Source organism: Lolium rigidum, unplaced genomic scaffold (assembly GCF_022539505.1).
Source record: "Lolium rigidum isolate FL_2022 unplaced genomic scaffold, APGP_CSIRO_Lrig_0.1 contig_39879_1, whole genome shotgun sequence".
Lineage (NCBI taxonomy): Eukaryota > Viridiplantae > Streptophyta > Magnoliopsida > Poales > Poaceae > Lolium > Lolium rigidum.
Genome location: NW_025900467.1, coordinates 309 through 72,397, shown reverse-complemented (window position 1 = coordinate 72,397; position 72,089 = coordinate 309). Strand labels below are relative to the sequence as shown.

Genomic DNA, 72,089 nt, shown 5'->3' with positions numbered 1-72,089 from the left:
GTGAGCGAACTTGGTCTTGTGACTCCTGCTGGAAAAGTTGTTTGGGGTAAGATATCTGACATAAAACTTGCTCTGCCCTGCTCGAATTTACGAACGCTTTTCTTAACCAGTGCTCGTCATGATGCAGGTAAATATGCTCAGGTTACAAACGATCCAGAAAATGATGGTTGTATCAATGCTGTCTTGCTAGTCTAAAGCTATTTTATTATATTTCCCTGATGATGTTTCACCCCGTTTATGAGTAGCTATTGTGGCTAAATTTTTTTTTAGAACAGACTTGTCATAGGTGTGTGTCGGTATTCTGATAGATGTGTCATATGAACTTTGTAACCGAAGTTCTATCTCAAAGAATTGAAGAAATGCATCAGGGGTGGTAAAATTGCCCATCTGGTTCTGTTAGGCTGTTACCGGGCGAGGGGCTTTTGATGACTGTTTCTCGCATCCCAAATCTTTCAGAGGATGATCAGGGCAACTGAGTGGACGGGCGGGGGTGATAAGCTGGCAGTGCTTTAGTCCATAGTCTGCTGAAAGGTGTGGCATACGGAGTACTTCGCATCTTCCACCAAATTGTGTTTGCTGCTGGGCATTCTAAGCAGAGGTGGTTCATGACATGTCTTCTTCATGTGCCAGGCACCTGGGGCATTCAGCCGTGTAAGGATGTGCTCATGCTCAGGTTAGCTCGTGTGTTAAGCTTGTTGATGTGAGTGAGCATCCGAAGTCCTTGATCCTGTTTGGTACGCGGGAGCTCCATACTTGGTCGGCATCAGGGTATCATTTTGAAGAAGTCTGCAAGCCCCTTTCGTGGAGAAGCAGGAATCGTCCAGCAGTTGCCTGCTAAAGAAGACGAGCTGGTCTGCCACCACGTTAGTCAGTCGATTGTGATGGCCACTGTTGATCCCATTAAGCAGAACCGAACATCGTGTGCAAACACGTTTTGCTGGAGGTGATGTGAGTACAAGCTTTTCCCTTTCTATATATTCTTGATAATAAGTAAATACCATCCTTGAGCCTATCAGCATCTCTCTATCTGACAGTAAATATTGCTTTGAATCGATCAGAAGTTTTTTTTTTCGAAATGGGGAAATATCGTCCTAGCTTCTGCATCCAAGGGATGCACACGACTTTTTTTTATTAGATTATTCATAACACCTTACAAGAGCAATACAAAAGATCAAACTCGAAGCCACCTCACTAAACCTACAGAGGGATGAAAGGGGTGACAATTCACCAACTCACATCATTCAAAAAACCAAATGCCTTCCCAGGCTGCCCAATAGCAGATGAGAAGCACATCCAGTCAAGCAGACTCTCAGCATATGCCAACACACACGCCATAGAAGTTGCTACCGTTGTCTTCCTCGACTCCATCTTCACGAGAGATCATCACATTGACCATGCCAGGCCTGCCATCGATGCCACCACGGCGCCAGACGACTCCACCATCCTGCACGTGTTTGGGTCAATGGATCCAATGTCATAGAGCTTGCCTCTTTTGCATTCGAGCATCTTCATTCTGCATAATATATAGCGTACAAAAATAATATAGTGAGGATAATTGTTAGTGAAAATGAATGAGCTGAGCTACGAACTTAATTACATAAATAAATCACTTACAGGCAGTAGCAACTGATGATAGATTTGTCGAGGGCGTCTTGATTGAATAACTGAAATAGTTCTTCAAACTCAAGGCTTATCTCCTCCTTCCCCCGGAAGTAGTGCTCATCTCTAACTGTCCCCGTGAGGTAGGGATCACTGTTCCGACAGGCTTGCAGGTACCATTCATGCAACCTTCGCATCTGAGTCCCTAGACGCGCGAGCTCGCCAGGTTTGACGAGATCATGTCTGTATCGATACTTGTTTACGACTTCAGCCATTGGATAGTAATCTTCGTACTAAACATCTTCTCCAAGATCTCTAGCCTCCCGTTCGATCAGCGATGTCGTCTCTGGATCATCATAGGAGTGCACGACGAAGGGGGGTAGCGACTGATTTTCCTGTTGTCCAAGCTGGACATTTTTTGTCGTTTTTCTCGCTCTAGAGGACTGTCCAAGAGAGCGGTCATAATCACATGCCAACTCAGCTTTCTTTGCTCTCGTCTCGGCAAAGTGCTTCATTGTATTCGGTGCTATAAACAGCTTTGGTGGAGGCTTCTTCGGCGCAAGAAACGCCTTCAACTCGGCGGCTGCGACTGCGTCGGTTTGCTCATCAGTGTTCTCATATGGTAACAAATCTGGAGTCTTGGACCTCTTCGGAGCTGGTGATCTCTTCGGAGCTTTAGGAGGTGTCGCGGTACTTAGTTTCCTCTTTTGCTTAGGTGGTTGCATACTTGGCGGAGTCTCCTGACGAGGAGGAGGCGGCGGAGTATTCTCACACGGAGGAGAATCATCATCGCGCAGAGGAGAATCATCACGCGGAGGAGACTGCACAGGCGGCGGAGGCGGCAGAGGAGGCGGAGAACGAGATGGAGGTGGTCTGCTTGGCTTCGAACCTGGAAACTCAATGTTCTCCTTCTGCCATTGAACGGTGGTTCTAAGGGCTTCTCCCAGTTCTTTGATTTCCCCATCTTCACATGAAGGTTGCTCAAGGATCAACTGCTCATAATCTACCATCACTTCATCCACCATCACAACAGCATAGCCATCTTGGACCGGACAACAATGGTAAGTTCTTGTAGTTAAGAGATTGCCGACCGCCGCCTTGAAGGATAGGTTGAAACATTTAACATGCAGCTCACAAGGACGGCTCTCAGTGAGATCATCCACCGGGGGGGGGGGGGTAGCGAGAAGGCTCGATCACCTGTTCATCATCATTATCCTGTTGAGTGGAAGCCACGCTGCTTTTCCGGTGTTGAGGTTGCAGCGGGACGATAACATCGAGCAATGCAACATCTACATGCTGCTCCTGAGCCATCTGGGATGTAAGTACTTGGGCAATGGTGGCTTGAAGGGCGCTCATAGAATTCTTTAAGGACGCTATGCGGTCTATTTCCCTTGCATTTCTCCTAGCGTGGCTTTTATCAGGAAATCTCTTCCTTTCCGGAGGAAAGCCATACTTCCACGGAACGGAGCCTTCTGTGCCTCGTGTTCGTCCACCGTGTTCTTTGTTCCCAAGGGCGTGTGTCAGCTCGTCGTTCTCTCTTTCGGGGTGGAACCTTCCGTCCTCCACGTCCCTATGTGCTTGTTCAAGGGCTTGAATGGGGTGCTTCAGATGTTCTTTATTATAGATACACTTCCCTGTTTCTGGGTGCAACCTTCCCCCAATCCTGTAGAACCACTCCTTCGACCGTTCGATCCAACCGTGTGTCCCTAATCGGATCCCTTTCTTGACCAGTTCCGCCTCAGCTGCCTGCCACTTAGGCCGGTTAGCCCTGTAGCCACCTGGACCCATAATTTGGTGATATTTCTTCAACACGGCATTTGCCTTATTTGTTGCGGACCTTTTCTTAAATTCTTCTTACTCCATGCTGTACTTCACGAATTCGCCCCAGTGATCTTTTACCATCTCATTGAAGTCCAGAGTCTTATTTTACGATATTCTTACAGTCAACACATGGACAATACATAAAGCCACCATGTTTGTTTGCCTCGGCCACGGCGATAAAATTACTCAGGCCCGAAGTGAACTCGTCAAAGCGTCGGTCAATGTACATCCATTGCCGATTCATCTGCATGATATAATTAAGCTTATCAAAAACCATTACAGAACATCATGCTTAGTGAAACGATGTATATATATACACATGCATTTTATCAATGACAGATGAAAGGATAAAGTTGATAACCTCGATGGAGAAGAAAAAAGACAGTTAAGTGTGGCTTGTTTTGTGTGAACTCAAGTGGCAAAATCTCTTAGGCATTTCATCGAACACCTCTTGTGCATGTGAAGAGAGCAAAGCAACATACACTCCTCTTGTGATAAGAAGTGGAAAAATGGCTAAGTGTGGCTCACACTTGGGCAGGGGCAAGTTATATGTAGGCAGATGGGGACTATGTCCCGGTTGGTAAGGCAAACCGGGACCAAAGGATAGGCCTTTGGTCCTGGTTGGTAAGGCAAACTGGGACCAAAGGGGTCTGAGGCCTAACACGGCCTGCCACGCCATGTCGCAGCCCCAAAAGACACCAAACGGACCGGGACCAGAGGGTGGGGTCGCTCCGCGCCGAACGAACCGGGACCAACGCCCCCCACTGTTCCCGGCCCGTGTCAAAACCGGGAATGTTGCTCCCAGGGGTGCTGGACAAAAGGTCTGTTCTCTACTAGTGAATGTGTGGTATCATGTGAACTCCTATTATATTGTAAACTCATCTTGTCTTGGGTGTGATGTTATGGTAACATAGCTAGTTACCACTTCACTTTGTTTCTTCATTTATTATCATGCCATGTCACCAAAATGTGTTGGGTTGTGTGATGTTAATACATATGTTACTCCCACTATGAGGTCTTTCACGGTGGGGGTATCTTAGACTAGCCACAATGGAAGTATCATAGCTAGTATCATGTATGCCATGTTGGCAAAAATCTGATGTGGCACAACAATTAATGAGGAGGGAGGTGAAAGTGGTATCATAGGTAGATACGGTATCATAGCATGTAGAAGTAGAAAACTTGATGCCAAATATAGTACATCATGTACACAAATTTTCATTGAGATTCTACAAAATATTAAATATGGTAAAATTATGATACTACCACATTATGCATTATAGAGGTGGTATCATAAATTAGTATCATATGCATGGTACTAGTGCCTGATACTTCCCATTGTGACTAGTCTTAGCGCAGTATCCTAGGTACTTTGCTTATGTGGCACTATATTAAATGATGAAAGAGGGTGGTGTTGTATCTTAGTCAAAATGCATTGCTAGACCAATCACATGCATGCATATACCTAAAATTAAATATAGATACACCCCTTAAGATACAATGCATCGTGGATATTGTCTGTTAACCTATACTACTACATAGAATAGCGCGGTAAGATACACCTCAATGTTAAAGCCCTGATCGATTCAACACATAGTATGGAACTGTAAGTAGTCTTAGAGCAAGTACAATAGGTCCTACTCAGCAAGCTATAAGCTATTGCACATCAGCAAAATCTTCAGTGAAAGAGAGAGAATAGAAGAAAGAGAGACCAGCGGATTTTTCTGCTATAGCCCGGCTACAGCACAATAACCATGACTTTGTAGCCAGCATGCAACCATCTATGGGCTCTAAAGCCGGCGCTCCTCGTGCCCTATCTCTTGCATGCAAGTATTAGAGCAAGTACAATAAGATCTAATCAGTTGGTTATAAGAGATAAACTATTATATATTTTCTTAGTCGGAGGAGAGAGATTACGAAAGAGAACTGAAGTGGGCTCTTATGCAATAACCAGCTCTAGCACGTGCTTCTAGACACTATGTGAGACTAAAAGGTGGGCCATTTGTTGTAAAAGTACTACATTTTTATAGTTTACTATTGTACATGCTAGTTATAAGTTCACTATAGATGATGTGACAAACTATTATAGCCGGCTGCCGGCTACACTATTGTTCTTGCTCTTAGATGGGCCAGATGGCATATGCACATGTAGACATTGAATATTCACTAGTCAAGTTAATAGCCAGCCTAGTATACTAGTGTTTACTATATGTTAGGTTTATGTGACATGGCATGAGTTTGTAGCTATCAGCCGGCTGTATTATTGTCCATGCTATTATAGAGCTAGTTCAAAGATCTACGAAATCACCATAAATATAATAGAGAATAACCCACCTTAAAGACATCATCCTCGGGCTTGAGATTTTCCTCGCGAATAAAGAGTACAACTATCTTCACTAACCATTCAAGCAAAGTTTGATTCTCAAAGCCTCCACTGATCAATTCAGACTGGTGGCTCAACAAAAGGTATCATCTCCGAGTGAAAGGGAAAACCTAGTCCGTCGCTGCGGGCCGGTTCGGCGGCGTCATTGCCCTTTGAGGCAACATTACATTTGAGTTATCCACCTTGCCGTTGATTTGGCGTTGGACGACGGATTCTCAGTACTCGTCTAGCTTCTGCTACAACGCACTCTTCCAGCGGGTCATCGTATCAGGCTCCTGGAGACAGAACTGGAAATCTTGGGCGCCACCCAGGGTGAAGTTCTTCATTTGGTTGGCCTGCCTTGACAGGTGTTGGACGAGCGAGCGTCTTGCGCGGCAAGGGCTGCCTCACGCGGCACGATGCCCGCTCTGTGACCAATCCGTTGAGACGATTCTCACTGGATGTTCCTTCTCCAGGACCATCTGGTACGAGGTTCTCTCGTGGATCCGATCCACCAGGGGCCTCGGACGGTTGAGGGTGACTTCGCGGAGTGGTGGTCGCTGGTAGTGCGGACTGTCCCTCGCCAGATGCGCAAGGGTACTTCGTCGCGCATCATGCTTACAGCGTGGTGAATTTGGAAGCACATTATTGCTGCAGTTTTCCCTCCGTTGCCTCCATGCTTGACGATATCAAGGCTGAGGCACGTCAATGTGTGAACGCAGGTGTCCGGGGTCTTCAGCAACTTCTTCCCTAGATTAGATTTTTTGGGTTGAGTTGTACGGAGTAGGATGATCCTTCCTTGAATTTGTACATATAACTTTCTTTTTTATCAGTACATCGAAACGCGAAAAAAGTTACTCGTATCCATCTTTCCCTCCGCCACAGTCTACCGGGATCTATGAAATCCGGAAAATATCTCTAGCGCATTGTACGCTAGCGACAGGCATGCACCCGTATTTCAGAATTGACGTGTAGCAGATCTAAATGATTATGACCAAGAGAAATTACAGGGAGATGAGAAACATCAAAAATGTGTTGCTGGCTTTTTATCAGCTATGATTATTTGTATGTATATCACCTGTCAATTAGCCGCAGGTGGCGGTGTTTAAAACCTCCCTCTAGCTACTTTGCATTTGAAGTGATTCGCTAAAAGCTGTAATTCCTTCTTCTTTCTTGTATAGATTGAACATATGGGGCTTGCTTACAAGACTGCTACTGACCTATGAAAACAGCTGAATCCACTATTCTATATGATAGACAGTCTATCTTTCCCTGATGATTTGATTCAATAAGCTAATAAAGCATACTTCTGATGCTCTTTTGATTGAATTCTAAGAGAATTCAATCCCTAATTGGGCGTACCTTCGTTGACCTGTCGCTAGCGTACGGGTGCATGCCTGTCGCTAGCGTACGGGGACAAGGCACCAACAGGCTAGTAGTGCTTGTCGGCAAAGCATCAAAATACAGTCGCTGTGTCAGCCTGGCTTGGCGTGCATCACTGACAAACGTACAAATACTAATCATAAGCAGCACAGTACATCAGTACAAAATTAGTCGTCTCCTGAGCATGAACTACAAGCAGTATACATATATACTACAGAGTAGCTAGCACACAGTAGCACCTATGAATGCCAACTTGATAAGCATCACAATTTAAACCAAATGCGGCAACTGCAATGGAGTATTATTATGACACATATAGTACTAGTAGTAGCTTTCACCACACGTTTAAGTTAATATAATCTCTCTCTGTCTCCCTCTCTTTATATAAACACATTCTGACCATCTCATAATCACGGAAACCCTATCAAACTATGCAGTCGCAGTCTGCAACCAAGATGGGAGCTGCGAGATGGTGCCTTGGTCTTGGTGCCGAACTCTGGACGCCCAAGGTGAAGGTACACTCCTCGGCTCCGCCGCGGCAGCTACAAGACACGTCGTCGTCCTCCGGTGCTACTCCAGCTGAGCCAGCAGGCGAAGGTGACAGCGGAGAAGTGGGAGCAGGGCACACGAGCGAGCAGCGTGAGGTGTTCACCATCTGGATGAAGTCGCTGGTGCTCAACGGCAGTGGCTGCACGGTGTTCGACTCCGACGGCCGCATCGTCTACCGGGTCGACAACTATGGCTCCCGCCACTCCATCGACGTCTGCCTCATGGACATCACGGGGAGCGTGGTCCTCCAGGTGCTCAAGAGATTCGGGAGGTGGGATGGGTACAGGCTCGGCAACTGGAAATCAAAAGAGCCCGACGCGCCGCGGGGGCGGCCGTGGTTCACGGTGGTGAGCAAGAAGTGGGGCGGCGGACCGAGCTGCGAGTTCAGGAGCGACCGCGGCCGCGGCCGCGCCGTGCGGTACAAGATGGACGGAGGAAGGCGGCGGCAGCAGGCGGCGCGGGCCTCGTGGATCGTGGACGACGCCACTGGGGTGGTCGTGGCGGAGGTGAAGAGGAAGCTCACGGCGACGGGGTTATCCCTCGGCGAGGACGTCCTCACGCTGGTTGTGGAGCCCAACGTCGACCACTCGCTCATCATGGGGCTCCTTGTTGTGCACGGCCTCATCAACCACTCCATGTAATTAACCTGGCATTTGATGTTCTTTTTTGGCAACTGCAAATTGATGTTGAGTACATGTATCCGCAAGACACCACTCTTCTGTTTGCTATATGGCCCTGTGAAGTTGTGGTCATAATTCATGAATCCATCATCCCAAAAAAACCAAACTTACAATCATAGCTTCTGAAAAAGTTTTTTTCTAAGATAGAGGTAAAAATATCCCAACTTATATGGAGCAAACGAGTTTGGATTTTAGTCCCGCAGAGCCAATCAGCCAACACATTGGGAGTTGTCACATCTTCAAGTTTACGCGCGGTAGGTATCAACTCCTGTTTTTTGGCAAAGTTGTCAAGGCTCACACTAAAATTTTGGAAAACCAGAAGAAAAAAAGAAACAACAAGGCGCGCGCACACACACACTCATCACATGACCATGCCCACTCGAACACCACCACAACAGGGCATAACCCACTCTCGTCCACAACGAGATGAACACCACAAATGAATGCCAAATGCAAACCAACTATGACCGTCACCATCAAACTAACCGGTTGTCCCACCACCACCGAAGAGAAGAAGCCATGGTTGTTGCATTTTGTGGGAGGAGAAGACACCGCTCTCGCGAGGTAAAAGGCATGCACTCCAAAAGTAGAAGGCAATGTTATTTGGCCGCCTACCGTAGCTTTTAGGAAATCTAGCTATGTTTAACCTATTTTTTCTCTCCACGGCCTCTACGAGTGAAACAACACGCTAAATGGAGCAGTATGAGTGTAGCACAGCTGAAAGTACATGGATCCTCTATACGTGGTTTTGGTAATTAATGATAATTCATATGGACTAGTATATTCATTGAGTTTTATATATATGAAGGAATCGTTCATAGAGAATGCTTGAAAACCATGTGTTGAATTCAGTGGTGGATGCCATGAAGATAAAGATGTATGTTGAGTATTGACATCAAGCTTATCGATTTGAAGAGGTAAATTCAATATGATAATAAGAAGAATAAATGAAGATGGATGTCTTATGTGGAACTCAAATAATCCATGCTCTAGCTTATGTTATAAGCCATGGAGGGCCAAGATATCAAGAGGTAGATTTCAAGAGAAGATTCAAGATATGACTCTAAGTCGGTGTCATAATAGACTCATGAGTTGAGCTATGGTTGACCCGGACTTAGAGCATGCAATCAAACGGAGATTTCATTTTGAACCTCAAGGTTGTGATAGAGCATGAGAATATACATGGTTGACCTAGGCAAAGAGTAAAGATTGGATTCAACAACACATGAAGCATAAAAAATGTAGTGCATGGGATCAAGTGATCTCGTGGTATGGTAAGATTTGTAAACTATGTTTTGTGAACTAACCTATTTTCTATGTGTCTTTGTGTTATCTATGCGGGTTAGGTATATATACATGGGCATGCATCAGAAGGGAATTCCTACAGAGCCCATGAGAGTATGTCACAAAGTGTTGATGCTCATTAAGGTTGAGAAGCACAAGTTCAATATGAGCATCTCAAGAAAATCATATAATTGAAGTTCGTCGTCATTTGGGGATAATAGGAATGTGAAGATGTGTTTAGTTGAAGTTATATCATAGTGGTGTATGGGGGAGAAAATTGTAAGTTTTCACCAAGCAACAATGATCAAGTGAAGCATTCTGACTTAAAGGAAACATAACTCATTGCCATCAAGATTAAGCGACCGAAGTGCGCAAGCCAAAGGTATAGCCTTGCTAGGTTTTCATTTTACCATTCTCAAGGTTTTGTTGGGAGATCGGGTTATAGGATATATAGACACACTATCAAGAGGGGATTTCACTTGAGTAACTTGGTCACATCGTTTTAGGGAGCTCAATCTTTTCCATACTTCGCTTCTCCATATTCCGTTGCATTTTGGTGTTTCTCTGTGTGAGGTTCTTGAGCTTGTTGCTACCTTTCGAGTTTGGAAGTTTACCAATTGTTCGTTTTGAGAGATTTCACACCTCCCCATTCTTGGTATTTTCTATCTTGGTAATTCTGGATGTTTCTATGCATGAAGAGGTAGGTCTTGTTATCTTCAAACAAGCCCAAGTTCATCGAAATCGAAATCCGGTTGCAAAGATATTGTTTTTTTTGTACGAGTGTTTTCATTTCCTATACCATTCGGTGTAAGGGTATATTGCCCCTATGTGTGATTTTGGTAATTAATGACAACCCCTATGGAATAATGTTTTCATTAAGTTTATATGAAGGAATATTCCATAGGTACTACTTGTACTCCATGTGTTGGATTCAAGTATGGATGCCATGAAGATAAAGGTATACCTTGTGTATTGGCATCAAGATCATCGGTATGAAGATATATATGTGATATGATCAAGAAGAAGAAATGAAGATGGAGTTCTTATGTGGAACTCAATATTAGCCATGCTCTATCTTATGTAAGTATGAGAAGATACAAGGTTGAGTTGGGCAAGTTCAAGATAAGCATCTTGAGTGGATCATATGCTTGAAGCTTGCCGTCCATTTGGCGATAATGGACATGTGAAGATGTGCATCAATGGTGCTTTCTCATCATAGTGTATGGGGGAGCATTTGTGAGTCTTCACGAAGCAACGATGATCAAGTAAGGCATTCCGGCTTGAGTGAAGCTTGAAGAGCTATCATCAAGATCAATCGGGATGCGCAAGGCAAAGGTATGACCTTGATAGTTTTTCCTTTTACCGGTCTCAAGGTGGTTGATGGGAGACCGGACTATAGGATAGATAGCCGCACTATTAAGAGGGGCTTTCGGTTGGGTAACTTGATCACATCGTCTTAGGGAGCTCAAACCTTTGCATACTTTGCATATCCTTATTGCTTCTTGGTGTTTCTATGTGAAAGGTTCTTGAGCTTGTTGCTAGCTTTACAACAAGCCCAAGTTCATCGAAACGGAGTTCGCATGCATCTTCTATTGCGTTTTCGAGGTTGGGTGATTTTACCGGTTATTCATGATATAAGGTTCTACCTTTTATATTCATGATAAAATCCCCTCCTACAGATTCTTGAGTTTGCACTTTCTATTGAATAGCATTTGTTGTTATCTTCCAAACAAAATTGATTTCATTCGAATCGGAGTTCGGGAGTGATGCGTGCAATTAACACACACGTTCGTTGGGAACCCCAAGAGGAAGGTATGATGCACACAGTAGCAAGTTTTCCCTCAGAAAGAAACCAAGGTTTATCGAACCAGGAGGAGCCAAGAAGCACGTTGAAGGTTGTTGGTGGCGGGATGTAGTGCGGCGAAACACCAGGGATTCCGGCGCCAACGTGGAACCTGCACAACACAACCAAAGTACTTTGCCCCAACGAAACAGTGAGGTTGTCAATCTCACCGGCTTGCTTGTAACAAAGGATTAGATGTATAGTGTGGATGATGATTGTTTGCAGAAAACGAGTAGAACAAGTATTGCGAGTAGATTGTATTTAATGTAAAAGAATGGACCGGGGTCCACAGTTCACTAGAGGTGTCTCTCCCATAAGATAAATAGCATGTTGGGTGAACAAATTACAGTCGGGCAATTGAAAAATAGAGAGGGCATGACAATGCACATACATGATATGATAAGTATTGTGAGATTTAATTGGGCATTACGACAAAGTACATAGACCGCTATCCGAGCATGCATCTATGCCTAAAAAGTCCACCTTCGAGGTTATCATCCGAACCCCTTCCGGTATTAAGTTGCAAACAACGAGACAATTGCATTAAGTATGGTGCGTAATGTAATCAATAACTACATCCTCGGACATAGCATCAATGTTTTATCCCTAGTGGCAACAGCACATCCACAACCTTAGAACTTTACATCATCGTCCCAGATTTAATGGAGGCATGAACCCACTATCGAGCATAAATACTCCCTCTTGGAGTTAAGAGCAAAAACTTGGCCGAGCCTCTACTAATAACGGAGAGCATGCAAGATCATAAACAACACATAGGTAATAGATTGATAATCACCATAACATAGTATTCTCTATCCATCGGATCCCGACAAACACAACATATAGAATTACAGATAGATGATCTTGATCATGTTAGGCAGCTCACAAGATCCAACAATGAAGCACATAAGGAGAAGACGACCATCTAGCTACTGCTATGGACCCATAGTCCAGGGGTGAACTACTCACTCATCACTCCGGAGGCGATCATGGCGGTGAAGAGTCCTCCGGGAGATGATTCCCCTCTCCGGCGGGGTGCCGGAGGCGATCTCCTGAATCCCCCGAGATGGGATTGGCGGCGGCGGCGTCTCGGTAAGGTTTTCCGTATCGTGGCTCTCGGTACCGGGGGTTTCGCGACGGAGGCTTTAAGTAGGCGAAAGGGTAGGTCGGGAGGCGACGCGAGGGCCCACACAACAGGGCCGCGCGGCCGGGAGGTGGGCCGCGCCGCCCGGCGTGTCGCCGCCTCGTCGCCTCACTTCGTTTCCCTTTCGGTCTTCCGGAAGCCTCGTGGCAAAATAGGACCCCGGGCGTTGATTTCGTCCAATTCCGAGAATATTTCCTTTGTAGGATTTCTGAAACCAAAAACAGTAGAAAACAAGAATCGGCTCTTCGGCATCTCGTTAATAGGTTAGTGCCGGAAAATGCATAAATACGACATATAATGTGTATAAAACATGTAGATATCATCAATAATGTGGCATGGAACATAAGAAATTATCGATACGTCGGAGACGTATCAGGGAGCATTAGTTATTAAAGAAAAGGAGAAAGCAAAAATAAAAAGGAAAAAGGGAGAGAAGGGGCCGGCCGTCCAACTGGCCTGACCGGCCCAGCCGGCGGCCTTCCCGGTCCGCGCCAGGTCGGGCGCTGACACCGACCGGGCTGCCTACTGTGGCGCTCTGGCTCATGTCCGGTTGCTGGCCCGGTCCTTGACCGGCCTGCCCGACACAGGCCCCGGCCTGACCGGCCACCTCCCTTCTGGGCCGCCTCCCCCGCGCGGCCTGCCCTCCGCGCCGCCAGCGCGCTACTGGGCTGCCTCCCCCGCGCGGCCTGCCCTCCGCGCCGCCCGCGCACTGCTGGGCCGCCAGCTCGCCCCGCGCGGCCCACGGCGCCTCGCATGGCCAGCTCCCCCGCGCGCCCCTTGCGCTATCTGCTGCTCAACGCGCCTGCTGCCCCGCCCGGCTGGTGGGCCGGCCCGACCGGGCTACTGACCGGCCTGGCCGGCTGCTGCTCCGGTTGGCCGGCCTGGCAGGCGGCTGGGCCGATTTTCTGTGCGTTTTTCCTTTGCATTTCACTTAACTTTCCCCCCAACGGTTTTATTTGCTCCCTAGCTATAAATAGCTCTTCTTCCACCTTGAGCAAGTTAGTTCTTCCCATTCTCTCTCCTCCATTGTTGCATTTGAAGAACTTGCTCTCTCTCTTGCTCCCCCGATGATTCTTGCTCATATTTGAGGGATCTAAGAGAGGAGATCTAGATCTACACTTCTGATGAACCACAAGTATAGGGGGTGTATCGTAGTATCTTCGATAAGTAAGAATGTCGATCCCAGCGAGGAGCAGAAGGTGTTGACAGGCAGTTTTGATAAAGGATTCACTGTAAATGCTCACGAGACAAGTATTCGGGGGTTTTGATGTAACGAGATGAATAAAGTACAAGTAAGTAAAATGCGAGAGAAATAATTGCAGCGAGTGGCCCAATCCTTTTTAGCACAAAGGACAAGCCGGTTTGTTTACTTATAATGACCAAACGTTCTCGAGGACACACGGGATTTTAGTCTAGTGCTTTCGCTACATACAGTTGATTAATCTTCATTGTTTTGATAAGTGTTGTGTGGGTGAACCTACGCTAATGTACCGCCCTTCCTAGGACTAATACATACTTGTGATTATACCCCTTGCAAGCACCCGCAACTACAAGAAAGTAATTAAGATAAATCTAACCACAGCCTTAAACTCGAGATCCTGTGATCCCTCCCGCATCGATATACCAACGGGGTTTAGGTTTCGTCACTCCGGCAACCCCGCAATTGGCAAACGAGTACAAGATGCATTCCCCTAGGCCCATAAATGGTGAAGTGTCGTGTAGTCGACGTTCACACGACACCACTAGAAGAATAACACCACAACTTAAATATCATAACATTGAATATTACTCAACCATAATTCACTACTAACATTTAGACTTCACCCGTGTCCTCAAGAACTAAACGAACTACTCACGAGACATCATATGGAACATGATCAGAGGTGATATGATGATGAATAACAATCTGAACATAAACCTTGGTTCAATGGTTTCACTCAATAGCATCAATAACAAGTAGAGATCGATATCGGGAGAGTTTCCCCTATCAAACAATCAAGATCAAACCTAAATTGCTACAGCTGGTGACGATGTCCAGCGGTGGAGATGGCGGTGATGATGGTGGAGATGATGATGATGGTGATGGAGATGATGTCCAGCTCGATGGCGGTGACGATGGCGTCGATTTCCCCCTCCGGAGGGGAATTTCCCCGGCGGATTCCCGCTCGCTCGGAGAGCTCTTTTCTCTCTGGTGTTCTCCGCCCGCGCAGGCGGGCTGTAACCCTTCGTGAGGATTCCTCTCGTGGCTTAGGTCTTCGGGACGAAGGGTTTCGCGAAGAAAAGGAGGCGAAAGAGGCTGAGGGGGCCCCACACCACATGGTGGCGCGGCCAGGCCATGGGCCGCGCCACCCTATGGTGTGGGCCCACCTTGGGTCCATCTGGCTCCCCCTTCTGGCTTCCTTCGTCATCTGGAAAAATAGGATTTTTGGTAAAACTTCCTTCCACAGCTTGATCTTCCGAAATATTGCATCCCGACGGTGCTTTTTCCAGCGAGAATCCCGGCTCCGGTGCTCGATCTCCAAATAATCATGAAACATGCAAAATAGATGAAATAACATAAGTATTGTGTCCCAATATGAAATATATCAATGAATAACAGCAAATTATGATATAAAATAGTGATGCAAATTGGACGTATCAACTCCCCCAAGCTTAGACTTCGCTTGTCCCCAAGCGAAACCGAACTCGATAAACGGGTCCACATGTTTATGGAGTGAAGAGTCGATAAATAAAATACGGACAAGAAGCATCATATTCATTCACACAAGACATTATAGTAAACAACTTCCTCATATAACTCAACTTGAAACAAGTATAAGGTAATCACAAATAAAGGTGCATAAGAAATCATAATTGGTGATGGCAAACTTTGTTCTTGGTCGAGAACAGTTAACAGATTATACTTATCTATTGAGCAGCGCTCTCATAATAAAGCTTATGGTAAACTTGCATACTCAATCATATTAATCATTGATGACTTTCAAAGCTATATTCATTCAGGTAAAACTTGTACTAAACAAGAAAGAGTAAAGACATGATGAAGCAAATCACAATATAATAGTTTTATCACAACAACTCGAATGCTTGCTTGAGATGGAGGGAAATAGGTTTACTGACTCAACATAAAGTAAAAGATAGGCCCTTCGCAGAGGGAAGCAGGGATTAAATCATGTGCTAAAGCTTTTTCAGTTTTGAAATCATATAAAGAGAATAAAAGTAAAGTTTTGAGAGGTGTTTGTCGTTGTCAACGACTGGTGATGTCTACGGGAGCTTCTATTCTTGTAGACAGTGTTGGGCCTCCAAGAGCAGAGGTTTGTAGAACAGCAGCAAGTTTCCCTTAAGTGGATTACCCCTTCGCAGAGGGAAGCAGGGATTAAATCATGTGCTAAAGCTTTTTCAGTTTTGAAATCATATAAAGAGAATAAAAGTAAAGTTTTGAGAGGTGTTTGTCGTTGTCAACGACTGGTGATGTCTACGGGAGCTTCTATTCTTGTAGACAGTGTTGGGCCTCCAAGAGCAGAGGTTTGTAGAACAGCAGCAAGTTTCCCTTAAGTGGATTACCCAAGGTTTATCGAACTCAGGGAGGAAGAGGTCAAAGATATCCCTCTCATGCAACCCCGCAACCACAAAGCAAGAAGTCTCTTGTGTCCCCAACACACCTAATAGGTGCACTAGTTCGGCGAAGAGATAGTGAAATACGGGTGGTATGAATAAGTAGTAGCAACGGCACCGGAAAAGTGCTTTGCCCAGAACGATAAACAAGCGAGTAGTAACACGAGCAGTAGTAACGCAGATAAAACAAGTAAACAAACAGCGATAGCGATATTTAGGAACAAGGCCTAGGGATTAGACTTTCACTAGTGGACACTCTCAACATTGATCACATAACAGAATAGATAAATGCATACTCTACACTCTTGTTGGATGATGAACACATTGCGTAGGATTACACGAACCCTCAATGCCGGAGTTAACAAGCTCCACAATAATGCTCATATTTTAGTAACCTTTAGTGTAAGATAGATCAAAAGACTAAACCAAGTACTAACATAGCATGCACACTTGTCACCTTCATGCATATGTAGTAGGAATAGATCACATCAATATTATCATAGCAATAGTTAACTTCGCAATCTACAAGAGATCATGATCATAGCATAAACCAAGTACTAACACGGTGCACACACTCGTCACCTTTGCACACGTGCAGGAGGAATAAAACTACTTTAATAACATTGCTAGAGTAGCACATAGATAAATTGTGATACAAACACATTGCAATCATAAAGAGATATAAATAAGCACCTCACTATGCCATTCAACAGTGAATAAGTATTCTGTGAAATATAGCCTAAGAGACCCACACGGTGCACACACTCGTCACCTTTACACACGTGGGACAAGGAGTCTCCCGGAGATCACATAGGTAAAACTCACTTGACTAGCATAATGACATCTAGATTACAAGCATCATCATATGAATCTCAATCATGTAAGGCAGCTCATGAGATTATTGTATTGAAGCACATAGGAGAGAGATGAACCACATAGCTACCGGTACAGCCCCGAGCCTCGATGGAGAACTACTCCTCCTCATGGGAGCAGCGGCGGTGATGAAGATGGCGGTGGAGATGGCAGCGGTGTCGATGGAGAAGCCTTCCAGGGGCACTTCCCCGCTCCGGCAGGGTGCCGGAACAGAGACTCCTGTCCCCCAGATCTTGGCTTCGCGATGGCGGCGGCTCTGGAAGGTTTTCCGTATCGTGGTTTTTCGCGTCAGGGGTTTCGCGACGGAGGCTTTATATAGGCGAAGAGGCGGCGCAGGAGGGTCGAAGGGGTGGCCACACCATAGGCTGGCGCGGCCAGGGCCCAGGCCGCGCCACCCTATCATCTGGGGGCCCAGTGCCCCCTCCGGTCCTTCCCGGGTGTTCTGGATGCTTCCGGTGAAAATAGGAACCTGGGTCTTCGTTTCGTCCAATTCCGAGAATATTTCGTTACTAGGATTTACGAAACCAAAAACAGCGAGAAAACGAGGAACTGGCACTTCGGCATCTTGTTAATAGGTTAGTTCCGGAAAATGCACGAATATGACATAAAGTGTGCATAAAACATGTAGGTATCATCAATAATATGGCATAGAACATAAGAAATTATCGATACGTCGGAGACGTATCAAGCATCCCCAAGCTTAGTTACGCTCGTCCCGAGCAGGTAAAACGATAACAAAGATAATTTCTGAAGTGATATGCCATCATAACCTTGATCATATTGTAAACATATGTAATGAATGCAGCGATCAAAACAATGGTAATGACATGAGTAAACAACTGAATCATAAAGCAATGACTTTTCATGAATAGTACTTCAAGACAAGTATCAATAAGTCTTGCATAAGAGTTAACTCATAAAGCAATAATTTAAAGTAAAGATATTGAAGCAACACAATGGAAGATAAAGTTTCAGCAATTGCTTTCAACTTGTAACATGTATATCTCAATGATAGTTTGTCAACATAGAGTAATATAACAAGTACAATATGCAAGTATGTAGGAATCAATGCACAGTTCACACAAGTGTTTGCTTCTTGAGGTGGAGAGAGATAGGTGGACTGACTCAACATAAAAAGTAAAAGAAAGGTCCTTCAAAGAGGAAAAGCATCGATTGCTATATTTGTGCTAGAGCTTTGGTTTTTGAAAACATAAAGAGAGCATAAAAGTAAAGTTTTGAGAGGTGTTTGTTGTTGTCAACGAATGGTAGTGGGCACTCTAACTACCTCATCAACCAAACTTTCAAGAGCGGCTCCCATGAAGGATGTTATCTCTACCGACAGAAGGTAGATCATCCCTCTTCTCTTTTGTTTACACATGTATTTTAGTTTAGTTTTTCTTTATTTATGGATGACACTCCTCCCAACCTTTTGCTTACACAAGCCATGGCTAACCGAATCCTCGGGTGCCTTCCAACAATCACATACCATGAAGGAGTGTCTATTTGCAAAATTAAGTTGCTTACTGATGAATCGAGCAAAACTTGTGAAGAGAATTATTAATGCAAGTTAATTAATCGGGGCTAGGAACCCCATTGCCGGCTCTTTTTGCAAAATTATTGGATAAGCGGATGAAGCCACTAGTCCATTGTGAAAGTCCGTCGAAGTAAATGACAAGATCGAAAGATAAAACACCACATACTTCCTCATGAGCTATAAAACATTGACACAAATCAGAGGTGATAAATTTTGAATTATTTAAAGGTAGCACTCAAGCAATTTACTTTGGAATGGCGGAGAAATACCATGTAGTAGGTAGGTATGGTGGACACAAATGGCATAGTTATTGGCTCAAGGATTTTGGATGCATGAGAAGTATTCCCTCTCGATACAAAGCTTAGGCTAGCAAGGTTATTTGAAACAAACACAAGGATGAACCGGTGCAGCAAAACTCACATAAAAGACATATTGTAAACATTATAAGACTCTACACCGTCTTCCTTGTTGTTCAAAACTCAATACTAGAAATTATCTAGACTTTAGAGAGACCAATTATGCAAACCAAATTTTAGCAAGCTCTATGTATTTCTTCATTAATAGGTGCAAAGCATATGATGCAAGAGCTTAAACATGAGCACAACAATTGCCAAGTATCACATTATCCAAGACAATATAGCAATTTACTACATGTATCATTTTCCAATTCCAACCATATAACAAATTAACGAAGAAGAAACTTCGCCATGAAAATTAAAAGCTAAGAACACATGTGTTCATATGAACCAGCGGAGCGTGTCTCTCTCCCACAAAAGCATGTATTTATTCAGAGAATGAAAATAAAAAAACAAAAATGAAAGCACACAGACGCTCCAAGTAAAGTACATAAGATGTGGCCGAATAAAAATATAGTTTCAAGAGAAGGAACCTGATAATTTGTCGATGAAGAAGGGGATGCCTTGGGCATCCCCAAGCTTAGATGCTTGAGTCTTCTTGAAATATGCAGGGGTGAACCATCGGGGCATCCTCAAGCTTAGAGCTTTCACTCTTCTTGATCATAGTATATCATCCTCCTCTCTTGACCCTTGAAAACTTCCTCCACACCAAACTCGAAACAACTCATTAGAGGGTTAGTGGACAATAAAAATTAACATGTTCAGAGGTGACACAATCATTCTTAACACTTCTGGACATTGCATAAAGCTACTTGGACATTAATGGATCAAAGAAATTCATCCAACATAGCAAAAGAGGCAATGCGAAATAAAAGGCAGAATCTGTCAAAACAGAACAGTCCGTAAGATGGATTTTATTAGGGCACCATACTTGCTCAAATGAAAATGCCCAAATTAAATGAAAGTTGCGTACATATCTGAGGATCATGCACGTAAATTGGCTTAATTTTCTGAGCCACCTACAGGGAGGTAGACCCAGATTCGTGACAGCAAAGAAATCTGGAACTGCGCAGTAATCCAAATCTAGTACTTACTTTACTATCAAAGACTTTACTTGGCACAACAAAACATAAAACTAAGATAAGGAGAGGTTGCTACAGTAGTAAACAACTTCCAAGACACAAATATAAAACAAAGTACTGTAGCAAAATAACACATGGGTTATCTCCCAAGAAGTTCTTTCTTTTTAGCCATTAAGATGGGCTCAGCGAGCTTTAATGATGCACTCGCAAGAAATAGTATGTGAAGCAAAAGAGAGCATCAAGAGGCAAATTCAAAACATATTTAAGTCTAACATGCTTCCTATGCATAGGAATCTTGTAAATAAACAAATTCATGAAGAGCAAAGTGACAAGCATAGGAAGATAAAACAAGTGTAGCTTCAAAAATTTCAGCACATAGAGAGGTGTTTTAGTAACATGAAAATTTCTACCACCATATTTTCCTCTCTCATAATAACTTTCAGTAGCATCATGAGCAAACTCAACAATATAACTATCACATAAAGCATTCTTATCATGAGTCTCATGCATAAAATTATTACTCTCCACATAAGCATAATCAATTTTATTAGTAATAGCGGGAGCAAATTCAACAAAGTAGCTATCATTATTATTCTCATCAAGTGTAGGAGGCATAGTATAATCACAACAAAATTTACTCTCCGCAGTAAGTGGCATCAAAAGACCACTATCATTATAATCATCAGAAATAGGAGGCAAAGTATCATCAAAGAAAATTTTCTCCTCAATGCTTGGGGGACTAAAAATATCATGAAAACCAGCTTCCCCAAGCTTAGAACTTTCTATATTATTATCAACAATGGTGTTCAAAGCGTTCATACTAATATTACTACCGAGCATGCAAATAAGATTTCATAGGTTTTTTAATTTTCGCATCAAACAATCCATGTTTTAAATCGGGAAATAGAATAAGAAGCTCACTCTCGTACATTATGCCAAACTAGTGTAAACAAGAAACAAAAAGATGCAATTGCAGGATCTAAAGGAAATAGCCTCGAGCACGCACACAACGGCGCCAGAAAAATACTTTACCTGGGACCGTAGTATGAGTGCCTTTTACCTTTCCTCCCGACAACGGCGCCGGAAAAGTGCTTGATGTCTACGGGAGCTTCTATTCTTGTAGACAGTGTTGGGCCTCCAAGAGCGAGAGGTTTGTAGAACAGCGAGCAAGTTTCCCTTAAGTGGATTACCCAAGGTTTATCGAACTCGGGGAGGAAGAGGTCAAAGATATCCCTCTCATGCAACCCTGCAACCACAAAGCAAGAAGTCTCTTGTGTCCCCAACACACCTAATAGGTGCACTAGTTCGGCGAAGAGATAGTGAAATACGGGTGGTATGAATAAGTAGTAGCAACGGCACCGAGAAAAGTGCTTTGCCCGGAACGATAAACAAGCAAGTAGTAACACGAGCAGTAGTAACGCGAGTAAAACGAGTAAACAAACAGCGATAGCGATATTTAGGAACAAGGCCTAGGGATTAGACTTTCACTAGTGGACACTCTCAACATTGATCACATAACAGAATAGATAAATGCATACTCTACACTCTTGTTGGATGATGAACACATTGCGTAGGATTACACGAACCCTCAATGCCGGAGTTAACAAGCTCCACAATAATGCTCATATTTTAGTAACCTTTAGTGTAAGATAGATCAAAAGACTAAACCAAGTACTAACATAGCATGCACACTGTCACCTTCATGCATATGTAGTAGGAATAGATCACATCAATATTATCATAGCAATAGTTAACTTCACAATCTACAAGAGATCATGATCATAGCATAAACCAAGTACTAACACGGTGCACACACTCTGTCACCTTTGCACACGTGCGGGAGGAATAAAACTACTTTAATAACATTGCTAGAGTAGCACATAGATAAATTGTGATACAAACACATTGCAATCATAAAGAGATATAAATAAGCACCTCACTATGCCATTCAACGGTGAATAAGTATTCCGTGAAATATAGCCTAAGAGACCCACACGGTGCACACACTCGTCACCTTTACACACGTGGGACAAGGAGTCTCCGGAGATCACATAGGTAAAACTCACTTGACTAGCATAATGACATCTAGATTACAAGCATCATCATATGAATCTCAATCATGTAAGGCAGCTCATGAGATTATTGTATTGAAGCACATAGGAGAGAGATGAACCACATAGCTACCGGTACAGCCCCGAGCCTCGATGGAGAACTACTCCCTCCTCATGGGAGCAGCAGCGGTGATGAAGATGGCGGTGGAGATGGCAGCGGTGTCGATGGAGAAGCCTTCCGGGGCACTTCCCCGCTCCGGCAGGGTGCCGGAACGGAGACTCCTGTCCCCGGATCTTGGCTTCGCGATGGCGGCGGCTCCGGAAGGTTTTCCGTATCGTGGTTTTTCGCGTCGGGGTTTTCGCGACGGAGGCTTTATATAGGCGAAGAGGCGGCGCAGGAGGGTCGAAGGGGTGGCCACACCATAGGTCGGCGCGGCCGGGGCCCGGCCGCGCCACCCTATCATCCGGGGCCCGGTGCCCCCCTCCGGTCCTTCCGGGTGTTCGGATGCTTCCGGTGAAAATAGGAACCCGGGTCTTCGTTTCGTCCAATTCCGAGAATATTTCGTTACTAGGATTTCTGAAACCAAAAACAGCAGAAAACGAGAACTGGCACTTCGGCATCTTGTTAATAGGTTAGTTCCAGAAAATGCACGAATATGACATAAAGTGTGCATAAAACATGTAGGTATCATCAATAATATGGCATAGAACATAAGAAATTATCGATACGTCGGAGACGTATCAACTGGTAGCGGGTACTCTAACCCCCTTGCCAAACAGACCTCCAAAGAGCGGCTCCCATGAAGGACGTTATCTCTACCAGCAAGTAGATCATCCCTCTTCTCTTTTGTTTACACATGTATTTTAGTTTATTTAAGGATGACACTCCCCCAACCTTTGCTTACACAAGCCATGGCTAACCGAATCCTCGGGTGCCTTCCAACAATCTCATACCATGGAGGAGTGTCTATTGCAAAATTAAGTTGCTTACTGATGAATCGGGGCAAAACATGTGAAGAGAATTATTAATGAAAGTTGATTAATTGGGGCTTGGGAACCCCGTTGCCAGCTCTTATTGCAAAATTATAGGATAAGTGGATGAAGCCACTAGTCCATTAGTGGAGGCTGCCTAACAAGACTGAAAGATAAAACACCACATACTTCCTCATGAGCTATAAAACATTGACACAAATAAGAAGCAATAAGTTTTGAATTGTTTAAAGGTAGCACATGAAGTATTTACTTGGAATGGCAGAAAATACCATGCAGTAGGTAGATATGGTGGACACAATTGGCATAGGTTTGGGTTCGGGTTTGGATGCACGGAAGTATTCCCTCTCGATACGGGTCTTTGGCTAGCAAGGTTAAATAGCAAGCATAGGAGTTGAGGGAAACAAACAAATATACATGTGATAGAAACAATCATGCATCTTACTTGTAAGCACAAACAGTTTTAACTTTAGAATACTAAGCTAAGAACTGATAAGAAAGATAATAATATCTTCTACATGTATTTCCTCTATTCTTCTTAAACTCAAAGTGTTGTTGCTATTGATCATTGCTAAGTTTGCCAAAACCAAATAGATTTACTCAATGCTCCCAAAGTGGTACCAATACTAAAATCAAGATCAATCATATAGTAGAAATTGCAAACTAAAATAAGGTGTGCAATATGTAAATGATAAGACTTCTCATTAATATTCCATAACGATAACTCACACCAAGGGATACATAGACAAACTAAAGGAGAGATACTTCCACACTGCAACCCATCTCATACGATAACTTCCCTACTCATGATATGACACTACTTGATAGTAAAAAGTAAAAGGTAGTGATAATGTGATACCGCGGCACTCCCCCAAGCTTGGAACAAACCAAGGGGATGCCAATACCGATGATGGATTACTCCTTTGGCGATGGTGGTGATGAATTCCTCACAAGCTTTTCCACAAGCTCTTGAAGCTCGTCAATCTTGTACATAAGGTTGCGGATCATCTCCGAATTGTGCTCGACGCGATTAAGAAGTATGTCCGACGGTGAGTCCCAATTCTTGGAGTTATTTCCCCAACCTTCAGCTTCAGGCTTCGTCCTTCCTGCAGTGTTAGAACGATCTATATCCCAATTGCTAGGCAATGCTGCCTTGGGGGTCCTTTCAATTTGATTATTGTAGATTAGATTGCGGAAGGAATGGTGAATGCTCGAAGAAGATGTCCTTGGAGCTAGGTAATGACGGGGAAATCCTCCTCCGGTCCTAATCCGTGCGCTCTTCTTGGCGTTGAACGAGTCGACACCACTCCGATGCTTGCAATGGTGGTGCGCGGGTGCTCTTGCGGAACTTCTTCGACTTCCTCTTCATCCTCCTTTGCTTCTTCCTTGACGCTCTTGTCCTCTTCTTTCCACTCACGATCTTGATTATCTTCATCCGGAAGCTCCTTGCTCTTGTTCTTGGAGACCATGGTGCTTCTAAACTGAAAACAGATCCTGGCAGAAACAGCTCGAAACAAAATACGTCGAGAAAACGATATACGGACCTCCAGGGGTCCGGGGGATTTTATAATAAAAAATTTCAGAACAAACGGAAAGTACCGGAGTCGAACTAGAGTCGGAAAGGGGCGACGAGGCGGTGCCACCATAGGTCGGCGCGGCCGGGCCGGGGCCACGCCGGCTGTGGTGGCACGCCCTCGTGCGTCTTTTCCACTCCGTTTCGATCTCGTAATTTTTCATATTTTCCAAAAACAGCAAAAATATTGTTCGAAAAGTAAATCGCGAACTTTTCATTACCGATCTTGTTACCTATTCAAAGTCGAGTTACGGCGGACTGTCAATTTGTCCTTTGATGAAAGCCTCCGGTGTTTCCACTTGAACAATATCAACATCAACATTATAAGAATCACACGAGATATAATGCTTGAGTCTTTGTCCATTCACCACTTGCGTAGCATTGCCTTGGAGAGAGCTAATTTTAATTGCTCTCGAACGATACACCTCCTCAACAACATATGGTCCTTCCCATTTCGAGAGTAATTTCCCTGCAAAGAATCCGAGACGAGACCGATACAATAGGACTTTATCCCCAATATTAAACTCTCTTTTGATGATCCTTCTATCATGCCATTTTTTAACTTTTTCTTTAAAGAGTTTAGCATTTTCATAAGCTTCACTTCTCCATTCATCTAGAGAACTTAATTGTAGCAACCTCTTATTACCGGCAAGTTTAGGATCTTTATTCAATTCTCTAACAGCCCGATAAGCTTTGTGTTCTAGTTCTAAAGGTAAATGACAAGCTTTTCCGTAAACCATTTTATAAGGTGACATTCCCATGGGGTTTTTATAAGCAGTTCTATAAGCCCATAGTGCTTCTTTCAAATTACTAGCCCAATTCTTTCTAGATTTATTAACGGTCTTCTGCAAGATAGATTTAATTTCTCTATTTGATAATTCTACTTGACCACTACTTTGAGGGTGATAAGCGGAAGCAATTCTATGATTAATACCATACCTAGCAAGAGTTTTTCTAAAACCTCCATGAATAAAATGAGAACCTCCATCAGTCATAATATATCTAGGTACTCCAAATCTAGGAAAAATAATATCTAAAAGCATTTTTAAAGAGGTCTCACCGTCAGCACTTTTTGTAGGTATGGCTTCCACCCATTTAGTAACATAATCAACAGCAACAAGTATATGATTGTTACCTTTTGAAGAGGGAAAAGGTCCCATGAAGTCAAATCCCCAACAATCAAACGATTCAATAACAAGAGTATAATTCATAGGCATTTCATTGCGTCTGGAGATATTACCAACCCTTTGACATTCATCACAAGATAAAATAAACTTCCTTGCATCTTTGAAGAGAGTTGGCCAATAAAAACCTGATTGTAGAACCTTTTGCGTGGTTCTATCTCCGGCGTGATGTCCTCCATAAGCACTACCATGACATTTACTCAATATCTCTTGTTGTTCATATTCGGGAACACACCTTCGCAGAATACCATCCACTCCTTCTTTATATAAGTGTGGGTCATCCCGGAAATAATGCCTCAAGTCATAAAAGAATTTCCTCCTCTCGTTGAGCTGAAAAGGTTGGAGGCAAGTACTTGGAAACAATAAAGTTAGCATAATCAAGCATACCAAGGACTTGTCTCGCGAGCTCACCTATATTACAGCCAATTGTTCATTTGGAAAACTATCATTAACGGAACGGGATCATAAGCAATATTTTCCAATCTAGACAAATTATCGACAACGGGATTATCGGCACCTTTCCTATCTACAATATGTAAATCAAATTCTTGCAAAAGAAGTACCCATCTAATAAGCCTCGGCTTAGCATCTTTCTTTGTCATAAGGTATCTAATTGCGAGCATGATCGGTATGAATTGTAACTTTTGAATCAACAATATAAGATCTAAATTTATCACAAGCAAAGACTACGGCTAACAATTCTTTTTCGGTAGTAGCATAATTTCTTTGAGCAGACATCAAGAGTTTTACTAGCATAATGAATAACATTTAATTTTTTATCTACTCGCTGTCCAAGAACAGCGCCTACAACAAAATCACTAGCATCACACATAATTTCAAAATGTAAATTCCAATCGGGAGGTTCAACTATAGGAGCGAGTTGTTAAGGCTTTCTTTAGAGTTTCAAAAGCTTCCTTACAATCATCATCAAAAACAAAAGGTACATCTTTTTGAAGAAGATTAGTAAGAGGCTTTGAAATCTTGGAGAAATCTTTAATAAATCTCCTATAAAACCCAAGCATGACCAAGAACACTACGAATACCTTTAACATCCCTTGGATAGGGCATCTTCTCAATGGCTTCAACTTTAGCTCTATCAACTTCAATACCTCTCTCGAAATTTTATGTCCCAATACAATTCCTTCATTAACCATAAAGTGGCATTTCTCCCAATTAAGAACAAGGTTAGTTTCTTCACATCTCTGCAAAACTTTATCAAGGTTTCGCAAGCAACTATCAAAAGAATTCCCGTAGACGGAAAAATCATCCATGAATACTTCCACAATACTCTCACAAAAGCCATGAAAAATAGCAGACATGCATCTTTGAAAAGTAGCGAGGAGCATTACATAAACCAAAAGGCATACGCCTATAAGCATAAGTTCCATAGGGACAAGTAAAAGTGGTTTCTCTTGATCTTTAGCTTTAACGACGGTTTGCGAAAACCCGGAATAACCATCAAGAAAGCAAAAATGAGTATTTTTAGATAACCTTTCTAGCATTTGATCAATAAATGGTAAAGGGTAATGATCTTTCTTAGTAACTTTATTAACTTTTCGATAATCAATGCACATTCTATACCCTACAACTACTCTTTGAGGTATGAGCTCATCATTATCATTAGGCACAACGAGTCATTCCTCCTTTCTTAGGAACGCAATGCACATGACTAACCCATCTACTATCAGCAATAGGATATATAATACGAGCTTCAAGAAGTCGTAATACCTCATTTCTTACCACATCCTTCATCTTGGGAATTAGACGACGCTGAGGTTCAACAACGGGCTTCGCATCATCTTCCATATTAATGGCGTGTTGGCAAATAGAGGGAGAAATCCCCTTCAAGTCATCAAGAGTATAGCCAATAGCACCTCGGTGTTTCTTCAATATTTGCAATAATCTTTCTTCTTCAAATTATGTAAGCTTAGAACTAATAATAACAGGATATATTTTCTTATCATCAATATGAGCATATTTAAGATTATCGAGGCAAAGGCTTTAAATCAAAAACGGGATCTTCCTTTGGTGGCGGTGTTGTACCCAAGTCTTCCACCAGGTAAATCATGCTTGAGAATAGGTTGGCGAAGAAAAATCTCCTCAAGCTCATCTCTTTCTTTCCTAAAAACTTCACTCTCTCTATTCTCCAAATGTTCGCTGCAAAGGATTATTAGGAACAAGAACAATAGATGCACACTCGCTCCATTTTAAAATCATTACTGGGCAAATCAGCTTTATAAGGAGTTTTGGTAAATTTAGAGAAGTTAAACTCATAAGATTCACCAGCAAATTTAGTTAAAATTTTCTCTTTCTTGCAATCTATAATAGCTCCACAAGTATTTAGAAAAGGTCTACCAAAAATGATAGGACAATAATCACTAGCAACGAGAACCAAGTACCAAAAAGTCGGCAGGATATTTAATCTTACCACATAGAACTTCCACATCTCGAACAATACCAATTGGAGAAATAGTTTCTCTATTAGCCAGCTGAATAACCACATCAATATCTTCAAGTTCACAAGAATCAATTTCGTGCATAATCTCCGTGTAAAGCTCATAAGGTATAGCACTAACACTTGCACCAATATCACATAAACCATAATAGCAATGATCACCAATTCTAACAGATAGCATAGGAACACTAGCTTGTTTGGGTTTATTAGGATGTGAAACAATATTAGAAGCATCTTCACGAGAAAATAATATGACCATCCTCCACATTTTCGAGTCACAAGATCTTTAACTATTGCAACTAGCAGAGTTCAACTTTTATTTGTTCTTCGAGGTTCTATAGGTTTCTTTTCACTTTTATGAACCGCACTATTTATAACGAGTACTCTTTCATTTTAGCAGGAAAAGGAGTTTTTTCAATATAAGCTTCGGGAATAACACGATCAGCGAGTTTCAACTACAACACACTTATTAATAGATGAATCAATTTTATCTTTATACGGTTCATGATACTTATCAAAATTCTTCTTAGGCAATTCATAATGAGAGGCAAAAGCTTTATAAAAGTTTGCAGCAACTTGAGAATCAAGACCATATGTAGCACTCATATTACGAAATGTATCAGTATCCATAAAAGCTTCAATGCATTTATAATCATAAATTATACCTGATTCTCTATCCTTGTCGTTCTCCCAACCTTCGGTATTTTCTTGGATCCGATCAAGAAGGTCCCTTTTAAACTCTTCTTTGTTGCGTGTAAATGATCCAGAACAAGAAGTATCGAGCAAGGTCTTGTCTTGAAAAGAAAGTCTTGCATAGAAATTATCAATAATAACATTACCAGGAAGCTCATGAATGGGGCATTTGAGCATTAAAGACTTCAATCTCCCCCAAGCTTGGGCAATACTCTCTCCATCATGAGGCCAGAAATTATATATGCGGTTCCGATCTTTGTGAATTTCACTTGGAGGATAAAATTTGGAATAAAATAAAGGCACAATATCCTCCCAATCAAGAGAATCACCATTCTTCGACAATTTATACCAATGCTCGCTTTACCGGACAGCGATATAGAGAATAGTTTCTTCCTAACTTCATTCATAGCAATACCTGCACATTTGAATAACCCGCATAATTCATGCAAAAACGAGTAAATGATCACCGGGATGGACGGTTCCATCCCCTTCATAGCGGTTATCCATAACATGTTCAATAATTTTCGTAGGTATTTTATATGGTATTACTTCCTCACTGGCGCCTCATCCACTACCGTTGCGGTAGTAGTAGATTTCCCAAATAGAAATTGAAGAGAAGATCTCTCCATAATGACTTATAGCAGCGAGCAGAAATAAAATCAGCACAAACGATAAAGGTTTTCCTTACCAATTCCACTTACCAATAGCGCTTCACTCCCCGGCAACGGCGCCGGAAAATAGTCTTGATGACCCACAAGTATAGGGGTGTATCGTAGTATCTTCGATAAGTAAGAATGTCGATCCCAACGAGGAGCAGAAGGTGTTGACGAGCGGTTTTGATGAATGATTCACTCGTAAATGCTCACGGACAAGTATTCGGGGGTTTTGATGTAACGAGATGAATAAAGTACAAGTAAGTAAAATGCGAGAGAAATAATTGCAGCGAGTGGCCCAATCCTTTTTAGCACAAAGGACAAGCCGGTTTGTTTACTTATAATGACCAAACGTTCTCGAGGACACACGGGATTTTAGTCTAGTGCTTTCGCTACATACGGTTGATTAATCTTCATTGTTTTGATAAGTGTTGTGTGGGTGAACCTACGCTAATGTACCGCCCTTCCTAGGACTAATACATACTTGTGATTATACCCCTTGCAAGCATCCGCAACTACAAGAAAGTAATTAAGATAAATCTAACCACGGCCTTAAACTACGAGATCCTGCGATCCCTCCCGCATCGATATACTAACGGGGGTTTAGGTTTCTCGTCACTCCGGCAACCCCGCAATTGGCAAACGAGTACAAGATGCATTCCCCTAGGCCCATAAATGGTGAAGTGTCGTGTAGTCGACGTTCACACGACACCACTAGAAGAATAACACCACAACTTAAATATCATAACATTGAATATTACTCAACCATAATTCACTACTAACATTTAGACTTCACCCATGTCCTCAAGAACTAAACGAACTACTCACGAGACATCATATGGAACATGATCAGAGGTGATATGATGATGAATAACAATCTGAACATAAACCTTGGTTCAATGGTTTCACTCAATAGCATCAATAACAAGTAGAGATCAGTATCGGGAGAGTTTCCCCTATCAAACAATCAAGATCAAACCCAAATTGCTACAGCGGTGACGATGTCCAGCGGTGGAGATGGCGGTGATGATGGTGGAGATGATGATGATGGTGATGGAGATGATGTCCAGCTCGATGGCGGTGACGATGGCGTCGATTCCCCCTCCGGGAGGGAATTTCCCCGGCGGATTCCTGCCCGCCGGAGAGCTCTTTCTCTCTCGGTGTTCTCCGCCCCGCGAGGCGGCCGTAACCCTTCGTGAGGATTCCTCTCGTGGCTTAGGTCTTCGGGACGAAGGGTTTCGCGAAGAAAAGGAGGCGAAAGAGGCTGAGGGGGCCCCACACCACATGGTGGCGCGGCCGGAGCCATGGGCCGCGCCGCCCTATGGTGTGGGCCCACCTTGGGTCCAGCTGGCTCCCCCTTCTGGCTTCCTTCGTCATATGGAAAAATAGGATTTTTGGTAAAACTTCCTTCCACAGTTGATCTTCCGAAATATTGCATCCTGACGGTGCTTTTTCCAGCAGAATCCTGGCTCCGGTGTTCGATCTCCAAATAATCATGAAACATGCAAAATAGATGAAATAACATAAGTATTGTGTCCCAATATGAAATATATCAATGAATAACAGCAAATTATGATATAAAATAGTGATGCAAATTGGACGTATCAACTTCCACCAAACCATTTCTTCTCTAAGTGAGGGGAACTCTTGGGATCTAGATCTTGGAGTCTTTTGTTGACTTTCCCCATTGTTCTTCCTCTCCAATCTCATCCTAGCATTAGTTGTTTGGGTGGGATTTGAGAGTGAAGGACTTGAACACCTCTAGTGTTCTTGCTTTGCATCATTGCATAGTGTTGAGCTCTCCACCACGATTAGTTCGAGTGAGAGACCGTGAGCTTGTTACTCTTGGAGGGAGACCTCCTAGTTGGCTTGGCGGTTGGTGCTCCGGTGATCTCTTCAAGAAGATTGTGAAGAGGCCCGGGCTTCTCCTTCGTGGAGCTTGTGGAGCTTGCCATCTCCGGAGCGGAGAAAAAGCTAACCATAAGGAAAGGGCCATTATCCTTCGTGGGTGTGGTTTGGAGAATAGGGTGAGCCTTCGTGGCGCGGGGAATCCTTCGTGGACCTCCACTCCTCCAAACGTGACGTACCTTCTTGCAAAGGAAGGGAACACGGGAATACATCCTCGTCTCCGCGTGCCTCGGTTTTTTCTATACCCGAGCTCTCTTTCCTTGTGATAGCCATCGTGCTTGAAGTACATATATCTTGCTATCACTTGTGCTACATATATCTTGTGCCTATCTTGCTTAGCTCTAGTTGCCATTGTTACACTTAGTTGAGCTTAGCATATTTAGGGTTTGTGCTTGTAAACTAAATGTTACTTTAATTCCGCATTCTTACAAGACAAATCCGCAAGAGTTTGTAATTGCCTATTCACCCCTCCCCCTCTAGGCGACATCTCGATCTTTCATTCGGATTTAAGTCAGGATTCCAAATAAAATTCGAGTGAGTTGGAATTCTGAACTGAATCAGATTTTATTCGGAGCAGAGTATCGTGGGTTCTGAATTCGTTCGAGTTTTCTTCAGATTCTATATAGATTGTTCTGAATTGCTCGACATTCCACCCAGGATTCCAAACTGATTCCAGACGGGCACAAAAATTGCTCTAACAGTCACTTGTTTATCTTAATTTGTTGGTGTACTTAGTTGAACCTAGCATATTTAGGTTTTGTGCTTTAAAACTAGACAAGTATTTTATTTCTGCATTCTTTTAAGCCAAATCTGAAATAGTTTTAAAAATGCACATTCACCTTCTTCCTCTAGGCGGCATCTTCTCCTTTCAGTTTTGCACATTATCTGATTGTTTTTTTCTTGAGTGCTCTACCGGCAAGGCTAGTCATGGGTGATGTTTTCCCCAATATCGGGGATGGATGCTCCTAGGAGGTTAAAGAAGGCAATGCCTCCAAGAGGTCGAGGTGGAGGCTGGTAAGGGTTGGCCACTTCCATGACGAGGTTTCTCCAACACATTTCGCTAAGGTCATCTTAGCAGCTAGGTTGGATTTGCTTACATTGGCACCGTCCCAATGACGTCACTCTGAAGACGAACACTGGATGCATCTCGATGGTTTCTATGAACCAGAGTTGGCCAGGCTTTTCCATAGATAACAAGATCAAGAGTGGCTACTTCTTGACTTCCAAGTTTGAGGCTACATGGTCGTCATCTTTGACTACTCGATAGCTGAGGTGATCAACAAATACCACTAGCAAGATCCGGTCCTGGCCATGATCGAGGAGTAATCCCTTTGTGATGACCGACTGGTTGGTTGTGATTATCTATATGGTTAGCAAGTATGTGTGTGGTGTGAATAACGTACTATTGTGTGTGATTCTGATATTATGTGTCATGTTATGACTAGTTTAGGGCTCCTTTGATTCATAAGATTTGTAAAGGAATTATGTAGGATTTGGATCATATGGAAAAAATTTCCTATAGAAGTTGTTTGATTCATAGGAACATATCCTATAGAAACTAATCCTATAGGAAAATTTTGTAGTACAAATTCTATAGAAAAAAAAGCATTAGGTCATACTTCATAGAAAAATTCCTTTGCTAAAATCAAACACACTCCATCTTTTTATAGGATCCAAATGGACATGACATACCAATCCTATGCTTTTCATATTTCTATGTTTTTCCTATGCTATAAATCAATGGAGCTCTTAATATGGTAGCTTTTAATATAGCATTGGTATTGCTGCTTAGTTCTGCACAGATGGACCGGTGACCTCAGAAGTCACAATGCATAGTATCATATATAAGTATCATGTGTATGCTACTACTATATGTTACTATGTTCATAATGCATGGTATTATATACGAGTATCATAATTTTCTTATATTAATTGATTTGTAGAATCTTAATGCAAATATATGTACAAGATTTATTTAACACTAAATTTTCTAGTATTACGTGTTATGATCTGTATCCTATGCATGTACTATCATCTCTCTCATCTTTAATTACACTGCCTCATCAGCTTTTTAAATGCATATGATACATGATACTACCTATAATATTTTTATTAGATTAGTCTCACCGCTAGACGAAGAGGTTATCACAGCATGCCTTGCACATAACCAATAAGTTCAGTTTCTTCAAGCCTAAAAGAACTAACCAAATACTAGGCTTCAGTTTCTGTCTCAATGCCAATAAAACCTTTTTTTTAGATAACAATGCCAATAAAACCTTTTAGGCAAGCAAACTGGATGGAGAAGTTGGATAAGCGCCTAAACACGCGCAGGCTCCGCGTGGCCATCGCGTAACGAGGAAAAAATAATCCATGTGAACAACCACACACGTCGCAAATGCGTACCTGTTACGTTCTTCATAATTTTCAAATAATTAATGCAGTCAATTATTTCAAACGGACAAGGCGACCCAATGCCTAGTCAAGCGCTTGTCGGCAAAGCATCGCAATACAGTCTCTTGCCTTGACGTGCGGCAGCTGGTAGTTGCACGAAGAAATAATTCTAAGGGTATCTCTAACAGGGTGATACATATAAGATAGTGGAAGTGTTCATGCGCATCCGATTGGCATCGTGGTAAATTTGTTTTTTTTTATTTGGGTTACAGACAGTCTTCACCTGTGTGGCTCAGTTATGATAGATGTTATCATCAAGAAAATATGGCTTATCATATTCATTTTTATTGATCTCATAGCTCACCTGAAAAGTTTTGCCTTGCATAAGCCTATTGAACATCCGAGAGCGATGCACATTGATGTCATTGTTGGAACCGACTTGCCAAAGAATGAATGCTAAATCCATAAAGCTTGAGATATCATTGCTTCAAAAATGACGGTGCATTCCTCCCCATGGCCATTGTATTGATCCTGTCATCCAAATGTATAGTTCTTTCACTTCCAGTGCATGCAATCTGTGCTGACAATCATGCCTAGGAACCCTGTAGACTCGTTGATAGGCCACCTTGTGTCCTCAACTATTGGCTCACTCAAGTAATATTCTCCGAACACGGCTCGGCAAAACCGGTACATAGCATCATGGCAGATGCTCTCACTCATTCAAAGATACTCATTGAATATATCAGCAGTCATGCCATACGATAGCATGCCAATAGCTGCGGAACATTTTTGGTAAGATGTGAAGCCTAGCGCACATGTGGCATCGGACCTGCATTGGAAGTATGGGTCGTAAGTCTCTGACGCCCCGTAGAATTACCATGAACATGTCTCTTGACATCATGTACTTTCGCAGGAATATTTTTTCCGGGAATATCGGATCGATGCGGTCGAAATAGTCCTTGTGGAGCCGGAGGTGCCCTTTCACTCTGTTGTGCGGCAGATTCTTTGAGTGGCCCTTCACAGAGCCCTGGTGAACCGGCATCTGGCTGGCATTATGCTCGTGGAGGATGGACGCAACAGAAGCTATGTTCTGCATCGTCTGCTCGAACTCGTCGTTGGAAGAGGAGTCAATGACCTCATTGCGGAACTTTTCGAGCGACTTCCACATATCCATCTGCGTGGGTAGCAACTGCGGATCAATGGTTGCCCACAATAGCGCAAAAAATGAATTAGAAACCTACCGGTGCAACTGACGGAACAGGTCCTGCGCGCAAGGTGGCCGACGCAACCGACAGATGTTTGGCCCCAAAGACGCGACGGATGCGGCCAAGAATCTACCCCGACTCCGATTCTGTTCTCCGGCGTGGCGAGGCCGAACAGGCGGCCTGTACTAAGGCGGTGCGGTGGGGTGGGGTTGGTGTGGCGGCGTCGCATAGGGCAGCAAAGAAGGAGAATATGAAGCAGATCCGCGCGTTCGATTTCGATGTCCCTGACCTACGGGACCGGGTTAGAATACGAGGGTACTCGGCGCGGCCACTCAGCGTCCGCGTAGACGCAAACTCGACGCTTGTTTAGGCGCGGTGTTTACATCTCAGCGAACAGTTCGATCACTATGCGTCGGATCGCTAGACTTGGATGCACACGCATTTTTTAACTGCCCAGTCGAGCGTCCGTTTACGTCGCGCCCGTTGGCCATGTCCTAATCGTAAAGAGCAGCAGACGGTACAGAATTAGTCGTCTCTGGAGCATGAACGAACATAACCAATCGTATTATAAGGGGCGTACACATACAGGGTACCTAGTACCTATGCATGCCAACTTGATAAGCATGGCTTATTTAAGTCAAATTCGGCAAAAAATGATATTATTTATATATCTCTGTTTTAGAATAAATAGTAGTATTATTAGTCACAGTGACATCTTATACTGTTGGACGAAGAGAGAGTACAATTGCTGACGAGCTTGATGCAGAAAACAAACATATCTAGTAGCTTTCGCCCAAGGTAATATAATCTCTCTCTAGCAATCTCTCCCCCTCTCTCCCCCTTTTGTGTCGTATGTATATAAACAGCTCCTGCTTCCTGACCCTCACATAATCAGAATGCTGACCGGCTCACACACACAACCAAAGCAGTAGCAAGCAACTAAGATGGGAGGCACAAGATGGTGCCTTGGTGTTGAACTCTGGACGCCGAAGGTCAAGGTACACTCCTCGGCCTCATGTCCATGTCCGTCGCAGCAGCAGCTACTCCTAGAAGAAGAGTCGTCGTCCTCTGGTGCTCCTCCGGCCGAGCCTGAGCCAGATCCAGAGCAAGCTGGCTCAGGCGAAGGCAGGGGAGCAGGGCACACGAGCGTGCAGCGTGAGGTGTTCACCATCTGGATGAAGTCGCTGGTGCTCAACGGCTGCGGCTGCACGGTCTTTGACTCGTCCGGCCGCATCGTCTACCGCGTCGACAACTACGGCTCCCGCCACTCCGTCGACGTGTGCCTCATGGACATCACGGGGAGCGTGGTCCTCCAGGTGCTCAAGAGGTTCTGGCGGTGGGACGGGTACAGGCGCGGCAACTGGGAATCAAAAGAGCCCGACGCGCCGCGGGCGCGGGGGCGGCCATGGTTCACGGTGGTGAGCAAGAGGTGGGGCCGCGGTCCGAGCTGTGAGTTCAGGACCGACGGCGGCCGCGCCGTGCGGTACAAGATGGACGGAGGGAGGCGGCGGCAGCAGGCGGCGCGCGCCTCCTGGATCGTGGACGACGCCACCGGCGTGGCCGTGGCGGAGGTGAAGAGGAAGCTCACGCCGACGGGGGTGTCCCTCGGCGAGGATGTGCTCACGCTGGTGGTGGAGCCCAACGTCGACCACTCGCTTATCATGGGGCTCCTAGTCGTGCATGGCCTCATCAACCACAGTATGTGAAACCGTCCACGGCCGGCTGCAATTATCGCCGGACCGGATGTATAGCCAAATTGGCGTCCTACTTGATGTTACGTGTATGCGCAAGAGACACAAACCTCTTCTGTTTGAGAGTGAACTATTTGGACATATTCCTCTGGAATTTATTTTTCTTCTCCGATGCTCACATACACTGATAGCAACTTTGCAATGCACTTTATTTCAGCTTTGACGCGCCAAATAATAGGACATCTAAAATTGCGACAATTACTTTAGAACGGATGGAGTAGGAACCAACAAATTGGAGGGTATAGGTGTGTATATATACTTGGTGGAATATAGTACTTCGTGAGGTAAGGCGCGATGAGACAGCGTCTAAGGTGTAAGACATATACTATTAGACCTTGACAATAAATTTACCCTTGCAATTGATAAGTGGCATACGTGACAGTTTAGATCTAAAAATAAAAAATAAAATCATGTACATTTTCTCTCTCTTGTCATGTGTCAATTGTGGACCAGGTCACCGTAGAATTATTTACCATCAACATGTGGCTTCCAAGAAAAAGAATTTTTTGTTTCCTTTCGATTGTTTTGCTACTTCTGAACTCTCCTAATTGCTTCTTTCCTTTCAACTTTACTAGTTCGATTTTTAGGGAAGCCGCGGGACTTTGGCGCCAATTTTATTGATCATCAACAATCTTTACATCGTTTAGTTGCTTAATTGTTTCATTCCTTCCAACCTTACTACTTTCTTATTTAATTCCAAACAAAATCCAAATCACAATATTTTCTTTTTTGTTTTTTTTCGAGATTGTCATTTTTTTCTTTCTTCCATTCCTTAGGGAGAAAATTGGAAAAAAAACACCACAATTCACGACATTGCAACAAAAAAACACTGGTTTTCAAAATTTCCGCAAATACCTACCGGTATTGGTTAAGAGCATCTCCACCGGTACGCCCCATAGCGCCCCGATAGCGATTTGGGGGTCGGGAGCGAAAATGGGCTCACACCGGCGCGCTCCAAATAGCGTCGGCGCTTTTCCAAGCCCAATAGAAGCGCCGGCAACCCCGTGCCGGCCCCTTGGCCAAGGGCGCCAATCGGCCACCGGCGCCTCGCGAGGTGGAAAATTTTGAGTGGGAGCCGCCTTTCAGTGACGCTAGGGCGCTGCGCGTGATATTTTACCGCCACAATGCCGGGCTAGAAACTCCCCCGCCACGATGCCGCGCGGGAAATAATCCCGCCATGATGCCGCGCGGGAGGTTTCCCGCCTCGCCGCCGGTCTATATTATCCCTCCTCCCCCCGCCTCATTGGTGCAAAAACCCTAGAAAATAGCACAATGTTCGATTTGTGGGAGGAGGCGGCGCTAGAGGCAGCCGTAGAAGTCGTGGAGGTGGACCCGCAGCACGCAGGGTACGAGGCGTGGGAGGAGGAGGCGCTAGCGGCGACCGTAGATTCCTTTGTCGCGGACGAGCGGCAGGGCCAGGAGGCGGAGCGGCGGCAGCGCGAGGAGGCGCAGCGGCGGTGGGAGGCGGAGCGGCAGCGCCGGTGAGAGGCGCGCCAGCAGCAGGGGTTGCAGGAGCTTGCGTTGTGGCGGTTGATGCGGGAGGAGACGCAGCGTCAGGATGAAGTCTACGAGCGGTGGCGCTTGGCGGAGATGCAGCTCCGGCTACAGAGGCAGGAGTTGGATCACCGTCGGCGGCGGGAGGAGCTGGAGCAACATCCGCATCAGGAGGCGGTGGCCGCGGATAGATCCGCCTACTTGACGTTCGTGGAGGAGAGAGCAGCCGGGGATCGACTAAGGAGCAGCGGAGAGAGCTGCGGGCGATCATCCACCTCCACAGAGCCGGGTGGCCAGTAGGTAGTAGACTAGAGATAAGCAGGTTTCACATGTCATCCGGGATCGAAGAGGGAATAATGTTTTACTCGGATTTTCCCGAAAATATTATTCATTCCTCGATTCTAAATGACATTAAAATGAAACTACAAGTACAAATATTTAGTTTATGTAAAAAAGCCTCCTGTCGGCACCATCGGTTTGGGAACGCCGATGTGGGAACAGCTCCCTCAAATAGAGGATGCAGTGCCGACGCTCTCCATACGGACGTGTTGGCGCCTCTGCCGACGACTATTTAGTGGGCATCGGTGGAGATGCTCTAATAGCTGACAAAACAAAACATTGGTAGATTGGATTAGCAACGTTCATGGTCTTTCTGGCAGATCGAGCTTACTGTTAGTACTGATGTGGTGCTACATTCCGGTTAGAACCGGTCAGTCATTAGACCGTATTGCTCCTTTTCCATTTCTTCTTTTCGTTTTTTATATCATTCTCATTTTCCCCACCGCGCATCTTTTCGTTGACTAATCCGGCAGGAGCAGGGCGGATCTCATACACTCCTGATGTGGTGGTAACCACTTCTCACAAGTGATGATATTATCACACACTACTATAAACTACCAGGTAGGCATCATACGGAACTAACAGGTAGCATATGGATCTAACATGCAACACTAAATTAACGATGGTAGCCTAGCTACTAGCAAACAGTAGTTCGTTGACATATTACATAGCTACTAGCAAATAGGAGTTCACCACAAGTACCAGTTACATACACATAAAAGTAGTTCATAAAACAAAATGATATGGTTGACAACGGCACATCTTCAGTTCTTCAGATCCTAGTGTTGTCTCTATTAGCCTACATAGTGTCAGTCCACTCCTGTCTCTCGGTCTTCCAAGCCTTGTTATCAGTAACACCGACACCATGGCCAACATCAACATCGTCAGTGCTCACATCATTCTCGTCGGGGGAAGAACTCATCAACAACCCACCATAAGATTTAGTCGTGCAGAATGCAACATGTAAGAACTTGCTTACCTTGGGTGGGGAAAGGATGGAATGGCTTCCGATCAAGGATCTTAAACTTGTTCTTCAGAGCACTGAATGGCCTCTCGTTCGTCACTCTAAGGCTTGATTGTCTGAGAATGAAAAATTCCTTGGCATGTTTAGGGTAGAACCTTACATAGAAATCATTGAGATTGGTACCTTGTTGACATAAAGGGTGGGGAATTCTAGGACGGCAAGCATATCCGGCATTAGCTAGGTACGGGAGTTTGAAGCCATCTAGTCTCTCCAAGCTATCAACAAGAATGGATCCATCATGAGATGATCCTTCCCATAACACATGTGAACTTCATATCAAAGTCGACAGCGGCAAACACATTTTGACTAGTGTAGTGATTTCTTCTCCTGTATGCATGAGCCTCCCTCATTTGCACTCTAACAGTAACATGAGTGCCATCAATCATCCCAACACAATCCTGACATGAATATGAACAAATTATTAAGCCTCACTGCCATACAACCTAGCATTCCACGGGAAGACAAAGTTGCGCACGCTAGTATGGAAAACGCTATAGGGGCACACTTACTAGTATGAGACCTAAATTTAAGCACTTGATTGCTATTATTAGCAGCGCGTCAAAAAAGGGCACGCTACTAGTATGCCCTCACTGGTAGCGCAGGGGAGAAATGCGGACACGAGCACTAAGTGGGCCCCATCCGGACTTGTTTAGAAATTATCAGCAGCGTGCAACCCTGGACGCATGCAACTAGTATGGTTGTATCAGCCGCGTGTGTCAGCACCCACGAGCTGGCAAAATACTATCTTCGAGTAGCACGCGGGCGACGTCATGTGCCACAATATACGCACACATCTAGTATTTGTCTCGCCGGCGTTGCGTGCCTCCGGATGGCTTATAGTCGCGCCCTATTTCTAATTCTTTCCTGATTGATTTTCCTAAGCAAGTAATAAGATCTTTTTTCCTTGCAATCTAAGACATTTGTTTCCTTTGATTGCTTTCCTTTCCTTGCGAAGAAATCTTCTGGTTTTCAATTATTCGAGAACAAAATCTGCTAAGAAATTTCTAAAGAATGAAAATCTACAAATAAACAAAGCCCCATACCAATTGTCAAGGTGCAAGCAAGGAGCAAAAGAAAACAAGAGTAAAATACATGGGAGGTCACTGAACTTGACTCCCTAGTTCACTATGGTCAATGTACTATCAAATACATAAATTATGGTCACCGAATACGCTCAGTGCGGCATCGGAGGTCACTGGAGCATGTACAATTCCGTACTTGTTGACGCAGGTCAACCCCACATGTCAGGCCCAACTGGTGTTTACAGGGACTGTTTTGAAATAATAGAAAAAAATGGCTCAATTGACAACTTAGATAAGGGCTAAACAGAAACAAGGCAACCGTCGGGAGAGCTCCCGGTCAGCGGCAGTGCTTGAGCTCGAGCTCCCCTGCGTGCCCATCGTCGCGGCAGTGCTCGAGCTCGAGCCACATTTGGAGGAGAGGGGACGGCGCGACGGGCGAGGGGGTGGCGTCCGTCCAGCAACGAGCGGCACATCTGCATCTTGAGCGAGCCATGGAGCCATGGAGGAACGGGGCAGGAGAGGAGCTGGAGGAACAAGCAACAACGTTGATAGGTGGTCCCCGACGTGCACGAGCTCCAGCGCAGCGAGATCGAATGGTGACAAGCATGGACTCGACGGCGAGCCTGCCTCGACCGTTGTGGCACTCCGCGCGCCGGTGCCGGGAGAGCCCCCGCGCACCGCCCCTGCCTCGACCGCCCAGGCACTCCGGCCGCCGCTGTCGGGAGGTCCCCCGCGCACCACCCCTGCTCCTGCGTCGACTGTCCCTACCTCGACCACTCGAGCACTCCGAGTGCCGCCGCCGGGAAAGGCTCGACGCTGACCATGGTGCACGCGGGGAATACCCTCTCCCCTACGATGCAGCCCTCCCCTCCCACACATCTGCCCAGCCGATGGCGCCCCGCCCCTGGCTCGCGCTGGTTGTGGCCGTCCCCGACAGCAAGGTCAGAGACCACTAGTGGCAGCCGCCGGCGGGAGACCGAAGGAGGGGATGGCCGAGGTGGTAGGTTGGCGCAAGAAGTGGTTCTTGGCCAGAGCCACGGGCCTTTTTTTCGTTTTCTTTAGATCCTTATTTATTCTCAACTTTGCAGTTTAGCCTTTTTTCTTCTTATTAATTTAATTAGGCAATACCGCAATAGTCCTTGCAGATGGTGGGTGGCTGACATGCATGCAGGCCCAACTTAGTGCCACTTCAGCAAATACAGAGTTGTTCATGCTCAGGTGACCTTCGATGAAAATCTGAGCGTATTCAGTGACCGTAATTTGCGTATTCCATAGTACAGTGACCGTAACGAATCAAGTTGTCAAGTTCTATGACCTCCATGTATTTTACTCAGAAAACAACTAGCACGTCCAATAATGATAAATCTCTAGTGGATGAGGATCAGATCACGAGAGACACAGTAACGACACCAAAATAATTATGTAAATGTACTACATTATTCTTGTTAATAAAATATTTTTTCCTGACCTGACCACAATAATAAGTTAATTGACCTGATGCTCATACTGTACACTTGCACAGGCTCTACAACTTGCAACCTAGACAATCATTCTCAATAATAACTGACGAAAAAAGATGGGTGGACCAAATCAGTCCGCTATCAGCCGCCATAATTTACCGCCTGACCAAGCATGATTGGGGCTTCAAATGCAATCTATTTTCTCCGGATGGTGATGTGCTGCAATCACTACTGGAGCAGGGCAACTGCAGGCCATGTCAGCTGTCTTACCTAAGGCAGAAACGCACGGCCAACATCAAGGCATCAAATCAGTTTTCCATCTCCCTGTTGCTCTCAGTCTGACCGTCCATTGTTGATCTGATTGACTAACACATGCCTACAGTTTCTTTTACTGCAGCAAATCTGCACCCCTATTCCCTCCAATCACCATTGCTTTGTGCTAAGGTTTATGATCTATGTACATGTTCTCAACATTAGCTACATGAAGTAACTTAACGTTGTCTTTTTCCTCGACCCACCATCTCCATAAAGATCGTTCCACTGAATAAGCTCATTCATATTTGTGGAGTCAGAAGATACACTTGCACAAACCTACAAGGATTCGACATGTATAATTAGAAGCATATTTTATCATAATGTTCGAATTTCCTACATCAGGGTTCAAAATCCTGGCCAGGCCAGTTCTACAGGTTACCACTAGCACTGTAGCTACTTGTGAACATGTTTTTTGAGGGGTAGTTTTTGATTGGTTAGAAACTTCAGGTGCACCCTTAATTATACTTCATCAAGCCAGATGATTTGGTTAATTTCAGGGGAAATGTTCTAACAGAAGATACATGGCTGTTTAATTTCCATTTGTTTCTAACACCAATTTGATACATGTTGCCATACTGCTAGGGATGAAATGTTCTAACAGAAGATACATGGCTGTTTCCTTTCCATTTGTTTCTAACACCAATTTGATACATGTTGCCATGCTGCTAGGGATGGCACTATGGCAGTGCCTTGGTTGGCCATTATTATCGATACAACAATGGTTAGTTTTCATTTCATAGAAGGATGCTGCATAGCTTTGAAGATCGTGTGGAATGTGAGTTTTATCATACATGATGCACAGCACATGTCCCACATACTTTTGTTCAGAGTTATTTGCATAAATTTGTATTAAGGAGTAGTGGAAAATGCAGAGTTGTAACTAGCATAATACTAAATCAGATAACTAAAGCACACACAAATATCGCAATAACTAAATCAGATAACTTACCTGTTCATGCGCATGTTTGAAATCGCTTATTCTCAAGGCACGGACATCATTGCTCGAACACGATTGGGGCAATGGTCTCTTTTCTACTTCTGCCAAAGCTTTCTCCTGCAGGTGGAGACGACGACACATAAGAAGTCAATTCATTTCACGTCATGTCATGCTATCATCAATCACTATCAAATATATATAAATGGCCATGTTCCACTAATTTCATTACTAATATTTGCATTAGAACCTAAAGACTACAGAACAAAAAAGAAAGTATAGGGGGACAAAACTAACCTTCTTCTCCTTTTCAAGGATCTCTCTAATAGGAAGATGAGCAGCAGTCACACAAAGATTCTGAAAATAATTGCAAAACAGAACAATCAACACGAGCATTTTAGAACTGGAACACCTTTGGTGTACAACTCATTAATAGTACAATACCTTGAGATCACTGCCTGAGTACCCATCTGTCAAGTTAGCAATGGCTTCCAGTTCTAGATCATCCGCCAAATCTTCTTTGGCCAGTATGACGCTCAGAATTTTCTTTCTATTTGATGCATCGGGCAAATTGACCATCAACCTAGAGAGAACATTTTCCAGAAATTGGTCAATCATAAAATCAAATTTTATTTTTATATACTATGAGAATGAATCCTAATACGAAGGAAAGATCTGATAATCACCTCCTTGGAAGCCTCCGAATAACAGCTTCATCAAGGTCAAATGGCCTATTAGTCGCAGCAAGAACTAATACACGTTCTTTATCTTTTGTTCTTAGACCATCCCAGTTCACCATGAACTCATTTTTCATCTTTCGCATGGCTTCATGTTCTCCAGGGTTCTCACGTCTACCCAACATGCCATCAACCTAAAGAAAAGAAGATGAGCAAGAACAAAAGCTGCACCCTACAGGTTTAACAGGACAATTTTGCACTTATGCACCCCTTCTGTGCAAGCAAATAATCAAAATATTGAATAGTTTCAGTTAAGCTTGCCTCATCAACGAAAATGACGCTTGGAGATATTTTGCTTGCCAGTGAAAACACAGCTTTCACGTACTTCTCTCCTTCGCCAAACCACTGCCACAACAGGCAATTTAGAGGCAATGAAGCAAACACCCCAAATGCAGAAACAACACCGTGGACACCAGCCAATCCTATTAAACGGAAATACCTTTGAGGAGATGCTTGACATTGATATGTTTATGAAGTTCGCACCAGCTTCTGTTGCCACAGCCTTTGCAAGCATTGTCTTTCCAGTACCAGGCGGGCCAAACAGTAATATTCCTTTACATGGCTAGCGCAACAGAAACAACAACAACGGTCAGTTTCTTACCAACTAGCATAGAAAATAAAGATTTCACTGTTTAATAATAAAATCTGCTAAATAAATAGCTATTTTTCGCTATTCAAATCGGTATAATTGCTTTCGTAATGTTCATGTGCTTATTAAACTGGACAGCTCCTAAACGGTAAAAGGCGTAAACTTTAGGGTACGATCAGCTCCAAATGGATGAAGCGCTGGGCTGATATATCAAACTTGCCTCACTTGTTAATTGCAATCCTACAACAGAAGGCTAGAATACATTTGTACTATAGCAGATCTAAAAAGAGCAAAGCAGTTCCTACGGGTTTGGAAGTGGAGTATTTCTTAGTGAAGCATCGGCTACTAGTTCAAATTTGTCGTAAATACCAAAACTTCACAAAGAAATACCAGTTTTCCAAGCTGCCCCTACAGAATAAAATCATGTATACCTTCATAAGTTGTCCTCTTGTAAACAATTCAGGCCTTTGCAAGGGTAGCATCACTAACTCCTTCAGAGTCTCCTTGACACTTTCCAATGCTCCGATGTCCTCAAATGTAACTCCTATTTCGTCTGGAGGGATGACATCGGCGAGGAGCCTCTTTTCAAATTCGTTTTCCGTAGAAATATCCTGGCATTATTAGAAAGAAGCATATAAGTTTTACCCATTTAACAGTTTCATATTAAGTGCAACACTGTAGCATACTCAGTGCTCCAAAAGCACTAATATTTTCTTTCCAGCTACTTAAGTTGAAATAATCATGTAGGAATGTAACTCTACAATTGAGCTGGATATATTAAATAGCAGTTCAAAGCAGTAAAGAATTATGAATAAAATAGATACATTAAATAAAATCATATCACCTTAAGTGACTTCCTTCTGTTGCTGCTCTTAGGGCCAGATTGGATACTTTCCAACATATCAACTCCATGCTTAAGGCTGCAACAATATAAAGTAAGAATGATTATTGATGTGCGAATAAAAAAATTATAGTCAACTTGGTTGAGAACTAAACATTAGATGAGAAACCTTTCACTAGATAGAGGAAAATGCAAATCAATTGATGGGTCTGGGTTTGTAGGTGTGAAGTGCTTTAGTTGATGGCTCAAAGCAAAACCAACTATTGTATCAATACCTGAAAATAAATACAATGAACTAATCATAACAATGGACAAAATTGGAATATAGCAGGAACATGAACGGAGATGCTACTCACAATCGTTTGTAAGGATACGATCTTTGACACATACTGTCTCAACATCAGTGCATTCCAAGCAAAGTCGCGTTAGAAACTGAAAGTTAATTGCATAAGGGTATTAACAAAAGCAAGAAAAATCTAATTAAGAATAAGAAAATAACTTCGAGAGACTGGCAAAGTCCATGAAATAACCAAACTGGAGTAGCATTATAGCAAAATCCTTCTTTATCCTATTAAAACATACCCATTTTCTTAACTCTGGGTAGATGTTAAGGAGAAGTCACATTTTCTCTAGTTAATGATAGAACTTCTGAATTTTTACATGCTTTACACAAATCTACATATGACTAACAACATAAATAAGCTGCAACATCTACCCAAAGCTACATGCTTAAATAAAAAATGCTTTTAAAATGGCAACTTACAGAGCGTATTTTTGAAGTGTTCTCATTTGCTTTAAGAATTTCAACATCCTGATCTAACATCTGGTTCCACCGTGAAAGCTCAACTTCATCCTGTAACATATTTTTCAGATGTTAAGATGTCAGAAGGGACTACATTAATAAATTAATCTTGCATATTAACTCTAGTAACATACTTGTGGTGGCTGGATCGTCACTTTATTGGGGAAAATCTTCGCCAGATGTCTCATCGCCTTTGACATTTCTTTGTTTTTATCATTTCCCCGATCCAAGTCCTGCATTTCCTTGTGTCAGTTTGTAACACCAATGTGGTGGAAAATGAAGTCTTCTGAATATAACATGCACACCACTAGTTTTAACAATAGAAGTCAAATGAAAAAAAAGGAAAAAATAAGAGAGAACGGAACATAAACCTCTATTCCTAAATGCATGATGACTTCATACAAAATTGCCACATTACTGTTGCTAACAATATTGGAGCCACAAGTGTGCGAAAAGCATGATGCTAGGGCCACATGAATAATAAGGTGTGGCAGCTGTGGCTAGGAACCTAAGGGCATGAGCAATGGTGGCATACACAACTAGTTGCTCCATGTAAAAAAGTTGTCAGAAGCAATATGGTGAATTTTATCTCTCCAATGGAAGCTACAACTTTAGTTAGAAAAAAGAGAGAAGGGACCCCACAAATATGACACTATGTATCTCTTTCTCTCTCCAAAAAGCATGCTTTTAAGGCTTAAGATCCCACTTCCTGAAGAGGAGGCTGCCTCCTCATCCGAACCTACTTTGGACCACCCGAACCTAGGTAAAGGTGTGAGGCAGTACCTCTAGGGCAGTGCATTGGGCATGCCCTAACAAATACCTAAGGAAGTTTGCACAGAGTGTCAAACTGTGGCTGGGAACCAAAGGCCACTATACCCCTCTGACCCTCTTCATTGGTCTACTTATTACTCTCAGGATCGTGTGTGCCGCTGCGAGTTTATCCTACACCAACAAATGTGGTGGAAATAGTGATAGAGGGTACTAGGGAGGCGCCATGCATGCACCGGCAACAAATCAGATCTCCAAGCATCTGCCCACTGTGCATCGTCACGGAACACAACCCAGGAGTCCAGTTGTACTGTGCATTAGTTTTGGCAAGATTTAGCTGTTGGATTTGTGATGTTATGAAACCTACGTGGAACTGTCAAGTGGGTGAACCCAAGAGTCCACTTGTAAGGTACTTTTAGTAAATTCCAAACTTGGTGTCAAATTTGTGATGTTATGAAACCATTGTGTGAGACTGTAAGCCATGTTTATTAATTGTCAAGTGTGCAAATCAACAGAAAAATGCTCTGGACTGCCACTGCCAAGTGACATGAAAAGTTGATGTGAGGTCACCGCATGGCATGCACTTAGGATATAGTGATAAAAAACATAATGATATGAAGCCCACATATACCCGACAAAACAAATACCCAGAAGAAAAACATGATCTTCAACACAATAGTATCTACTATATGTCATAAATATAAGCAGTAATATTTGGTACAATTAAAAGATACCTGCAGTGCAAGGTCAAGTATTGCTTGGCTGTATGGGAATTTCGAAAGGAAGAGAGATCCAGCATTGGCCTGCATGTAGTAGTATCTCTGTTAGCTATAGGCTATAAGTGACAAGTTAACCATGCAAAAGATTTCGTCAATTACAATAGCCAAACTTCACAAATAGTACCTTTTCTTTGCGACTGTCAGGCTGGATATGAGAACCAACAATAAAAACACCTTCTGGAAAATGATCGAGCTTGCTCTTCAGACCATAATAGGAATCATTATTCCCACATATTTTTTCTGTGTCCTTCAGAAACAGGATTATAGGACCATGTTGTATTTCTTCAGAGAGAAACTGTGGAATATGCACAGTTATTAGTATAAGAAAAGCAAAATTAGCATTGATGCAGATCATAGATAGAAACTCAAAGATAAACAGACCTGATTAATCACATCAAATGGGTGCTTGGATCTATTTTCCCACCCTGGAGTGTCGAGGCATAAGGAATCAACTGAAATGGAAGTAGATAATAAGTGAACTGCATTTCTGCAATAACCATAAATAATAAGCACAAGTAACATCGTTGTCATTTCTTCAGAACACATGAAGACACCAAGGACAAACCTGAACAAAATAAGCCATGATCAACTTCGCAATTGCCTCCAAGATCAATACCACCTGGAATTTGTTCATCAAACCTTACCCCAACCTTTGATGATCTATTTTCTTCAAAAGGTAGGCATATTTCACCTAGTGAGCCAAATTCTGGAGGGCTACAGATCAAAATAACAACCATTAGAAATCTGTGTGCTTCCTGCCTTCCTGCAGACGAGCTGGTAACGTCTTTCCAAATCGGAAATCCACCCTCTTATTTCATTTATTGAACCAAAAAAATCAAACATTTTTTTAAACAAAATAGCCTGCCATATGATTGCAAATAGTTGTGGGAATATGAAATAGAACCCATCTTAAAGGATGACTCGTACCAATTTCCGTCAAGGATAATGCTTGCTGGCAGTAATGAACCGATGTACCTCACTCTATCACCTGAACAGGACATCAGAATATCAATAAGATGCAGTAAAATGCAATACCAAAAAAAAAAATTGAACCATGTGTGGGTGCTTGCTTGGCGAGATGGTGGACATTATACTCGATAGTACTGCTCAGCCATAAACTTCGCAACAGAATAAGATGAAGGCCTATCACAAAATATGAATGTTCTTACCTTTTTTGTATGACTCTGATTCTTTGGAAGTTCGCCCCTGAAACAAGAAATACATGTTTTGAGTTTCTCAATTAGTTGAACATATTACACTAGCAACAAAAATACCAAGTGCTCCTATAGTGTAAAATCACATAAATCTTTTTTTGCGCAAAAACAGACTAGATGAGTGAACCATTTATATTGATAGGATGATAAGATATAGAGAACAAACAGTAATGTCAAAAAAAACAAGTGTGGATGATTGCTAGAAGCTTACACCCAATAGCATTGAAGAATCTACAGTGAGCAACCTAGCACCAAAATGTTTTGCAAGTGCCTTCACCAGATATTGTTGGCAGATTTCAGTTCCTGTAGAAGATAGGTCGCGGACCATGACGTAAATATATAGATCGTTCAAAAATTAGCAAAGCTACAATACAATACCAAGCTTTCACCAAGTGCACAGTAATACCTGCCGGACCAGAGAGCAATGCTCGCTGACTAAGAGAAGATATATGTTTGGTGAACTTGATATAGTCTTTGCGTTGTAAATGCAAATATGCTGTAGACAGGAGAGCACATTTGGTATCCTCACTACAAGAACAATGAGTTTATCATTATCAGCACACTTACCTATGGGACAAGATGAAACCAAAACACTACATCTGTGGTCGCAAACAAAAGATCATCATAACGATTATCCAGAAATCCTAGTTGATTACACAAATTAGTAACTACACATAGAAACATACAACTTCCTAGAGGGAATAGCAACAGCGTATGCTGAACAGACAAACACATACAAGCTTCTAGTGGTCATGCAGAACAGATAGATTCATCATAAAGATTATCCAGAAATCCTAGTTGATTACACAAATTAGTAACTACACATAGAAACATACAACTTCCTAGAGGGAATAGCAACAGCGTATGCTGAACAGACAAGCATAATATCAAGCTTCCAGAATGACAATGCACAGAGACAATAGATTTACCAACTACATACACCATGGGACACTGCTTAACTATGGGACAAGATGAAACCAAAACACTACATCTGAGGTCGCAAACAGAAGATCATCATAACGATTATCCAGAAATCCTAGTTGATTACACAAATTAGAAACTACACATAGAAACATACAACTTCTAGAGGGAATAGCTGCAGCTTATGCTGAACAGACAAGCACATTATCAGGCTTTCAGAGTTACAATGCACAAAGACCATAGATTTACCAACTACATACACCAAGGACAGACCTGTATCGCATCTATCAACTAGGTCTATTTACACTAACAAGAGATCATAAGGATTTTACCTTAGATAGTATGGACAACTATCAAATGACTCAGATATGTCATTAGCATCACATGTTGCGTTCTTTAGATCCTCCTTTGATAGTAGAGACCGGGCAGACAGAGTATCTTCTTCAGAGTTAGACCGATCATCCATTGTTTTATAGAAACTACTAAATAGATCAGGATCTGCTGATGATCCTGCACCAATGATTTACCTTAGCATCCTTTTTATACCACAATAAAGCGCAAACTCAGAATAAAACGCATCAGTCTCACCAATAGGCATCAAGGGAGCCAGAGGAGGTCGGCTTTTACCAAAGTAAAAGGATGGTAATTTGGGTCCTTTCGACAAATGATCCTGAATGTCTTTGATAAGTGAATGTTGCCCCTGATTAATACTACCGCAAGCAGATGAAAACGCTGAAGGCGCTGATTTATCCTGCGGATGTTGCTGAAATATCTATCATCACATTAAGGACTTTCAACAGCAAAAAACCATTTGTCAAAACATTGCTTACTACTTCACATTACATGTAACTGAAGTCTAGTACAATCAAACATGTTCATCAGTGCATCCTCAAACAGAACCAGCAATGCATCTGCAAAATGTAGCAGTAGGCAATAGAAAAGGATACGTAAGCGCGCCTGCTCGCAGGTGAACTGAAGACGATTTCATCCCCTCCATTCAAGGTAACTTTAGCATTTTTGTCCAAAACCTTGCCGTTTACGCGAACAACTCTGGGCTCATGGATTTCAAGCAGAGCACCTCGCTAGTACCAAAAAGTTGAACACAGAAAAGGAGGTAAATAAGAGGTAAAGCCAAGCGCATAACACAGGAAGTACTGAAGTTATCCAAAATACCTTGGTAGCATGCTTCAGCCTACAAACAAGTGGGCTAGTAGTCGTAGCGGATAGCTCGCCCAGTCTCAAATCGTAGTGTGATCCGTAGCCGACAGTAAAATAGGAGGAATGAATAGGAAGGGAAGGTTCCTGCACAAAACAGAGATAGATGCAGTAAGCTAAATGAGGAGCTTACATACAGTATGTGATGAATTCATTAGGTACTTTCATAGTAGTTGCTTTTAATCAAAATAACGAAGTTGAAATGTTTAGCCAGCTGAACTTGAAGAATAGACTTGAATCATATGGGTGAGGTAGCAATGTAGAAATACAAACTTCATTATTCGCCGGAGTAAGAAAAGAGTGTTTGCCACAACAAGCTGTTGTGAGGGAAGGGGAGGTTTAACAGTAAGTGTGATGAACAATTAGCATGCTGTTGTTGGTGATGGTGGCGCAAAAGCGTTCCTGATTGTAACTGATTATCCAGTCTAGGGCATAGAGAAACGAAGCTCGGCTGGCGTTCTCATGTAAAGCAAACTAAGATTTCTGATGGTAGCGGGAAATTGGATTTGGAGAAAGTAGAAAGAGCATGAGGAAGAAGCCGCACCGAGGCGTACTGGGAGATAAGCCTGCACCAGGGCTCCTGGCGCCTACCGGCGACCGCGCCCTGTCGTTTATCCTTGACCCTCTTCAGCCCCGCCGGCAAGTCGGTATCGGCGGCGGCACGCTTGTGCCCTGCCCCTGCGCAAGCGGAGGAAAACTCATCAGTCATCAGAACCCAAGGCTTGGAGACGGACGTTGCCAAGGCGGGAGAAGTAGGCGAGGGTGGTACCGTCGGAATTTGTGACGGCCTCCCCGGTCCTGAGGAAGGCCTCGAGCCTGTCCATGGCGCCTGTGAGCGCGTGCAGGCCGGCGGTGTCGGGCGGCGCGACGGGCGAGCCCCCGGCGACGGCCTCCTCAGAGGCAGCCGCCTCGGCCTCGCCCCCGTCCGCGGCTGGGGCGGTCACCCCCGCCGCCGCCGCCTTGGTGGCGCCGTCGTGCTCCTCCTCCTCCTCCACCGCTGCGACCTGCGAGCAACGACAACAGCGACACGGTCAGACAGATCGAGGCGGGCGGAAACCGGGGGCGGCGCATGCAGGGGGAGATCCGTACCTTGGCGCGCTTGCCGCGGCCGCCCGACGACTGCGTCTGCGCCTCCGCCTCGGCCGGCTGGGCCCCCGGCGCCGCCTGCTGGTCCTGCGAGGGCGGCGGCGAGGAGGCCTTGCCCTCCTGCTCGTCGTCCGCCGCCGGGCGCTTGGCCGCGGCGGCGCTCCGCCTGGTGTCGACCATCCGGATCGGCGGTGGCACGCGCGAGGAGAGGGGGGAGACGGAAGGGGAGACGAAAGCAAGGAAGGAACCAAAAACGTTGTGCGTTGTTGCGTCGCGGAGAGGGGAGGGGGGAGAGAAAAGGGATGGATTAGCGGGCGATTAAATATACTAATCGACGGGGACGGCGCCGCGGCGACCACCACCAATGATGCGGCAAGCGGCGCGACAGGTTAGACTGTGCTGTCGAGGGCCGGCGCGCGATTACGGTGTATCCTCAGGGGGCTAGGCGCGTTTTATTTCGGTGAGTTTGTGTGGTGGACGGGTGGTGAGTTGGAGTCGGAGAGGGATCAGTGGGGAGGCGTTACGGCGCCAGCATTGCGTGCGGGGTTACTGGGCCTGGCCGTGAGGGGGTTTAACGTTAAAACGGGAAAGGCGTGGGATTCCTTCGATTTTGAGGGGCTCTCGCTCGTTTCGGCAGCAACTCTGCTTGCCTGCCGACTCTCCGTTTCGGGACGTTGACCCTCGCCGGGCAGGGCACACTGTGGAGTGGGGACTTGGACTTGGTGGGGTCGTCGTCTCTCTCTTTCTTTTTTTTTCCTCTTCTGGGATGCGACTTGGAATTGCTAGTCACTTCATCCGTAAACTTTTGTCGGGAAAAACGGTTTATTTTTTAATTAGCCACAAATGTCATACTCCAGAACAAGTAGGTACGTTTCTGCTTTGGAGGGTGGCTGAGGTTTTGTGGACACCAAGTTCGCCTTTGCCACGCTAGCAACTCGTGTGTGCTGCTAGGCGGCATGTCAGATCGGTTTCAAGGTCTTCTAGCTATATGAATGTTCTATTTCGCACATGCCAATTTGGTTTATTGATTTTTCTACAGATTTTACTAATTACTCCGCGCCTTTGAGCACGCCCCGAGCTCTCGAGACGATGACATAGTAATTTACGTGAAGGTCTATGCGATGCACCATGAGAAAGAAAATGCAAAGGATCCATCCAAAAGATTGGAGTTAGGGAAGACCGTCCTGAATGGCTTTATTATGTTCAAATAGTAGTTACGAAATTACATCGTTTTTGGAGAATTTACCATAAAAGATAGGAGGCATCGACCCAATTACAAGATAATTTGGAAGTAAAGCACTCTGTGTCCATTACATGAGCTGCATTATTTGTCTCCCCCCAACGGTGATGAAAACCAACATTCTCGATGAGTCACACACCCGTGATGCAATCGGTATAAAGAGTTGTCGTTTCATTCCACATTTGAACCTCTTTCGAGCAATATTGGATCACCTCCAAACTATCTGATTCGCATCTACTACATTGGAGCCAAATGGACAGGTAAGGTTGAAACCATGGTGCATCGCAAATTCGATATCGCTCCCGCCATCGAGGCCACATGATGTTTAAATTTTGATGACGCTACCAAAAATGATTCCTTGAATGTCTCAAATGACCGCTCCTGCTGCACTAGACAGGTCTTCTACACTTGAAGTTGCATCCACATTGAGTTTCAGAAAGTTTCCTCTTGGCTTTGTCCATGTTTTTGTTGCTTCCGTCTAAATTGATGGATTGGCCTTGGTTGAATTAGAAACTATAGATTGAACTGGCATAACACGGTGTGAGATCGGTGGTGTTTACTCGCCATGTGTTTGTCTTCGATGCGTCCACCAAATACACCAAGGGGTGACCGCGGCCAAATCTTGGACCATGATCGACGAGTAGCCAACAGGCACCGGGGTAGGTTCAGACTTTAGTAACTCTTCCAGAACATCTGATCTATCCCAAACAATCAACTTGGCGTGCATTATCAATCAAAATTTCAACTCCTGGGGCTTGCCATAGATTGATCGCAGCGTGACATTTAAACAACATGTGTAGAACGTCCTCAGCGGGTCAGCATGGCAAAGTGGAAATTCACTATAAGTACCGATGTGGCGATTAACAAGGATGGATTTCAAAGGTGAAATAGCGTGCATAGCCCTCCAGCTGATTCTTTTTTCCCTTGACTCAAACCTTCAATTTCACATAACATTCCATCCATATTAGGTTATAATAAGTCGTACCATGTATTAAAGCCCGACATGTTTTCCCATTAAATTGGTGTCTCCGTTCGATTTGATACACTGACCGTATAGAGAACGTTCTTAATCTTGTTCCATGCCAGGCCAGGAAATCCCCAAGCGCATTCCAATTGAGAGGTTTTTATGAAATACACCTGACATCAAGAGGGTTAAAAGTTGACTCTAAGATCCCCTTATCCCATTGGCCCCTGATATGGTTGATTAGCTCTTCAAACTTTGTGAGAATAGAACCATCTCTCTCCGTGATAACTTTGTGGTCAACACTATTTGATATCCAATGATCATTTCAGATGTTGATAGAAGACCCATTATCAATTCTTTAAATACATCCTCTCTTAAAAGGTTGTACACCAGCCATTATGCTTTGATGTATGAAGGAGGACCCAGCCTTTGGTCTAGCCTTTAAAATATCACATGATGGATAGTATTTGGCTCTCACAATTTGCCCACAAAGGGACTCTAGTTCAGCTATTAGTCGATAGACTTGCTTCGGGAACATCTCTAGATTAAAGGAATGAAGGTCACGAAAGCACACATGCCTCCTTCGTTTTTAGAAAACATAATTTTCACCGTAAATACTAATGCATCTTCTTTCCTTGGTCCTCACCACTCAACAAAAACGGGAGATCACATTTGCAATCTTTTTACAAACATTTTTTCACAACTTAAACACAAACATGCAGCAACCTTAAGAAGAATCTCCTTCCCACCAACCCAGAAAGGTGCTTCTCCTTCCACCCTTTTATTCTTTACAATTTCTCTCCATAAAATGAAAGAAGCAATCACTACTAAGATTTCCGGCAAGAACACGAAGACCTAGGTATTTATTTGAAAGAGCTTTTGTATCAATATTGGGAGTGTCACATATTTCCACCTTCACATCAACATTAGGCCGAAGAAGATGCTTAATTTAGCCACACTAACCAATTTTATTGAATTTGCACGCAATAGTTATCAAGAACTTGCTATAATGAGATTGCATTATTTAAATCTGCCTTTGAAAGAATCAAAGAATCATCAACAAATAAAAGTTGTGAAACTGATGGTGCATTTCTGCACACTTATGTCATCAACCTCTCAGCATGCATCAAACAACTAAATAGACTTGTTGCACATATAAGGGACAAATATGGAGAGAGAGAAGATTTATTTGTCGAATACCTTAAGTAGGGGTGAAACCTTCTGCCGGTTTTGAATTATACATTACAGTAAGTCACCGGAGTTACACATTCCATCACTAGATCGGTCCATTGACGATGAAACCCAAGCTTGGTCACCATATCACGAAGAAAAATCCATTCAACTCCATCATACACTTTATGCATATCAAATTTAACTACGCAAAGTCCAATTCTGCATGTCCGCTTATTATTATTTTATTTCATAAGCCACTAGCACATCATGAGTTATTAATCTCCCGGGGACAAAGGCGCTCTAAGCGGGGGAAATAATTTGTAGAAGAATAAGGCTTAGCATTGCCGCCAACATCTTAGAGATTATCTTGTAGTAATAGATCACATTGCAAAGAGAAATAGGTCTAAATTGTGTTACCCTCTTATTGTAAATCCACCTTTGGAATAAGAACAACCACGGTTTCATTCCACCCTATCTAGAATGATTTGATCATTTATAGCTATCAAAACAGCTTGGTGACATCCTTACATACAAGACGTCGGGACTTTTTTTTTGTTTATGGAATAGAGCATGGAAACCATCTGGTCCCGTCGCCTTTAAATCCCATATAATGAACACCACCTTTTCATCTCTTCTGCGGTTTAAGGGGCAATAGGCTCCTCATTCATCTCTGAAGTAACCTTTGGAGCAATTTTTGGCGAGAAGTCTGGATCTGTTGCATTAATCTCAGAGGAGGGAAAAAATATGAAAAGTAGTGCACAATAACCGGATTGAGATGCTCGGTACCTTTTACAAAATCACCATTCATATTCTTTAACTGCTTGATATACTTCTCTGTTACATATTAACCGTCACAAACTTATATAGAGAACTTATATAGAGACGCATATATGTAGATGTATATTTTAGTGTGCAGATACATCTGAATCAAGATAAATCTACGTCAGTTAACACGAAATGGAGGTTATTTTTCTCGAAGCCGTAGCAAAGCTGTGAAAGAAAGCAGGGATCTTTTTTTAATCTCCATTCTGCAGCCAGTTCGCTGGAGCCCTTTTGGTTGGAGCTAAAATCTAGGCCGACCGTGACCAAATCCTGCTTGTTTCCGATTGATTTGACAGCGACCAGGACCAAATCTGATGCGGTTGACAATACTCTTTCCCTCCTTTAGAGCAAGTACAATAAGGTACAGTCAGCTGACTATAAGAGATAAAATATTATAAGTTTGCTTAGTTGGAGGAGAGAGATTAGGAGAGAGAAGAGAAGTGGGCTACTATCTAATAGCCGAACTTCTAGACGCGTCTTCCTAGAGCACTATGTGAGACTAAAAAGTGGGCAATGTATTATAAAAGTACTACATTTTTATAGCTTACTATTGTGCATGCTATAGTATAAGTTGACTATAGATGATGTGGCAAATTATTATAGCCGATTGCAGGCTACACTATTGTTCTTGCTCTTATATACCACCATGTTCTCATCCACCATTGGTCCATGATGGCGCCTTTCTAAATCCGCGCCTGATCCCAGCTCGGGCCGTCAGGGTCTCCCCCAACCAATGCCATGCTATCTTTACGCAATCTCACGGGTCAGTGGTACCAGAAGGAGAAGAGGAGGTAGCACCGGAAGTAGTAGCATGCATTGATTATGGTCGCAGGGAGGAATCTCGGCAGCAGGTGCGCCGTACGCATCCATCCCCAATTTCGGCACATGGCGGATAATCAGTCAGGGGAGTGCCGAGCGAACGAACGAACGGCCGACCCGCCGCCGCCGCGCATCCTGCAGTTGCCGGAGCCGCACGTCACGGTCACGTCCGGACTCCGGAGCCGATTACAGCCAACCCATGACGGGACGGGACCCCAGCATGTTGCAACAGAGATCAGTGCCAATAAACTATTTGGTCCCTGCAGTGCTGCGTATCCGCGTCCGCAAGTTAAGTTAGGTTTAGATCGAAGACTCACCCGATCGCAGCTGGGATCCCAGAAGGGTCCTCTCGGCGTGCCCAAAAGCCGGCCGGCCCTACCTGCTGAGGGGAGATGGAGCCTGCGTGAAAGCGAGCTCCTTTGCACCGCCCGCGTGACGCAGATACACGACGCTGCTTGCTTCATCCAGATCACACGGGTACATCTCATCGTTTATTATTAGGCCATCTCCAACGGAGTGACGCAAACGAGTGTTCATTTGCATCCGTCCGAACCGAAAATACGCTTGATACCACCTCCAGTGGGGCGACACGTCGTGACCGGGCCGTCCGCGGCAACGCAAACCCGGCGCATATTTGCGCCTGGAATGCGTCGCGCGGACGCACCAAATGACCGCTCGCATCTCCACCGGACCCACCTGACAGCGAGCCTGTATCGAGGGCATCGCTTCCGCGACCACCGCTTCCACGGTCAGCGCCTCCGCGTCTGCGCCGCAGCCTTCGCCATCAATGTCGCGGCTGCCTCTTCTGCGCGCGCACTGGCAGGCGACGGCTGGGCTTCTGCGCCGCCTTCAATGGCATCGTTTTCCACGCGTGGTCGGCCTTAAAACTTCACCGGCATTGTTTCTCCATCGCCCACACCTCCACTCCCACCACCACCGCCGCAGCACCATGGGGAAGAAGAAGAACGACTTCGAGGCGTCCGGCAGCGGCACCAAGAAGGAGGAGCGGCCGAACAGGGTGCCGCTGCCCGTCGGCCGTGGGAGGCCGATGCACCGAACCCGGACGCCGTGCGAGGCACCGGGGGACGTGCACATGCTCGGCGGCTCGCCCACCGCCGGTGCCCGCCCTCCCGTGCTGCGCGCGAGCCGGGAGCAGGAGCGCCGAGATCCGGCGAAGGAGGCGGTACCTACCACCGGACCTCCGCGCCGATCCCGCTTACGACATGGAGTCCGACAGCTGGCGCACGTATCTCGTGTCCGAGACGGATCCGAGGAGGAGGGCGGGCTTCATGGGCGACAGGGACTTTCCCTTCGACCGTCCACCGGCGCCTCGTCGTCGAAGACAGCATGCGCTGACGCGTGCGCAGCAGGCGCCGACGACCACGACAACGACGACTACATCGAGGCGCTGGCGTACCACGAGGAGGCCAAGGACGACAGCGACGAGTACGTTGCGTGCATCTTCCAGGAATGGCAGCTGGCCATGGCGGAGGGCCGGAAGTTTGAGTACCCGTACAACATGACGGACGACGAGATCGCGAGGCTCGGCATCCTCGTCTCGGAGAACGATCGACATGTGCAGCCGCCGCTGCCCCGGTACGCCACCAACATTATGCCGCCGGGCCTGTCGGAGGAAGAAGCCCTACGACTGGCGTTACAGGACTCGGCCACACCACAACCGCCGCCTCCACCTCTGCCGTACAACCCGTGGGGGCCCCCTGGGCTCCTCCATCCGCCACAGCCCTGGACTCCTCCACCTCCACCACAAGCCTGGGCGCCTCCACATCCACCTCCGGCACAGCTGGGCTCCTCCACCTCCAGCACCGCTGGCGCGCCCGGCGTATGTTCCGCCGATTCCCAACTAGCCGTGGATGGTACCGGAGCTCATCGTGATCGACAGCGACGAGGAGAAACAGTAGGCGCGTTCCCCATATGTTCAACTATGTAAATTATGTTTTCATGTTATAAAAAAATAAAAATTCGAGAAAAAATGTGTCGTGCCCACCCGACGCAAACGAACGCGCGCGGACATTTTCGGACGCTGATATGCGTCGCCCTGTTGGAAATACCCTTAGAGCATCTCCAGTCGCGTCCCTCAAAAAGCGTCCGGCACAAATGATTTGGGGCACGTTTGGGACCGCGCCGGACAAAAAGAGACCAAAAATCAGTACAAAAAGAGGCCCTTCCCACGTCGCGTCCCTCAAACGAGCGTCCGGATGCATGCATTTTAATAGAGGGGACCACCCCATGTGGGAAAAGTAGGTGAGAGAAAGTGTGGGAAAGAGACTAGCATGTGGGGACTAGGGGCTGCATGCATGCATGTGGACGCACTCATTTGTGTCACGGCGTCCCGGTAGAGACTCTATGCATAGAGTCTCTACCGGGACGCCGGACACAAAATGAGGCGCTAATTAGCTTTGGGGGACGCGACTGGACGATTTTTTCCCCCATTTCTTGTCTGCGGCTCATTTGGGGGACGCGACTGGAGATGCTCTTAGACTGCCCTTAGACGGAAAAAAAAAGGAAACCACAAATGCAGATAGCAGGTGTACTCTGCTCCCAGCAGCATTATTAAAGCTGAGTTTTGCAATGATTGCGAGTTACAACGCCCATGAGTGTATCGGATATAGTACCACAAGTACATAGCCACCGTGAGAGTGTCAAAGGGCACTGTCTCTCGTCCACCAATGTAAACATTCTGAGCTCGGCCTTTTCCCCCTCCTTAGCTTTGGGCCCATGAAACGTGTACATCGTGCGCTAACAGTGAGTACCAAAACGGCAAAACCTGAGCTGGAAAATGGGCAGAGAAACAACTACAGATCTACCAAAAACACTTGCTAACTCGAATCCAGAGAGCACACACAGTAACTTGATCGCCCGTGTTCTAATCTAGCCTGTCTGCGGAACATATGCCCCTCGGCTCGTTGCCAGCTGCCATCGTCAACAGTTCAGTCATATAGCTGCTTCCAGCCCCTGCGAGTTTAGAGGCCTTCTTTTTTTGAGAGGCGAGCTTTGAGGCCTAACCTGCATGATTATACACCGAACATCGTATCAGGATCGAAATGAACACAAATGTAATGCCCAATAACAGCAGGACAGTGGGAAAACTTACTTGGTACTCAGAATCCAGTGTGCAACTTCACATTCCGCCAGGGCCTCTCACTCCAGCAACTTTGTCCCAATCCTCAGGGGAGAGCATGTCAGACATGTACTTCTCCTGACCTCGCCAGAGGATCTGGCATCACACAAGGTTAAGAGTTTAAGGATTTGAGAAAGGCAAGCAAGATTCTGGGCAGCCTATATGTTATAGCGTGGCCATCAATGTGCCACTCAGAAGTTCTGTAACAGTACATTGTGCAATCTTACTACGGCTGCCTAAACAATAAACTGCTCGAACTCCAAAGATGCCAAGAGCCGCACAACAACAAAGATTACGGAACTATTGGTAAATGCAATACATGCCATGAGATCACCCTTTTTGTGTGCTCATACAATTGTAACTGCTTCACAAACCAAATTAACATGAAAATCACATAAATGAAACAACTATGTGTAATTCTCAACATATTCTACCGAATGCATGAGTGAAGCTTCCAGTTCAATTCATTCTAAATAAAAAATGAGAAAAAAAAATACTCGCTCGGATCAAAATTAGTTGACGCAGATTCACTGAATCTGGACAGATTTTAGGCAACATTTTGCCCAAATCTGTGTCAATTAATTTGGATCGGAGGGAGTACTATTTATTACAGACAATCATTTTTGTCTATTCTAATACTAATTTTTTTATTTGAAATTCACAAGGGTAACAGAAACTCTACATGGTTTGGTTCCTAAAGTTGATTACACGAATGCATCACAAGGGATGCTTGAATATGTTGCCTTGAATAAAAAGATTATAATACCTTGTCAATGACCCCAAACTCCTTGGCTTTCAAGGAATCCATATAGAATGGTCCTCTCATCACCTTGTCTATTTTCTCTGGTGGCTGGTAAGGAAGTGTTACATTCCAACTGAAATGAACATAAAGAATGGTACAAGTAAATAATTAAAAGTTGTACATACATTTCCAGTGTGTCTTGATAAAAGTTTGACCAAGGTGTTCCTGTTGTGCACGACCTACAAGAAGCAAAGGAAAAATTATAAGGTCTTGACTCAAAATGAACCATGATTCTTGGAAATTAACTAAAATACTACACACAATGATTCAGATTTATGTGGAGAAGTAGATACTCAATACTAAGTAACATCCAAACACGTCATATGTCCTGGTTTACCCAATGAGTTTAAATTCCAGAAAAAAAAAACAATGGCATGGACAACAACCGCATCACCAGGTCAACATTATATGAATTCATTTCAGTACTGAGATATTCTTAAAGTAGAACCAAAGCTTTGATGTCAATTTTGTTTTACCAAAGTAATCAAGGCAAATGCTTTAACGCTTGCATAGAAAAAGTATTACAATCGGTCATATGTAAATGCTCCATCGCTTGCTTAGCATATATGTTAGATTCAAGAGGACGAACTAATAAGAAATGAAATCACGCCCCATACCTCTTTCGCACGAATAACAACATCAGATGCTTGCATCATCCCATATGAAGGAATACGAGGTTGCTGAATCAAAGCTGACATACAAGTATGTTTTCATTAGCAGGAATTAACAAACAGATAAACTGAACCATAGTCCCTACACTTTGCTACCTTTGGCATGAGGAAACATATATCGTTTGCCTTTCTTTCCTGCTGCAAGTACAAGACAAGCATGACCTGCTGCAGCTCCTAGGCAAAGTGTGTGGACCTGCAGAACAAATAGTAGATGATAGGAATCATATATGTGGAAAATAGTTGGTGTCTACAAAATTTACAGAGTGCAATGCACTAATGATCAATTCTACAAACACAAACAGCTCATCCTAATATTGTGTCAAGCATAAACAGGGTTTTCCACAATTAAAAATATCAGGGTAACAAATCAGGTGCAACCTACCCTCATACCCTGAACGTGTAGCTACGCAACCTACGCCAGAGTAATACATCAAATATATCGAGAGGATATCTGACGGCAATGAGAGTGGAGCCGCGGCTCCATGGTTCTCCAAAAATTATCTCCAACACACTCCATACTCCATAGACTATATGGACAGTCTTTTTTGAAAATATTTTGTACCAAACATCAACACTGAAATAAGTGGCCAGTTTAATCTTTGATGTTAGGACCAATTTCTTGCTGAATGTATGCATAGATAATGAGAACGAGGTCGATTCATCTTTCACATGTTCCGAATGGTTCAAAAAGTGGTAAAAGACAATCCATTAATAAACTCCAGCTAAAATAAGCATATATGGGGCAATTTTGATCCAGATTGCAATCTGGTATTACATGTTATTATATTTGGTCATTTGCATTCATTAGACCATAATTATTTCTGGAAGATCCTATAACACAGCAATTAATACCTAATGACTATAATCAATACTGAACTACTATGTAAAATATGTCACCTCAGTTTTCATCCGCATCATTGCATCGTAGATAGCAAAGCCTTCTGTCTCCATCCCAACCTAACAAATTCAAGGAACTACACTAAGAACAATTTGATTATCATGACAATGAACAAAAAAGGCTACATAAGACTTTATAATTTGTCAGATTTAGCATGGTGTTAATAATATATATTCTAATAAGATACTTAATCATGATTTTGTAAAACACAGTCAACCATGATGTATTGTCAATTGAACAAGATAAGTTTGCTTACTGGTTCACCATCATCACGAGCTGTTCCTGTTGAGTTGATGTATATATATGCGGGCTCATTACTATCCATCCAATCAAGGTACATCAACTGGGCAACAATGAGCTCAGTAACTGCTGGTACCAACTACCAAGCAAGAAGAGATAATCTCATGAGGTTATTTTATAGCATGTCATAATAACATATCACTTTAAATACTGCAGGATATCCAAAAAAAATCAATCATATGCATACTGAAAACAGACACTGACCTAGCATTAAATCAACAATCGAATTTAGTAAACTATATTATTATTAAGGAAATTTCGGCCGCAGTTCAACATGGAAGGGAAATGAGCCAACATCCCCAGGAGACAAACTAATGAACATTCTTTTCCACAGTAATGTGGACAAAGTAGAGGATTAAAGTGGGCTATATGCAGGATATATTGCCTATACAGCCACTTCTGGATACTGGATACATGGAAGAAACCATGCTACAGACATATGTATTGTACAATGGACCAAAAGTATCCAATTTAATTAAAAAAAGGGGGAATTTGGTGAAACAAGTCTTCTTTACTGGCAGTAATGAGATCTTTACTGCACCAACTCATGTACATATACTCAGGAATACATTTTGCATAATTATAGGTTTAGTGTACACACAATCATAATATCAGAGATATACAGGTCAAATCCCAACCTTATGCCTGATTAAGTAATATAATAGCCCTTTAAAATTGATAAAAATTTGTGAATACTATCTTAAGAATTAAGACAACAGGGTATTAAGGACTGATGATTTGTTAAACTCCAAGGCACCTGGTGTATTTGGCCTTGGCCAAACAGGGATCATGGTATTGCAGTCCGTCTTATTTTCTGCGCCTAAGCAAGGAGATAAAATACAAACATGAACTGTGAAGGGCTCTCCCCCAGTACAACAGTGGTTTCATTGTCTGCTAGCTCAGGATATACCATTTAATCGAACTGTCTACAGTGTATCCAAGCTAATTAATTGACACACGCATACTTTCTTATGACCGTATCTGGAATCCACGAATTCAAAATGCAAAAGTACCACAAACAAAAGCTTGTCTTACTGGAACATTGGTGCAAATTCATACCGGCATGCCAATGTAAACAATTCGACCATGTAGAAGCAACGATGGCAAATCTGGGGGAGGCCTTCTAGGCCTGTGCATACTGTATGAGCTGCTAGAACGTTCCACCTGCCAATTTCAGTTAAGCGAAGCTTAGCTAAAAATACACTTCAGCAATTGCAATTGCAGAATTAAATCATGAAAGCGTGCATATGCATGGAAGTAAGTTCACAGAATAGAAGGTAAGCCCACCTGTGCGGGCGAGGACATGAGCTTGGCGTTCTGGAAGATCTCGAGGAACGGCAGGTGGTCCTCGCCGCGGTGTTCGCCGCCCGCAGCGGCCTCGAGGCGCTCGGGAGAGGCAGAGGCTAGCGTGGACAGGAACGGGTCGCCCTTCGGGTTGAACAACGGCGACGGAGCCCCCGCCGCCGACCCGAAACCGTAAACACGCGCCACAAGGGCCGAGGACGGCGCGCCGCACCTCGCGGACCGGAGCAGGGGGTTCGGGGAGAAGAAGGGAGAGGGCGTGGGGAGGCGTAGGGAGAGGAAGGAGGAGGCCATGGTGCCCTGGTGGCGGTGCTCGGCCGCGGCGTGCGAGCGAGCTCGGAGAGTGGAGAGCGGAGGCGTGTGTGTGGATAATTTTGTCGGGGGAGAAGTGCCGGCTGCTGTCTGTTTGCGCTGGGCCTTGGCCTTCGAAGGAGGGCACGCGCTGGATGGGCCTTGTGAGCTGCACAGATGGGCCATGCGCACGAGGATGCACATGTGGATGTGGGTGCGCATGGATGCCATCTGTCGCGGGCCCAGGGCCGGCATCACGCCCTCGTCTTCTTTCTCCGTACTTCATCGCATTCCCTTGACTCCTGACTCCACCGCTGACCAAGACGCCTTTCACCGCCACCCGTGATTGGCACCGCAAGAGTGGTGCCTCGCCGCCCCTCCCTCCTCCACCGCGGCCCACTGTCAGTCCACCACTGCCCGAGGCATCCCTCTACCCCAAACCCTAAGACCTTGTCGGTGACCCTGAGCCCTGCACCTGACCCCCTAAGGTAAGTTTCTTCTTCATCTCTGGCGACTTCGGTCATGAGCACATCTCTTCTTCATCTTCGGTGACCACCACGCCTCTCTTCCTCATCTATGGTCTCACTTCGACTGCCAAACGGCCCACGGCCTAGGTCTCTCCCCACGCGGGCGTCGACACGCTAACGGAAGCTTGAAGCGTCAAATTGGCAATTCCTGTTTGACACCTTCTATCTATTGATGAGAAACTGAGCACTCCGACTGCGGCTTTCTTCATAACGAAGTATGAATTGTATTCCCTCACACTGTGTACCAACTTCATGAGCAACTTATAGTTTATTCTAAATTGGCGTCGAAACTCCTTTCAGGTAACGGTTGCACGAATGGCAAAGTAGTCAACATATAGTATGGTGTCGTGCCCCTCCATCCTCTGTGTTTCCTTGCTCTTCCTTCTCCCAAGCCTAGAACCTTGATGCGTGTAGTTGACACGTCCGTTGGGAACCCCAAGAGGAAGGTGTGATGCGCACAGCAGCAAGTTTCCCTCAGTAAGAAACCAAGGTTTATCGAACCAGTAGGAGTCAAGAAGCACGTTGAAGGTTGATGGTGGCGGAGTGTAGTGCGGCGCAACACCGGGATTCCGGCGCCAACGTGGAACTCCGCACAACACAATCACAGAACTTTGCCCCAACGTAACGGTGAGGTTGTCAATCTCACCGGCTTGTCGTAAACAAATGATTAAACGTATTGTGTGGAAGATGATGATTGTTTGCGAAGAACGAGTAAAGAACAATTGCGGTAGATTGTATTTCGGATGTAAAGAATAGGGCCAGGGGTCCACAGTTCACTAGTGGTGTCTCTCCCATAAGATAGCAGATGTTGGGTGAACAAATTACAGTTGGGCAATTGACAAATAAAGAAGGCACAACAATGCACATACATATATCATGATGAGTATTATGAGATTTAATCAGGGCATTACGACAAAGTACATAGACCGCTATGCAGCATGCATCTATGCCTAAAAAGTCCACCTTCAGGTTATCATCCGAACCCCCTCCAGTATTAAGTTGTAAACAACAGACAATTGCATTAAGTATGGTGCGTAATGTAATCAACACAAATCCTTAGACAAAGCGTCGATGTTTTATCCCTAGTGGCAACAGCACATCCACAACCTTAGAACTTTCTATCACTGTCCCAGATTTAATGGAGGCATGAACCCACTATCGAGCATAAATACTCCCTCTTGGAGTCACAAGTATCAACTTGGCCGGAGCCTCTACTAGCAACGGAGAGCATGCAAGAACATAAATAACATATATGATAGATTGATAATCAACTTGACATAGTATTCAATATTCATCGGATCCCAACAAACACAACATGAAGGATTACAAATAGATGATCTTGATCATGATCGGCAGCTCACAAGATCTAACATGATAGCACAATGAGGAGAAGACAACCATCTAGCTACTGCTATGGACCCATAGTCCAGGGGTGGACTACTCACACATCGATCCGGAGGTGATCATGGCGATGAAGAGACCTCCGGGAGATGATTCCCCTCTCCGGCGGGGTGCCGGGAGGCGATCTCCTGAATCCCCGAGATGGGATTGGCGGCGACGGCGTCTCTGGAAGGTTTTCCGTATCGTGGCTCTCGGTTCTGGGGGTTTCGCGACGAAGACCTTAAGTAGGCGGAAGGGCAGAGTCGGGAGGGTCACGAGGGGCCCACACAACAGGCCAGCGCGGCCAGGGCTTGGGCCGCGCCGCCTTGTTGTGTCACCACCTCGTGGCCCCACTTCGTTTCCTCTTCGGACTTCTGGAAGCTTCGTGGAAAAATAGGCCCCTGGGCGTTGATTTCGTCCAATTCGAGAATATTTCCTTACTAGGATTTCTGAAACCAAAAACAGCAGAAAACAGCAAGTGGCTCTTCGGCATCTCGTCAATAGGTTAGTGCCGGAAAATGCATAAATATGACATATAATGTGTATAAAACATGTGAGTATCATCATAAAAGTATCATGGAACATAAGAAATTATAGATACGTTTGAGACGTATCAAACCTCCATGAATAGGAGCGACATTGTTCGGCTCGACCGCTTGAAATAGTAGAACACAAGCAAGGATGGTCAAAGCTCTTCTTGATCGACGGCAACAACTTCTTCCTCTTTAAGAAAAGCATGCATAATCTCGTTGTCGCTATCCATGGCCTATGGATGAAATAACGGATACCATGAGTCGATTGATCGTCGCTCGAGAACAACAAGATCTAGCAAAGAAGCCTACCTAGGCAAAGAGCCGAGCACCTTGCGCGCAAGCTACGGTGCGAGGTCTCCGTGAATCGAGGGGTGCGGCGAGGAGGATAGTCAAAGCGGTTGGGGTTGGTGCAGGCAACACTAGACTATCCGCGACGAGAGGGGTCATGGCAGCGGCCCCAGCGGTGCCTAGCAGGGGTGGAAGAGGTCGGTTGGGCCAGAGGTGATGTGGTGGGGGCAAATACGGCTAGGTCAATGATTAGTGGCATATCCTCATGTCCGTTACCCAACAACAACTTCTGTCACGTGCCCCCAAACGCCGAACAATTTTTGGTCCTGATGTCGTTCTCCATAGGATTTTGAGAGGCCTTTCAAGATCCCATAGGAGATGCTCTTATTCCTTATCATCCACTAAGAGTGACCACAAATGCTGTCATGTTCATCCAGATTTGGCTAGATGTTGAGTTCCGGAAGGCTCCGCTAGTAAACGTAACAGTGTTCATGCCTGGAGTTTGTAGTATTGGGAGATATTCGGTCGTGCGCACCCATGGTTTTATTCCGACCGACTTGTTATGGAGGGAGCGACGCGGAATTCTGTTCTATGTTGTTGATGGCGTGTATTTCACACGTTCGTTGGGCAACCCCAAGAGGAAGGTATGATGCGCACAGCAGCAAGTTTTCCCTCAGAAAGAAACCAAGGTTTATCGAACCAGGAGGAGCCAAGAAGCACGTTGAAGGTTGATGGCGGCGGGATGTAGTGCGGCGCAACACCGGAGATTCGGCGCCAACGTGGAACCTGCACAACACAACCAAAGTACTTTGCCCCAACGAAACGGTGAGGTTGTCAATCTCACCGGCTTGCTGTAACAAAGGATTAACCGTATTGTGTGGAAGATGATTGTTTGCAGAGAAAATAGTAAAAACAAGTATTGCAACAGATTTGTATTTCGGTATTAAAGAATGGACCGGGGTCCACGAGTTCACTAGAGGTGTCTCTCCCATAAGATAAAAGCATGTTGGGTGAACAAATTACGGTCGGGCAATTGACAAATAGAGAGGGCATAACAATGCACATACATGACATGATAAGTATAGTGAGATTTAATTGGGCATTACGACAAAGTACATAGACCGCCATCCAAGCTGCATCTATGCCTAAAAAGTCCACCTTCGAGGTTATCATCCGAAGCCCCTCCGGTATTAAGTTGCAAAGCAACGAGACAATTGCATTAAGTATGGTGCGTAATGTAATCAACAACTACATCCTCGGACATAGCGCCAATGTTTTATCCCTAGTGGCAACGGCACAACACAACCTTAGAACTTTACGTCACTCGTCCCAGGTGTCAATGCAGGCATGAACCCACTATCGAGCATAAGTACTCCCTCTTGGAGTTAAAAGTAAAAACTTGGTCAGAGCCTCTACTAGAAACGGAGAGCATGCAAGATCATAAACAACACATGTATAATAACTTGATAATTAACATGACATGGTATTCTCTATCCATCGGATCCCGACAAACACAACATATAGAATTACAGATAGATGATCTTGATCATGTTAGGCAGCTCACAAGATCCAACAATGAAGCACAATGAGGAGAAGACAACCATCTAGCTACTGCTATGGACCCATAGTCCAGGGGTGAACTACTCACTCATCACTCCGGAGGCGACCATGGCGGTGTAGAGTCCTCCGGGAGATGAATCCCCTCTCCGGCGGGGTGCGGAGGAGATCTCCGAATCCCCCGAGATGGGATCGGCGGCGGCGGCGTCTCGATGAGGTTTTCCGTATCGTGGTTTTTCGCATCGGGGGTTTCGCGACGGAGGCTTTAAGTAGGCGGAAGGGCGAGTCGGGGGCCGGACGAGGGGGCCACACCATAGGGCGGCGCGGGCCCCCACGGGCGCGCCGCCCTGTGGTGTCGCCACCTCGTGGCCCCACTTCGTGTGTTCTTCGGTCTTCCGGAAGCTCCGTGGAAAAATAGGACCACGGGTCTTCGTTTCGTCCAATTCCGAGAATATTTCGTTACTAGGATTTACGAAACCAAAAACAGCGAAAAACGGAAGCGGCACTTCGGCATCTTGTTAATAGGTTAGTTCCGGAAAATGCACGAATATGACATAAAGTGTGCATAAAACATGTAGGTATCATCAATAATATGGCATAGAACATAAGAAATTATCGATACGTCGGAGACGTATCAAGCATCCCCAAGCTTAGTTACTGCTCGTCCCGAGCGGGTAAAACGATAACAAAGATAATTTACGAAGTGATATGCCATCATAACCTTGATCATACTATTTGTAAACATATGTAGTGGATGCAGCGATCAAAACAATGGTGATGACATGAGTAAACAGGTGAATCATATAGCAAAGACTTTTCATGAATAGTACTTCAAGACAAGTATTAATAAGTCTTGCATAAGAGTTAACTCATAAAGCAATAAATCAAAGTAAAGGTATTGAAGCAACACAAAGGAAGATTAAGTTTCAGCGGTTGCTTTCAACTTGTAACATGTATATCTCATGGATAATTGTCAACATAGAGTAATATAACAAGTACAATATGCAAGTATGTAGGAATCAATGCACGGTTCACACAAGTGTTTGCTTCTTGAGGTGGAGAGAAATAGGTGAACTGACTCAACATAAAAGTAAAGAGAATGGTCCTTCAAAGAGGAAAGCATCGATTGCTATATTTGTGCTAGAGCTTTTATTTTGAAAACATGAAACAATTTTGTCAACGGTAGTAATAAAGCATATGAGTTATGTAAAGTTATATCTTACAAGTTGCAAGTCTCATGCATAGTATACTAATAGTGCCCGCACCTTGTCCTAATTAACTTGGACTACCGGATCTTTGCAATGCACATGTTTTGACCAAGTGTCACAATGGGGTACCTCCATGCCGCATGTACAAAGGTCTAAGGAGAAAGCTCGCATTTTGGATTTCTCGCTTTTGATTATTCTCAACTTAGACATCCATACCGGGACAACATGGACAACAGATAATGGACTCCTCTTTAATGCATAAGCATGTGGCAACAATTATTATTCTCATATGAGATTGAGGATATATGTCCAAAGCTGAAACTTCCACCATGAATCATGGCTTTAGTTAGCGGCCCAAAGTTCTTCTCTAACAATATGCATGCTCCAACCATGAAGGTGGTAGATCTCTCTTGCTTCAGACAAGACGGACATGCATAGCAACTCACATGATATCCAACAAAGAATAGTTGATGGCGTCCCCAGAAACATGGTTATCGCTCAACAAGCAACTTAATAAGAGATAAAGTGCATAAGTACATATTCAATACCACAATAGTTTTTAAGCTATTTGTCCCATGAGCTATATATTGCAAAGGTGAATGATGGAATTTTAAAGGTAGCACTCAAGCAATTTACTTTGGAATGGCGGATAAATACCATGTAGTAGGTAGGTATGGTGGACACAAATGGCATAGTGGTTGGCTCAAGGATTTTGGATGCATGAGAAGTATTCCCTCTCGATACAAGGTTTAGGCTAGCAAGGTTATTTGAAACAAACACAAGGATGAACGGTACAGCAAAACTCACATAAAAGACATATGGTAAACATTATAAGACTCCATACCGTCTTCCTTGTTGTTCAAAACTCAATACTAGATGTTATCTAGACTCTAGAGAAACCAAATATGCAAACCAAATTAGCAAGCTCTAAGTATTTCTTCATTAATGGGTGCAAAGTATATGATGCAAGAGCTTAAACATGAGCACAACAATTGCCAAGTATCAAATTATCCAAGACATTATAGCAATTTACTACATGTAGCATTTTCCAATTCCAACCATATAACAATTTAACGAAGAAGAAACTTCGCCATGAATACTATGAGTAGAGCCTAAGGACATATTTGTCCATATGCTACAACGGAGCGTGTCTCTCTCCCATAAAGTGAATGCTAGGATCCATTTTATTCAAACAAAACAAAAAACAAAAACAAACCGACGCTCCAAGCAAAGTACATAAGATGTGGCCGAATAAAAATATAGTTTCGGGGGAGGAACCTGATAATGTTGTCGATGAAGAAGGGGATGCCTTGGGCATCCCCAAGCTTAGACAGCTTGAGTCTTCTTATAATATGCGGGGGTGAACCACCGGGGCATCCCCAAGCTTAGAGCTTTCACTCTCCTTGATCATATTGCATCATACTCCTCTCTTGATCCTTGAAAACTTCCTCCACACCAAACTCGAAACAACTCATTAGAGGGTTAGTGCATAATAAAAATTCACATGTTCAGAGGTGACACAATCATTCTTAACACTTCTGGACATTGCATAAGGCTACTGGACATTAATGGATCAAAGAAATTCATCCAACATAGCAAAAGAGGCAATGCGAAATAAAAGACAGAATCTGTCAAAACAGAACAGTCCGTAAAGATGGA

At 44.2% G+C, this 72,089-nt stretch overlaps 5 protein-coding genes across 5 annotated transcripts in view; 3 read left to right on the top strand and 2 right to left on the bottom strand.

The window, feature by feature from the left end:
- Nucleotides 1–253, top strand: part of LOC124681340 (ribosome biogenesis protein NSA2 homolog) — a 1,775-nt gene extending 1,522 nt beyond the window's left edge. The window contains exons 6-7 of the mRNA XM_047216271.1: nt 1–46; nt 128–253. The exon at nt 1–46 is cut by the window's left edge and continues 6 nt beyond it. Coding sequence (XP_047072227.1) covers nt 1–46; nt 128–195 — 114 coding nt within the window. The 3' untranslated portion in view covers nt 196–253. The remainder of the gene's footprint in view (nt 47–127) is intronic.
- Nucleotides 254–7,594: 7,341 nt separating this feature from the next.
- Nucleotides 7,595–8,355, top strand: LOC124681342 (protein LURP-one-related 11-like). Its single transcript, XM_047216274.1, has one exon. It carries the CDS (start codon nt 7,597–7,599, stop codon nt 8,353–8,355), a length of 759 nt encoding a protein of 252 aa, XP_047072230.1. The 5' UTR covers nt 7,595–7,596.
- Nucleotides 8,356–35,978: 27,623 nt separating this feature from the next.
- On the top strand, nt 35,979–37,083 carry LOC124681344 (protein LURP-one-related 11-like). Its single transcript, XM_047216276.1, has 2 exons — nt 35,979–36,023; nt 36,121–37,083. Exon 2 carries the CDS (start codon nt 36,170–36,172, stop codon nt 36,929–36,931), a length of 762 nt encoding a protein of 253 aa, XP_047072232.1. The 5' UTR covers nt 35,979–36,023; nt 36,121–36,169; the 3' UTR covers nt 36,932–37,083.
- A 5,162-nt stretch (nt 37,084–42,245) lies between these two features.
- Nucleotides 42,246–52,696, bottom strand: LOC124681347. The gene is made up of 28 exons (XM_047216279.1): nt 52,520–52,696; nt 52,200–52,434; nt 51,975–52,108; nt 51,389–51,517; nt 51,163–51,297; nt 50,804–50,987; nt 50,548–50,725; nt 49,701–49,822; nt 49,506–49,597; nt 49,250–49,286; nt 49,008–49,068; nt 48,646–48,794; nt 48,462–48,532; nt 48,205–48,375; nt 48,036–48,104; nt 46,668–46,766; nt 46,495–46,584; nt 46,088–46,163; nt 45,901–46,006; nt 45,735–45,810; nt 45,322–45,501; nt 44,741–44,863; nt 44,563–44,646; nt 44,251–44,435; nt 44,009–44,147; nt 43,862–43,921; nt 43,580–43,684; nt 42,246–42,906 (listed from the first exon to the last, which is right to left on the bottom strand). The coding sequence occupies exons 1-28, from the start codon at nt 52,694–52,696 to the stop codon at nt 42,793–42,795; spliced, it is 3,381 nt and encodes a 1,126-aa protein (XP_047072235.1). The 3' UTR covers nt 42,246–42,792.
- Nucleotides 52,697–60,057: 7,361 nt separating this feature from the next.
- On the bottom strand, nt 60,058–64,955 carry LOC124681345 (ATP-dependent Clp protease proteolytic subunit-related protein 3, chloroplastic-like). The gene is made up of 10 exons (XM_047216277.1): nt 64,632–64,955; nt 64,404–64,508; nt 63,301–63,423; nt 63,044–63,103; nt 62,243–62,339; nt 62,093–62,166; nt 61,601–61,654; nt 61,440–61,523; nt 60,647–60,769; nt 60,058–60,558 (listed from the first exon to the last, which is right to left on the bottom strand). The coding sequence occupies exons 1-9, from the start codon at nt 64,938–64,940 to the stop codon at nt 60,674–60,676; spliced, it is 1,002 nt and encodes a 333-aa protein (XP_047072233.1). The 5' UTR covers nt 64,941–64,955; the 3' UTR covers nt 60,058–60,558; nt 60,647–60,673.
- Nucleotides 64,956–72,089: the final 7,134 nt, after the last annotated feature.

Excerpts from the sequence above, each read along its gene's own strand:
- LOC124681347 (XM_047216279.1), bottom strand. The coding sequence starts at position 52,696 with ATGGTCGACACCAGGCGGAGCGCCGCCGCGGCCAAGCGCCCGGCGGCG. Across the intron at positions 48,533-48,645 it reads TCATGGCTTATTTTGTTCAG|TTGATTCCTTATGCCTCGAC; the intron begins GTTTGTCCTTGG and ends CTTCCATTTCAG. Across the intron at positions 46,585-46,667 it reads TGACGATCCAGCCACCACAA|GATGAAGTTGAGCTTTCACG; the intron begins GTATGTTACTAG and ends AATATGTTACAG.
- LOC124681342 (XM_047216274.1), top strand. The coding sequence starts at position 7,597 with ATGCAGTCGCAGTCTGCAACCAAGATGGGAGCTGCGAGATGGTGCCTT.
- LOC124681344 (XM_047216276.1), top strand. The coding sequence starts at position 36,170 with ATGGGAGGCACAAGATGGTGCCTTGGTGTTGAACTCTGGACGCCGAAG.
- LOC124681345 (XM_047216277.1), bottom strand. The coding sequence starts at position 64,940 with ATGGCCTCCTCCTTCCTCTCCCTACGCCTCCCCACGCCCTCTCCCTTC. Across the intron at positions 64,509-64,631 it reads TCATGTCCTCGCCCGCACAG|GTGGAACGTTCTAGCAGCTC; the intron begins GTGGGCTTACCT and ends TGAAATTGGCAG. Across the intron at positions 62,340-63,043 it reads TGATGCGGATGAAAACTGAG|GTCCACACACTTTGCCTAGG; the intron begins GTGACATATTTT and ends TTTGTTCTGCAG.